The following is a 72,089-nucleotide window of genomic DNA, read 5'->3' as shown; positions in this document are numbered from 1 at the left end:
TTATGCTTCTATTTTACATCAGTCAATAGTAATCATGCAACTTCATTTACACTTCGAGCTCATAAAAAAAGGTTGGTCTCCAAAATTCCATAATAATGGGTTCATTATCCTTAGCTTAAGATTATCATTAAATAAATTAAGCTAGCCTTATTATAATAGGATAATATGTAATGATTGCTGATTTTCAAATTTATTTTGGTTTCTTTAGCTTATTTTTTGAGGATGAAATTTCAAACGCCTTATTAAGATATTTACTAAAGATTTCATATTATGGCTATAGAATATTTATCATGCTTATCTTTTTTATTGTGTTGGATAGTTCTTTACCTTCTAAAAGTTTATTTTAAAATCTAAAAATTTGAAAAAACCCACACTAAAACTAATAGGAGATTGATTTATCTAGAGTATTAGAATTCTAGAGCTAGTAGATGTACTAAGCTTTAGTTATTCATGGATAACTAGATCATTCCTAATAAATAAAAAAATTCATCATCCCTTGGATTTTCTAATTTATCTTCTTCTTTATTTCCTTTTTGATATATGTGCTTAATTCTAGTTTCCTCAAATTTATCTATTAAATTTTAAAGAATATTCCCTTTTGGAATTGGACGAAGCCACAATAGTGGGTTGAATTTTTTTGGAGGAATAAAATCCTCCAAAGTAGCATTGGCCAAAATTTTGGCTCTTATTGTTTTGATGGAAACTATTATGAAATTTTTTATAGAAACTACATCTATCATGTACTTTCAATCAAAACTACATGTGCTACATAGTTTCAATAAAAACTTTAAAGCCCAAGTGCACACACACACACACACACACACACACACACACACACACACACACACACACACACACACACACACATATATATATATATACATGCATGCTATTTAGATTCGATATTATCTTCTAAGATCTAGATAGATACATATTTTTCTTATTTGTTTGATGATTATCAATCCAAAATTGAATAACTAAGTACATAATGCTTTCCCAATCCTACCAAATCGAGGATCTCTATACATTAGCACCCAATTGCCTTCTAAAGTATCATCCAAATTGTTTGTCATTTTCAAATAATATAATATTCTCTTATAACTATACCCAATATGAGATGACAGTGAAGAGTTATATCTTTTTTGGGATATTTTCTTATATAAAATAGATGTTAGTATCGCTTTGTGTGCAATGGATTTATCTATAGATCTAGTTGTCTTCCCAATGGAATGTAATCCTTCCTTATCACTTTCAACAATATCTCTCTTTTTTTAATTTAGAAGTCCTCATCTTTTTATAATCAAGTACCTATACCCTGTAGTTTTAATGGATCTTTTAATTCATCTTTAAAAAGTGAAATTGATATTAAATGAGTTTTCTCCACTGTATCAAGATTCTAAAATTGTATAATTATTTCCTTAGAATTTTTATTCAATTTCCTCTTCATAGTATGTGTAGGTTGACTAGAATATTCTCCCAAGTTTTCCACATCCATTTCAATTAAATGATATATGTTTCTATGACTAATTTGTTGTTTCATCTCGAGCTACAAAAAGTCTTAAGATGTAATATTTTTAGGGGATATATATGTATACACATAACTTGAAATATTATACAATTTTATCTAAATTGCAACATCTAAAAATATTATAAATTTTCAACTTTTAATTTGAACTAAAGAGTTTGATGTACAAACTAATTTTACCTTGGGATGATCCTTCTTTGATATCCATTTCTTCAACTACAATTTTGTCATGTTCAACATTTCCATTATAGACTACTGCATACACGATATCAAAAATAAAATCAAAAAAAAATTTAAGGGGAAATGACTCCAAAATTAAAAATTAAAGTCATAAAGTTATCTTAGACCTAGAAATCTAGAGAGATATTGTACTTGCAAGAGATGTGTGTACTTGTTGGATCCTAGGAAGAACCATCTCCAACCTCGGTAATTTGTCCCAGTTGACTATGTCCTAAATATTCATAATTTAAAAGAGCTTAATTCAATAAACCCTAATCTTAAATATTCTAATTTAATAATCCCTAACCTTCAGTTAAAAGTAACCCTAATTTAGTATTTTATATATTCCTAATTGAATAAACCCTAATCCTAAATATATAAAACTCTATCTAATAAGAATGTACACTTTAAATAAAAAAACATAATCTTTAATAATTTTAGGCTTCTAGGCCTTTATTCCTTGCTCTTAATCTCGGATTGTTCTTCTTCTTTCTTTTCTAACTCGGTCTCCTTAGGAGTGTCCACTTGACCTTTCATCTTATTATTGGTTTACAATGTCATTAACTCTTTGTGCCTCTTCTTAGGACCGACTCTCATAGCCTTCATTCTTTTCTTCCTAAGTGCATTAGTAGATTCACGTTTTACCTTAGCCAATCTAGTTGACTTCCTCTTTACCTCAAAAAATTATGTTCCTTCTTCTTCTTTAGATGGCTACACAGGTGAAGTAATAGGTGTTTCTTATGGATGTACTTGGGATACTATTGCATAAGCTGTAGTAGGTGTTATTGCAGATGGTACTGCAACTGTAACTCCTTTTGATGGTTTTGTTACCAATGGTGGCACAAAAATTATTCCTTGTTGACAACCTTACCTCATGCCTAAAATAGTTTATCTTACTACACTAACCCCTTCTAGAGTCATGTGTGACTCTTCCATTATTATATTCATTACTGACTCTACCTTCTTCATTGCAAAATTTCCAAGTTTTATTTGATAGTTCTTCTCCATTACTACATAATAAATTCCAAATTTTTCAAACTCTTCATCATTATGAGACTTAATAATAATCTAACCATATCCTTTAATTTTGACACTAGTCATCTCACAACCAAGTGGCTCAAAAAAAAAACAATTCTTGGTTTCACTTCTTCTACATAAGTGAAATTTTTATCTATGTTTGAGATTTTTAACCATAGATGGTGAAATTTTATACCTTTTTTTATCTCATTCTGAAATTTCCTCACAATAAGATCAATGATACTATCAATCTTATCAATTAGTTAACTTTGATAAAGATCATTTATATTCTCCACAATACACTTATCATTGTTCAAGTGTTCTTCTACAAGAATAAATGGGAATATTTTCATTAGGTAGAAGAACATGTGTGTAATCAAAGATGATAATGTGAATTGAATATTTCTAACTTTCTTTAATCTCCCTAAGTTTCCTACCAATTGTGTTCTCATAATCTCACTCAAATTAACCTTTGCACTTTCAATAGATTACTTGTAAGTTGCATGTATGAATCTTGTTGCCATGCCATCTTCCCTAGAGCTCGAAAAATCTTAGTAGCTCTGATTCTGCTCACAAACCTAACATCGTCTTGTTTGATCTTGCTGATGACAATTCCTCTCCCATTGTATAAAAATTTAGTGTTTTCCAAAATAACTTTCTTTACATTATTTCCATTCATACTTATAGCTCCTTCATTACATAGACCAGTGACCTCATGAAGCAAGTTAGCTAAGATTTCTACCACATTATCTCCTAAAAAGAACTTTCCATAATGAACTATACTGAGTATGATCTTAGTCCACTCCTCATTATCAAACTTGTAAGTGAACATATATTTAACTAGTTCATTGTGTTCAAGGTGTTTGAATTCATCTTTAACACTCATATCCTTTTTTTATATGAAGTCAAACTCATTTGATATTTTTCCTTCTCTTAATATTAACAACCACTTCACTCATAATATTGATGCAAGAGCATCATGGGGTTCCCTTGTACTCCTACACTTTTTGTTCCTTCTGCCAATTGCTACCAAGTTCTAGTTACTGTCAAGTTCTAGTTGTTGGCGAGTTCTAGTTCCTACAGAGTTCTAGTTGATGTCGAGTTCTAGTTGCTACCAAGTGACAATTGTTGCTGAGTTTTAGTTGTTGTCGAGTTCCAATTTCCAATTACTATCAAGTTCTAATTTATACAAAATTATCCAAGGTGTGATGACTTATCTAGTATTGGTTGAGTGTTCCCTCATGTATCAAGTAAGCCTGCTATTTTTTGATGCTCAATTCCTTCTTTAGCTTATTTTTTTGTGTTTTGGTTGTTAGTGGGAACCGACTTGCATATTAAATTTTGATCATGAATTTAATGATAGGATCTTGTTTAGGGATGAATACTGACCACTTTGAGATCAGCCTTTCTTTGATGTAATGTTCTAGAATCTTCTATAAGCCATTTTGCCAAGTATAAATAGAGTTCTTAGTCTTAGGTTAAAGGTAGAACTTAGAGGGTTGGAAAGGTGGAATGCATATGTGTCTGGAAATATGAATTTGAAGATGGATTATGTATCTAGAAGTTGTATTTTGTAATTGATCATAACCCAAAATGACTTATAGCTAGGCATGTATGTTGATTACTCAATGAATCAATAAAGTATTTCATTCTCTCTCTCTCCTTAGTGTTCTTCTCTATTGTTTGCTTCTATTGTTTTTACTTTACCTAGTTTTTGAGATAGTTGGGTGTGCCCTTGGCCCTAGTTATTTCTTTCCTCCTTCCATCAAGTAATATCAAAACTCGAGGTTCATCCTTGTGGAGATTAGATTGTGTAGAACCCTAAGTGAATTTGGTTGTGGGGTAGACGATCTGAGGATTTGACCTACAACTTGGAAAGGGTTACAATCTCATAGGAAACTAATTTGTAAAGATGGTTTGAGGTAGAGGAAATGTTGATAATGTAGTATTCCAAATACATTGAGACAATTTATAGCCAGATCAGATGTTGTAGAGACCACCCAGAGGAGAGGATAACATATTGATGATGTGAGTGATGATGAAGAAGTAGCACTAAAACCTAATCCAGAACTTCAAGAAGATCAATATGAGGCAAGATTGTTGAGGGTGTGTCTAGGGAAAATTCAAAGCCTGTTGTAGAAGTTGTTCCTTATGATGGAATGTTCGATACTAATGTTGTGTTAGATTGGATCTCTGAGATGTAGAAATTCTTTGAGTATTAAAATACTCATAATAATAAGAAGGTGAATATTGTGGTTACTAGGTTGAAAGGACATGCCTCAGTGTGGTGAGAGAATTTAAAAACTGATAAACAGAGGAGAGGAAAGGAGAAGCTTGGAACATGGGTGAAAATGGTGAATAATATAAAGAATAAATTCCTTCCTATTGACTACCAAGTTAGCTTGTTGAGAAAGATAAAAATTTTGAGCCAAAGAGACATGAGTGTGAAGGAGTATACTGAGGAATTCTATAGATTGGACATCAAATCTAGACATGTGGATGATGATGTTGAGAAAATTGTAAGGTACATGCAATGGATTGAGATCTGGAATTCAAGATGAGATAAGTTTTGTGAAATTGGAAAGTGTGGAGGAAGCATACCAATATGCCTTGAAAGCTAAGGAGATCTTGACAAAGAAGCATGAAAAAAGACATGGAGGTAGAGGTGGTTGATTCCAAAGAGGCATAGGTAGATCTTATGGAGAAGGTGGAAGATCTAATAGTTTTGTGCAAGATAAAGGGAGATCTGAATGGAAGGGTGATGAAAAAGGCAAGACCAAATGGAAAGGTGGTGATTCTTACCAAGGAGGCACTAGTTCTTATTGAGGAAGAGGTAATTCTTATTCTAGATGTGGATTTTGTGGTAATTGTTTTAGATGTGATAAAGAAGGGTATAGATCCTTTGAATGTAGATCCTCTAAAAATGGGAAAGGTAACATAAATGTTGTGATTCAAGGATATGGTGAGGGTTCATCTAGTGGACCTGAGGCTAAAGAAAATTTGATGGTGAGAAGAACCTTATGTAATAAGGGAAGTGATGAGGAAACTATCCTAAGGAGAATTCTTTTCAAAAAAAGATGTAAGATGGCTGGAAAATGTTGCAAGATAATCATTGACAATGGAATTTTTACAAATTTGACATTAGAAAAGTTAGTTACAAAGTTTTTGTTGTAGAGGTTGAAGCATCCTAAACCCTATCATGTTTCATGAATCAAGCATGAGCATGAGATATTGGTAAGTGAGTAATGCATTGTAAAGTTCAAGATTGGACATTAATTTGATGAAGTTTTGTGTGATATTAAGCCTATGGATTCTTGTCATATTCTTTTTGGTAGACCTTGGAAATATGATAGATATGCTATACATGATGGAAGATTGAATCAATATACTCTTTGGGTAAATGGGGAAAAGTAAATATTGCTGCCTTTGATTGAAAGTCTAGATGAGGTTAATTGTACTACTATGAAAATTTGCATGGTCAATGGGAAACAATTTGAAAAAGAAATGAAAAAGAACCAAGTTTGTTTTGCTATGATTCCTAGAGGAACAATTTTTAGTAGTAATGATCGAGTGACAGCAAAAGCTTCCAATGATCGAGTGAAAAAAGTTACTAATAGAGGTTGAGTACTAGCCAAAATTGAAAACTTGTTGAATGCATATAAAGAGATTGTTGTGGAGCATATACTTGATGGCTTACCTCTAGTAAGGAGTATAAGTCATTATATGGATTTGATTACTAGAGATAGTTTACCAAATCAAGCACCATATAGATTGACACCTACAAAGAATGAAGAACTTAATAGACAAGTGCATGAGTTGTTTTAGAAAGGTTTGATCAGAGAATGTTTGAGTCTGTGTGTTGTACCTACTATATTGGCACCTAACAAGAATGGAGAATGGAGAATGTGTAATGATTCCAAAGCTATTAACAAGATCACATTGAAATATAGGTTTTGTTTGCTAAGGATGGATGACATAATGGATTGTTTGAGTGGAGAAAAGTAGTTTACCAAGATTGATTTGAAGAGTGGCTATCATCATATCAAAATTAGAGAAGATGATGAAAGGGTGACTTCTTTTAAGACAAAAGATGGTTTATAGGAATGGTTGGTTATTCATTTTGGTTTGACTAATGCACCTAAAAATTTCATGAGGTTGATGAATGAAATTCTGAAAAGATTCTTGGGTAAGTTTGTGATTGTTTATCTGGATGACATTTTGATATTCAGTAAGACTAAAGAAGAACATATTGGGAAAGTTAGACAAGTATTGTAGAGACTGAAAGAAGAGAAGTTGATGATTAATCTGAAGAAGTGTTCTTTTATGCAAGAGGAGATTGTGTATTTTGGATTTGTGATTTCAGTTGATGGTTTGAAGATGGATCCTGAGAAGATAAAAGAAATTTTAGAATGGCCTAAACCTAAGAATATGGGTGAGGTAAGATCATTTCATGGTTTGGCTAGTTTTTTAAAAAGCTTATAAGGAATTTTAGTTTTATTTCTAATGCTATGACTAAGACAATGACAGGAGATAAAAAGGAATTCAAGTGGACACGTGGAGTTGATAGGAGTTTTGAGACTTTGAAACAAAAGGTTGTTGAGCTACCTATATTGGTTTTGCCTGATTTCAATAAGGTTTTTCAAGTTGAATTTATTCAAGTAGAAGTGCAATAGGAGTTGTGTTGAGTCAAGAAAGTAAACCTATTACTTTCTTTAGTGAGAAGTTAAATGATGCTAAAAGGAAGTATTCTATGTAGGATCAAGAGTTTTATGCTATTGTTCAAGCATTGAAGAAGTGCAGACATGATTTGATTCCTAAGGAGTTTGTGTTGTATACCAATTATAAAGATTTAAAGTACTTGGTAACTCAACATGAATTGAATCAGAGACATATGAAGTGGATTGAATACTTATAGAGTTTCATATTTATTTTCAAGCATAAGAGTGGAGTTACTAATAGAGTTGTTGATGCATTGAGTACAAGACATTCTTTACTAACTGAGATGATGGTATTTCTTGGTTTTGATGACATGATAGAGTTTTATGATACTGACCCTAATTTTTCTGAGGCGTGGAGAGAGTGCAGAGCACCAAATCTTACAGATTACATAAGAAAATATGATGAGTATTTTACTCAAGAAGGTATGTTGTTCAAAGGTATTCAGTTGTGTATCCCTAGAAGTTCTATGAGAGTTAATTTCATTAAGGAAAAACATAGTGGTGGATTGGCTGGACATTTTGGAATTTATAAGACATTGAGTTTGTTAAAGGAGAAATATTATTGGCCACAAATGTATAAGGATGTTCAGCAATTTGTAAGGAGTTTTGGAGCTTTTCAAGTTGCAAAAGGAGTAAGTTAAAATATTTTTTTGTATACACCTATTTCCATTCCTAAGAAATCTTGGAGTGACATTAGTAAGGATTTTTTTCTTTGATTCCCTAAAATAGTGAAGGTGTGTGATTCTATATTTGCTATTGTGGTTAGACTTTCTAAGATGGCTCATTTCATACCATGTAAGAAGAAATCGGATGTTGTGCATGTTGCTGGACTTCTTCAAAGAGATTGTGAGATAGCATGGATTACCAAGAAGTGTTATTTCTAACAAAGATAGTAAGTTTGTTGGTTATTTTTGAAAGACTTTGTGGAAGAAGATGGGTACTGAGCTAAAGTTTAGTTCTACATTCCATCCATGGATAGATGGAAATAGAGGTTGTGACTAGAAGCTTAGGTAATTTGATAAGATGTTTAGTTGTAGATGAGCCTAGTAATTGGGAGATGGTATTGGCACAAGATGAGTTTGCATATGATAATTCTATGAGTAGGAGTATAGGGAAAACACCTTTTGAGATTATTACAGGAATGTAGCCTAAAGGTATATCAGATCTAAGGGATATTGTTGGTGAATAAAAGAGAAGTACTACAGGGGAAGAATTTGTTGATTTTATGGAGTCTTTACATAAGGAAGTAAAGTTGAAGATGGAACAAAGTAACCAAAAGTATATAAAGAGAATGTTGATAAGTCGAGAAGGCATCATATTTTTGAATTTGGTGATGAGGTGATGGTACATTTGAAGAGATGAAGATTTCCTATTGGAACATATAGTAAGCTAAAGATGAAGAAGTTTGGGCCTTGTAAGATCTTGAGGAAGTTTGATAGTGGTAATGCTTATGAAATTGAGTTACCTAATGACATGGATATATCTCCTATATTCAATGTTTCTAATTTTTATAAGTATCATGAGTCAAATTATGAAGTTTTTGTATCAGATGATTATCCTAAGAAGCGGATTGAAGAAGTTGAACAAGTATTAGATCAAAGAGTTGGTAAAAGTACAAGAGATAAAGATTGCAATGAGTATTTGGTGAACTAGAAGAATAGAATAGTTGAACATGATACATGGATTTCTCAATCTAAGTTGGATTCAACTCAGGTTCTGACACTTGCATGATTCAAGAGAATAATTTCTTCCAACCCTAGTTGCTTGATGCAGGAGCATTCTAGGCTCCCTTGTAATCCAGTACTTTTTAATCATTCTACCAGTTGCTACCAAGTTCCAGTTACTTCCAAGTTCTAGTTGCTACCAAGTTCCAATTATTGATGAGATCCAATTATTGTTGAGTGATAGTTGTTGTTGAGTTCCATTTGTTGTTGAGTTCTAATTTCCAATTACTATTGAGTTCCAATTGTTGTCAAGTTATCCAGTGTGTTTTGAGTTATCCAGTATTGGTCAAGTATTCCTTTATGTGCCAAGTGAGCTTGTTATTTATTGATGCTCAGTTCCTTCTTTACTCGAGTTGTCTATGTTTTGGTTCTTGGTGGTACTTGACTTGTGTATTTAATTTTGATCATGAATTTAATGATAAGATCTTATCTAGGGATGAATGTTGATCATTTTGAGGTCAGCCTTTCTTTGATGTAATGTTCTAGAATCTTCTATAAGCCATTGTGGCAAGTATAAATAGAGTTCTTAGGCTTAGGTTAAAGCTAGAACTTAGAGGGTTTGACAAGTAGAATGTATATGTGTTTGAAAATACAAATTTGAAGCTGGATCATGGATTTGGAAGTTGTATTTTGTATCTAGCTGTAACCTAGAAGACCTTATAATTCGGCATGTATATTGATTACTTGACGAATCAATAAAGTATTATGTTCTCTCTCTATTCTTGGTGTTGTTCTCTATTGTTTGCTTACATTGTGTTTACTTTTTAAGGTGGTCGTGATAGCTAGGTGTGTCCTTTTCCCTAGTTATTTCTTTCCTCCTTGCATCAAATATTAACATTAACATTTAATAGTTCACACATACAAAAGGAACAACTTATTTTTTTTGTATTTTCTTGTGGTCTAGTCCTGAGTAGAAGTCCAAGATGAGCCTAGTTGGGAAGTATAAGGTGAAGAACCCCAAATCTAGAGGAATTTTATGTTAGAAATAGATAATACTGAGAGGGAGGCAAGGGGGGGTGAATTAGTATTCTATAAACTTTTTCCCACAACTGAATATTCTTAAATACTTTATAACTTGCATATGAAAGTATACCAATAATGATGAGTAGTAAATATAACCATACACAAAGAGAACTCATAACGCCATTATTTGTTAATTAAGGAAACCTTGGCCAATGGAAAACCCTAGTGGGGATGATACCCACAAGATGATCCACAAAACAAAAGAATCATGATAAGGATATTGAACCTATTAGGAGTCTATAAAATACATATAGTGTCTCACGTCCTTTTTAAATGACTGGGCCTTGTTAATAGCCTCAACCCCATTAGGAGTTGCATCAACCCTATTAGGAGTTGGTAGATTAAATACAATGTATTCAAGATGTGTCCACTACCTTACATGAAATAGACAAAAAATTTTCTTCACAAGAGTAGATATATACATGTACAATACTATCTTATTATTGTATCTCACACTAGCTTTGATCATGCATCAAATTTTGCATTACATAAGGCTTGCATATCATTCAAGCTTCCTTCACATATAGTTTGCATCACATTCATCCTTCCCATTATTTACACAAGATATGATATTTACTTATATCTCGCAAATTAATAAATCTCTATTTAGTCAACCTTGATGCTTTCACACATTTTGACCAATTATAATTGTTTTGTAGTAAACATCTAGTATGTTGGCCCAAGGTGATTAAGTAATTATTTTGTTTCCAAAATAATTCCTTAAGCAATATACTCCAATTAGTTGTCATGCTCTATTCTTCTTTACTAATTACCTGAACTGGTAATTTAACTATAACTTGCTCCATAAAGTCTTTACACTTCTTTACACTGACATACATTATCATGATCCTATCAACCATTGATCCTCAACTGTACATGAACTAACTTGAAGTATGCCATCTGTACATACTATATCTCTCTCTACACCGTTGCAATTTGTCTAAAACTTAGACAATTTCCTAATTCTAATTGCATAAATGAAATGCTAAGTATATGTTACCATAAATGACAACATTTAGACATCTATCTAGCCAAATTGCCAATAATATCCTCCTTTGGCATTATTGGAAACATTTGGGAAAACCAGTTAATACCCAAAATGATGTGATACAAAACAAAATAATTAGACAAAATTTCCTTCATAACAGAAAATTGTATTCATGTTTTGATGGATCATTACATTCATTATCACTCTTTTACATAGGTAAGCTCTACCTTACATATACATACTTTTATTTTACAAACATATACATATGCAATTTTCCTTACATATACTTCTCCCCTTTTGACATCAATGGAAAAGGTGCCAAAAAATTTGTATACAAAATTGTGTTGCCTTTCTCCGATTAACTTGATATTTTGGCTATACAATCTATAATACCAAGTTTTAGTCTCTCCATATCGTTCTTCCGATTCTCCTTGACTGTGTTAGATATACTGATGAGTGTGCAAATTTCATATGATGCAAATTCAACTATGCTCAACTCAGTATAGGAAAATTTATCGTAGGAGGCCTTGGCTGCAAGACACACCTCTAATTGCCTCTATAAAATAGTGATTTTGGGTGACAAAACTTCTCTAAGGGTAGAGAATCTTCTTATTACCTCTCCTTATGAATTTCAATGTCTTTGATAGTATTGTGAATCTTCTCCATTTCAATTCCAAAATTCTCAATGTTTGTCTTTGTTAGCATCAATCTAGTAGTGAGTGTTTGAAGCTCACTCATTTGGCCTTTGATCTAATTATCAAAATCTGACAAATAATTGTACAAAAGTGTGCACTATCTATACATCTTCTTACCTTCATCTATTCACTTCCTTAACTCATTAATGGACATATCTAATATTTTAGATCATTTCTAACATTTTTACATACTATATTAAATAGTGATGCATCATGCTTTTCTTGTGCTTGTACTAAAGCAATTTCAGACAAGATTGTGAATTCATCATCAAAATAATTCACCAATTCTTTTGCCTTAGTCTGTAAGTCTGAATTTGTGATAGTTGTGTGGATTTTCATTTGCATTTTTTCCAAGACTTCTATCAGCATTCTTTCGATAGACTTTAATGATTTGTCCTTTTCAAGTAATTTTCTCAAGGAGTTCATTAGGGCTCCATTCTGTTCATCATCGTCATCAAATATTGCAGCTACTGTTGCTATTACTGGAGTTAGTACATCTTCTTTTAGTTCTATAATCTTCTTTTCTTCCTCTTTTCTTCTTTTCTCCTTCTCTTCTTCTCTCTTACTTTCTTCCTCAACTTTCTTTCTTTCTTTTTCAACTCTTGTTTATTCTTTCTCTTTTTTTCTTTCTTCTTGTTTCTTTTTCTTTTCTTTTATTATTTTTTCTTCTTTCTTTCTTTCTTCTTCATCTCTCTTTCTATTCTTTGCATTTTCCTTTGCTTCTTCATCATCCTCTTCATCTGATCTTGAGTAGGAAGTGATATTGCTAACAATGTTAGTTCCATAAGCTATAAATGGACTCTCTTTGACATTAACTATTATATGTGTTCAATCCACTTGCATAGATTTAGTATCAATAGCTATGTGAGGAGGTGAATAGGTTTATTGTGCCTCTTCAACTTATTCACCTTTAGTAGGACTATTGGCCTCCACATAAACTGGACTCATTATTTCTAGTTGCACACTATTCCTTGTGATATTAGGCATGGAAGTCATATATTTTACTATGGCTTTTTTTGTTTCCTTCCCGACTTCTTTATAGTTGCCTCCCATAAGAAGAATTTTTCTTATTTTATTTGTCACCAAAGGTTCTATACCTTTCAAGATCTTTTGCATATCTTCCTTTGTACTTACTTCACATAATTTATTAATCATATTCTATCTTAATTTAGTGTCTTCCTCTACAACTCTTTTCTTCCTCTTTATCAATTTGTTGTACAAATCTTCTAGCATTTTAGTTTGAATGCTATCAAATCTCTTATTTCTCATAATCATATTCTTTACAATGACATTTTCTAATTATTTTATATGCATGTTATTGTAAAAACTATAATACTTATTTAATTGAACAAAATTGTCATTATCTACAATCTGCACATTCAAATTTTCTACCTTAGGTTTCCAGGATTTCTTATCGGCTAGTGTCCTTCCTTCTCCAATAGCCTGTTCAACTAGCTTCTCTCCAATTGGTTCCTTAGATTCCTCAAAATCACTGATTTCTAATGTATTTCTTCTCTTTTTGGGTCTACTCATGGTCTACTTGACCCTTTTCTTGGGAGATGGTGTAGGTTCATGCTTAACCTTTACCAATCTCTCTGATTTCCTCTACACAACTACTATATCATCTTATGGTTTAGATTCTTTAGCTGACTATGTTTTATCCTAACTGGTTGAACCTATGTAACTATTGCATACATGAATCTTGTTGGCATAGAGTTCACTCTAGAACTGTGATTCAACTTATATCCTATAATTTTGCTCAACACTTTGACTCCTTTGTTTTGAATCATGTCAACTTTCATATTCCTTCCATCAAACTTAGTATACAAGTTTGTCTCAACTATATTTCTTACATTCTTATCATTTATAGGATTACAACCTTCATTTCTTATACCTATGAATTTATGGATTAGGTCATTGTTAATTACAATAGGCATATCACCTACCCAAAACATCTCTTCATGAACTTGACTTAGGATAATTCTAGTTCACTCATGATTATCAAATTCCATGTAGAACATATACAGGTAATTAGATTCAACTCATTCAAGTATGTGTATTCTAATTTTAGATTTAGGAATCTATTAAACATAACTCCTAAGTCCTTATGTATATCTTCATCTCCTACACTCTCAAATTTATAATGAATGTAACTTCTAATGTCTTCTACATGAAATACATTTGGTGAGATTTAAGAAAATGCTCATAACAGATCATCTAAGAGAGAAAAAAATGGTTGTTTGTTGAATTTATATCTAGGTCTCTCACTCACATCACACATTGACTAGATTTCCATACTTTTAACTATGATACTAAAAATTATAACTTAAAGCTTCGTAAAATACTTTTAATATTGCAATTTAGGGCTTTTGCAACTTCATGCTTGAACACTTCACTTCACACTTTAATTCATTCTCAAATCACTCAAAATTTTTCTCTAAACTCTTTACCCAATCAAATGGTATTGAATATCTTACTCACAATCCTTAAATCATTTCAAATTTAACTCCCCATTAAATGTGCATCTACTTCATCCTCAAAAGTTGTTATTGATTACTAGTAAGCTTTTTTTCTTCTATATTACTTCTTGTGATCATCAAAACTCTTGTGTTCTCAAACATAGCTTCCTCTCTATGTTGTCTACCATCAACTAAATGTGCAACTTCTAATTTTTAATCTATCATTAGTTCTTATTAACTTATGCTCTACCTCTTTTGGAAATGCTTCATTCAAATAGGATCAATCACAAACAACTTATGACTTCAATTTCCCACCAGGTGCATCAAAATACTACTCCTCCAACACTATATGAGAACTTTCTAGATTAATAGCTTTCACAAATGCTTCCTTGAATTTATCAACATTCTCTTTGATTGCTTCCTTCTCACTATTGTTGTTTCCATTATCATTTCTTCTATCATTTGTGTTATTCTTCCTTCTGTAATTAGGATTCTTGTTCAAGTTTCTTTTGCCCATTCTACAAAATATTGTTGTGTATCCAAATTTATTACATAACTAACATATAGGTATATTCCTTTCTTATTGGTTTCATTCTGACTTCCAGGTGCTCTACAATTCCTTGCAATATGTCTAGGATTGTTACACTTGTGACATGTAAACTATTTCCTTTCACCATTGGATTTCTTTCCATCATTAGATATGCTTTGTTATCTTCCTCTTTCATTCCATGTAGGGTTAGTATTCCTAAAAATTCTACTATTCCCATTATTAATATCAAACTTAGGTTTCTTACAATCTACTGATTTATGTCCATAACCATGACAATTATAACAATAGAAATTAGTAATACGTTTAAAAGACTTACCTATGCAATCACTCTTCATATGATGAACTTCATTGCATATGAAATAGCTACCTCTAACTTCATGCCTAACTTTCTTAGATAATTCAGCTTGCTTAGGTTCATCAACTTGCTCTATTTTCTATGGTTCAACATGTTTTGTAGACAAATCAACTAGTTCAATCTCTTCAAATGCTTCAATAGTTGTGCTTGATTTAATCTTACTCAAATCAGATTATTTAGGGGACTCAACAACTAGATCTAGTTCTTTTCTAATTTCAACTTTCTTGGCTGATTTTTCTCTAATAAAATATGCTAGGCCTATCTTATCTTAAGAGAGTCTCTGGTAAAATATGTGCTCATCAATTTTCTCACTATTGGAATAAATTTTATCTAACTATTGTTTAGCTTGTTTGAATTCTCCATTCACAATAGTGTTATACTCTTCTAACTACTTAAGCATGTTCTATCTTAATAGAATCTGATTCAAATGTCACTTGACTTAACTGGGATCTAAAGTCTCTATTCCTAGAATTTAGACTAGGTTTGGTTTTTTGATCATCCTTTTTAAGACTTAACTTAAGTTCAACAATTTTCAACTTATGCATCAAGATCTCATTTTCTTTCTTGAGAATTCCTACTTCATCATTGTCACTAATCTTCTCATTTCATTCCTTTTTCAATTTTAGATCATCAATCTTTTCTTTCAGGTTTCCAACGTAAACTTTTGCATCCTCATACCTATATTTAAAGTTACCTCTTTCTTTATAATGAAGATCAATTTCTCAATAGCTTCTTCAATATTTCTCTTTAATCATTCCATAGGGATCTCACTCAAGTTATTAAGCCTCTTTAGAGTAAATGGTGTCTGATGCCACTTGTTAGAAATAGATGGTGGGCGGGGTGGGTGGGGTGAGGGGGTTGAATTAGTATTCTACAAACTTTTTCCCACAACTAAATGTTGTTAATTACTTTATAACTTGCATATGAAAGTAAACCAACAATGTTGAACAATAAATATAACTATACATGTAAAGAGAACTCAACACCATTATTTGTTAACTAGGGAAACTATGGTTATTGAGATAATGGCGTTGCACACATTTCATAATATTGTCATATTGTATTATTTTATTTTATTTTGTAATGTTGCACCTAGATGCACACACAATATGTAAAGATTCCCATGGGATATACTTAATGAGTTGTATTGTAATATTGTGATAATATTTCATGTAATTATTTAATATTCAGGAAAAGAATTAAATTTCTAATATTAAATGTGGGGTCAATGGGTTAGGTAGCACATGCCTTATGTAATACCACTTGGTAGTTATGTGGGACTTGTTACTATATTAGAAGCCACCAGGATAGTTTTTTTAAGTGAGAAGAGAAGAAGAAGACAACAAAAAGAGAAAGAGTTGAATGAGACAAAGCTTGACAAGTTAGCCAAGGGATCATTTGTGAAGGTTGGAAGCATGGCATGGGATGTGTGGATTCATGCTTTTTCACATAGATTTCTCAGTTGTGGCTATGGCTTTGAAGGCTTCCATGGTTGTATTGCAATGGTATTTTTACTAAATAATACATGGTGATGGATACTTTTGGAGGCTAGGTTTTTCCCATGGTGAGGTTTCCCAAGGTATATCTTGTGTCACATTTTTGTGGGTATGTTGTCTATTCTCTTGCATGTGGATTTTAGTTGCATGTTTATTGTAGATCTATTATGGGTTATGTGGAAACGGTTATATTCTTTATTTCAAGTTTCCTTACAAGTGGTATTAGAGCTATACTTTTAATATTGCAACCCTAGATTGAATCCATGGGTATGCATGAGAGGATTAAAAAAAGGGAAAGATATATGGGATATTTATTGTAGATCTAAGGGTTTTAGTTTTGTTGTTATGATGGGATGTTGGTAGATTTTGGGCATGTGAAATTTTAAGACAAAAGAGTTTTTTAGATGTTTTATTTAAATGAGGTTTTAGGGGTAGCTTGTAGAAATGACCTCCTGGGTAAAAATAGACTTCACCATTGGAAACCCACAAGATGGTCCACTAAGCAAAAGAGCCTTGGTAAGGATATTTACACTATTGGGAGTCTATGAAATACATATAGTGTCTTGAGTCCTTGTTAGAGGACTAGGCCCTATTAAAAGCCTCAATCCTATTAGGATTTGGTAGCTCAAATACAATGTATGTAAGAAGAACCTGCTACCCTAACATGAAATATACAATAAAGTTTCTTCACAAGAGTAGATATACATATAGTATTGTCTTACTATTGTATCTCACACTTGCTTTGATCATACATTAGATTTACATCACATAAGGCTTGCATATCATTCAAGCTTCCTAAACATATAGTTTGCATCACATACATCCTTCCCATTATTTGTTCAAGATATGATCTTTACTTATATCACGCAAATTAATAAATATCTTCTTAGTCAGCCTTGATGCTTTCACACGTTTGACAAATTATAAAATAACTTTGGGTAAACATATAGAATGTCGGCCCAACAAGATTAAGTAATTATTTTGTTTCCAAAATAATTCCTTAACCCGTATACCCCAATTAGCTTTTGAGTTGTGTTCTACTCTATTGATTACCTGAACATTGTAATTTAACTATATCTTGCTTTGTAGAGTCTGTACACATTTGTGCACTAACATACGTCATTGTGACCCTATCACCATTGATCCTCAATTGCACATGAACTAACTCAAAATTTGTTGTCTATACATATTGTACAAAAGTAATACTTTTTTAGATCAGTTTACTATTATGGTACAAATGTGTTATCATCATGCACAATTAGATTTGGATGGTATTCAAAACACAGATAAAGTACAAGTCATCAAAAAAAAATATCACTTCTACATAAGTGGTGATAAAGAGCATGATATTCCTTATGTAAAACATCATTTCAAGATTTATTTTTTGCATATATGAAAGAAAGAGGCATAAGTATCAATAAAAAATATGTTTGGTTAGATGGGTGTGCCGCACAATTCAAATCATCTCAACAAATTTATGCACTTTTTTGATACCACTATAATGAAAACATACCACATGTATGGAGTTTCTTTGAAAGTGGACATTGTAAAGGTGAACATGATGGTGCTACCAAAGCTAGTAGAAAATGTGCTCTACAAAAGTATCAAATGAATTATAAGGGAGTTTGTACAATAAATAATCTACATGAAATTGTTGAATGGTGAAAGGCATCTTTTGCATAAAATGAGGTTGGCATAACATGAAGAATGAGTCAAATAGTACCATGTTCTAATCTTTTGGGAGATATCAGATAAATGTACATGCACCTATATATTTTTTCTCTTATCTAATTTAAGTTATACACACATGTGAATATTATTTTTTTTCTCTAATTTTTTTTGTATATATTAAATATGTTTCTTCAAGTGTGGATAGAAAAATACAATCTTTACATTCTATTATGAGTACTAATTGTCACAATTAGACATTGTACATGAGAGACTATTCATGTTTTTCTTGTTATTACATTGCTGAGAATTACAAAGAATGCATCAATTGGGATCTTGGATATGTAGGTGTATGGACTTTAGTGCCACTTTTTGTTACCGATACAATTAATGAAGATGAAGATCTACAAAGTCATCCAGATTCATATGAATAGAGTGACCCTATGATCAAGAATCATGAGGATTGTGTGTCTATGGAGTATCAGCTAAGCCTTGCAAATTAATATACAAAAATGCATTAGGAATATACCTATATATATACATGGGACTAGTTTCAAATATTGTTACAAATTTAAATGCATTGATACAAATGCACATGTATCTAGTATTAAATTGATTAAGTCTCTATTTAAAAATCACTTAGGAACTAGTGGGTGTCACATCCATCATATTTGGACCCCCACGAGTAGTAGGTGTCACATTGATAACATATCTCTTCTCACTATGATCAGAGCCCACACTAGAAGAAACATCCTCTGCTACCTATGCCTACAAAAATATAATTCATTTGGAAATATGAGTACATAAATATATACTTGTGAATAGAAATTTGTTATTATAAAAATGAAACTAAAAAGAGGTGTACCTGGATCTAAGGAGCAAGAGCATCATCAGTGACACATACTAAGGTGTCATCAACAGATATTCCATCTTCAATAATCTAAATCCTCTATAATAGTGAGGAGCACAAAGGAGTGACAAGCTGGGATGGAAGTGGTGTACAGTTAGTAGACTGAAATAGCATGTCCATGTATGATTCTGTCTCAGTGGGATCATGAATCTGACTCAAATCATGCAACTATTGATCAAGCACATCAGGTCCATTAGTAGAAGTAGAAATACCTTGACCAACTCCTAAGGTCCCCTCAAGTGGAGCTGCAATAGACTATAGTGCATTTGAGTGTTGAGCTGAGTGTTGAGCACTAGACTATTGAGCACTAGAATGTTGTGTAGAGTTCTCAATGCCAAAGTCCTATGTAGAGTGTTGTGTAATCTATTGTGTATGACCTAATGGCATGTCATGGATCACTTGAAATATAGGAATTTGTGAAATCACCTCTGTGACACTATGTAAAGGCATCCCATGTATATCAATGATGTACAAATATTCCTATAAAAGATCATCTAGAAGATACAAGGTCGTCTCGATATGTTTGTGCTCTCAAGTGAGGCCACATATATCTTCAGGCTAGGAATACATGTAACTCTATAGATATCATTAATGGGCAGTGTAGTACTTGATGATGCCTCTAAAGATGATATGCACTGACTAGGTCTACTCGAAAGATATTTTCCAAGAGTGTCAGATGTAATGCTCCTAGCTATAGATGCAATGTGTCCTATCCAATCAACTACTTCCCTCTTAGAAGTAATGACAACTTTGTCTACAGTAGCAACCATCATAGGAGTCACTTTTGGGGTCCTAGATCTCACCAATGCATGATAATGAGGAACAACATGAGTCATCTCATGGTATGTATCACAATCACAAACTCTACCACATCCCTTATCATAATATATTGTAATATTTAAATAGTTGACGTTGTACCCCAAATAGATCTCCGCGTAAAACTATTGGACAAAATATAATGGAATTCTGTAATTATTAGGATAACAACCATGTGTTGCTAGGAATCAAGGGTATACCATACAAGAATTATGTGGCACAAAAAATCTAGTAACCTGATATGCCCCTACCTTGGTCTTCCCTTCATAGATTGGAAAGATCTCACATTTGATAATCTCCTTAGAAATTGGGCTCTGAATCTACTCCAAGGATATACCAATTGAGATCTCTACACTAAGCTCAGCAAAAATCTTATCTACAGATATAGTGAAAACGAAGTCAATGATCTAAGCTTTTTAGTAAGCTCCTTGAGACTAGTCAAAATCTTATGACATATACTTCTATATAGATGAGCCTGAGATCTCCTAATAGTCGATCTTAGTCTAGCAGTCTCTATGGTCACAAACTAGAATATAGTCATCATATTAGGAATGTGAGGTTAGATAGGTGGTACATCAGCATGTGGTCCCTATCCATTTCCCTAAGCCTAAGCCTATCCACATCCTTGTCCTTGTCCATGTCCCTATCCCTAATCATGTCCCTATCCCTTACCGTCACAAACTAGAATATAGTCATCATATTAGGAATGTGAGGCTAGATAGGTGGTACATCAGCATGTGGTCCCTATCCATTTCCCTAAGCCTAAGCCTATCCACATCCTTGTCCTTGTCCATGTCCCTATCCCTAATCATGTCCCTGTCCCTTACCCTCTCCTTGTCCTCGATCCTAAGGCTAAGGCTATCCATGACTATGGGATGCCATCTATGGGTAAAACATGTGCAAACTAAATGTTAAGTTAATATTACAAGAACATAAGCGGTCAATAAGGGGATGCCATATAGTTACAAGAATGTGTATTCAATAAGGTGTTGTAATAGGTTCTATCATTAATCTAAGGTCATAAGGTGTCCTATTAAGTCTTAAAAGAATTTCTAAGGTCTTAAGAGGTCATGTATAAGGTCCTATTATGTATTATTAGTAATCTAAGGTGTTCATAAGTCATATAAGGTGTTAGTCATAATAAACTAAATGTAGGAGAGAGAAATTGAAGACAGAAAAAGTGAGAGAGGGAGCGAGAGAGAGGAGAAAGAAAGTTAAGAGAGAGTGAGGAGAGAGAAAGTAAGAAGAGGGAAAGTGGGGAGAAAGAGAGAGAATTCAAGGAGAGAGAAGTGTGAGGAGAGAGTGCAAGGAGAGAGAAAGTGTAAGGTGAGAGAAAGTGAGGAGAGAGAAAGTAAGAAGAAGGAGAGAGTTCAAGGAGAGAAATTGTGAGGAGATAGAGAGTTCAAGGAGAGAGAGAGTTAAAGGAGAGAGAAGGTGTGAGGAGAGAGAAAGAGAGGGAGCGAAGAGAGAGAAAGAGACGAGAGAGTGAGGAGAGATCAAATGAGAAGAGAGAGAAAGTAAGGAGAGAAAGAAAGGAGAGAGAAAGTGAGGAGAGAGAAAGTGAGTAGAGAAATAGTTCAAGGAGAGAGGAAGTAAGAAGAGGGAGAGAAAGTAAGGGGAGAGAGAGAGTTCAAGGAGAGATAAAGTTTAAGAGAGAGAAAGTAAGAAGAGGGGGAGAGGGGGAGAGGGGGAGTAAGGAGAGAGAGAGAGAGAGAGAGAGAGAGAGAGAGAGAGAAACGAGAAAGTGAGGATAGAGAAAGTAAGGAGAGAGAAAGAGAGGAGAGAGTTAGGAGAGAGAGAGAAAGAGAGAAATTGAAAGAGAAAGTGAGAGGAGAGAGAAATTAAGGAGCGATAAAGTGAGAAGAGATAGAGTTCAAGGAGAGAAAGAAAGAGAGAAGAGGAAGATGAATTGTGAGGAGAGAGAAAGTGTGAGAAGAGAGAGAAAGAGAGAAGAGGGGGAGAGAGAGAAGATAGAAAGTGCAATGAGAGAGTAGAGAGAGAAACTGATAAGAGAGAGAAAGTAAGGAGAGAGAAAAAGAGGAGTGACAAGAGAGAAATTAAGGAGAGAGAAAGTGAGAAGAAAGAGAGTTCAAGGAGAGAGAAAGTGTGAGGAGAGAGAGAAAGAGAGAAGAGGGAGAGAAAATTTGAGGAGAGAGAGAAAGAGAGAAGAGGGAGAGAAAGCGAGGAGAGAGAGTTCAAGGAGACAGAAAGTGTGGGGAGAGAGAAAGAGATGACAAAGTGAGGAGAGAGATAGTGAGAAGAGAGAAAGTGAGAAGAGAGGAAGTGAGATGAGAGGAAGTGAGAAGAGAGGAAGTGAGGAGAGAGAGTGGAGAGAGATAGAGAGTGAGGAGAGAGAAAGTGAGAAGAGATAAATTGAGAAGAGAGAGAAAGTAAGGAAAGAAAGTGATAAGAGAGAGGTTGAGAAGAAAGAAAGTGAAGAGAGAGAATATAGGGAAAGTAAGGAGAGAGAAAGTAAGAAGAGAGAGGGAGAGTGAGAATAGAGAGAGTGAGGAGAGAGAACACTCTAGAGAGAGTTTTTCTAGATAACCTAAGTTTTTTAGTTTTTTATTCATCTAGAATTTTAAATCTTTTTTGTTTTCTACATATAATCCTATTTTTGGATTTTATTGCCTATCTATCTAGCATTTTATATTTCTAAACATATCATTTCTTCCATTGACTACAATTTTAACTAAGTTTTTTCAATATTTTCTAACATGTAAACTAAAATATAGCATATAAACATAAAAGTCATTAATGTAAACTAAAAATAACAATATACCCATTAAAAATAACTAAAAATTCATTTAGAACAACTAAATATTCATCAAAAATTACTAAACATTCATTAAAAATAACTAAATATTCATTAAAAACTACTAAACATTCATAAATACTACTAAATAATCATTAAAAATACAAAAATGAACATAAATTTTATGTTGAATGCTTGAAGGAGGTTGAAAATGGTAGACAGGAATGATGATGCAACTAAAGACATCACAAAGTTCACTTTAAGCCCTTCTACAAATCCATCGTTGTAACAATGAAGTCAAAAATGATAAAATAACATTTATAAAGCCATTTTTGGTGGCATATTGGGGTTTTAAGGGGCTTTGCACAAAGCACTAGGCTTCATGTGAAGCCCTAATGGGCCAGTGGGCCCATAGGGCTTAGAATGAAGCCCAACCCATATGGCTTCATGGGAAGCATTTGCTTCGCTTGAAGCCCCTAAAATAAGAAAGTTCTTCTTTTAATATGCTTTTTTTGTGTTGAAAAGTGGGAACTAATATCATGGCTTGACCCATTAATAAATTCTTCTTAAGCCCTTTTTTTAACATTACATTTCAATAGAGATTCCTTAGACATTGAAACTAGAATGGAAAGCTCTATGTTTGGATAATTATAAACTATTATTTATTTTTATTTTTTTAATACTGATAGATATAATTGCAAATCCTTTCACTTAGTAGTCTCTATTTTGATAGAAGTGTCATTATTTTATTTTTAGAATAGTAAATTTGTCGATTTCATAGAGAAAGTTTGACATTTGATTGATTATCTATATATCTATGCCTACTCTTGTTGTTGAGCTATTTTATTTCATTACAAGAGACATAAATTTCCTCAAATATAACCGATAACAAACTTGAATTTGATTTGTATAAGTGTAACTTGAACACCTTGTAACTACCATTTAAGTATAGTACCGAGGATGGTCAAAATGATAAAAAAATAATAATATCTACTTCTGTATAACTAAAGAATTTTGAGTGTATATTAAATGGAAGGGTGTTGAATGTGGGAAATTCAGGGAATGGCAATTTATTTGAAAGGAAGAATATTTCTTTTCCATATCATTTTTATGTTCCTTTCGAACTTGTTAAAAATTTGGCCAAGTTGTTATTATTAATGCATATATTTGAAATGCATGGTTATATTTTTTTTCTCCCCACCATATCCATGCTTAATTTCTACTCAGGCATATGTGCATGGTAGATTAGTTATATAGTTGCATGAGATTCATCTGATCCAACTCCCTGATTTGTTAGGTTCCTTGGGTATGGTCAGGGAGTTCTTCATGTCATGAAGAACCCTAAGGGAGCTAACAATTTTGTGGTTGGGTGGTAGAAGTGTCTAAGCCACACTCCTGTCTAGAGGTAGAAAATGGACACAAATCCGAGGCAAAGGGGATGGATCTTGTAGATGGACTTCAGTCTGATGCCATTTCTATTTTCATTCATGTTATAAGATTGTATCTATTTATGTATTCTAGATGTACAATGTGAAGAATGACATCTCATGTATAATCTTAGACGGCCTAGCTTAACCATCACACACTAAGCTTTGACTGCTTAGGTGGCTGGTGTGAGCCCATCCAACATTCTGTCTCTATTCCGTTTCCCGTTACAGATCTTTTTAACTCTCACGAGTGATAGGGACAGCTACAGTTAGATGGTGATAGGGACAGCTGCAATTAGATTTGAATTTCATTTTTGAATTTGCACTCCTGCCTGTGAGAAGGGGTTATTACTTTGCCCGCTCATTCACCAAAAGAAGCAGGCCTCAACAGAATGGGGCATAGCAGAGCTGGTGAACCACCCACAGATCCAGAAGAAGCTACGAGAGAAGCTAGACAGCGTGCTGGGCGTAGGAGTCCAGATCACGGACTCAGACATAGCGAATCTGCCATATCTGCAGGCGCTGGTGAAGGTGACACTACAGCTACGCATGGCGATCCCGCTGCTGGTGCCAGACATGAACCTGCAAGAAGTGAAGCTCGACGGCTATAACATCCCTACCGAGAGAAAAATCCTGGTTAACGCGTGGTTTCTGGTGAACAACTCGGCGGAGTGGAAGAAGCTGGAGGAGTTTCGGCCTGAGAGATTTCTGGAGGAAGAGAAGAAGACGGAGGCCAACGGCAACGATTTCCGCTACCTTCCTTTCAGCGTGGGCCGCCGCAGCTGCCCGAGGATCATCCTGGCGCTACCCATCCTTGGTCTTGTTCTTGGCCGCCTCGTTTGTTGACATAAATTAATTATCTCAAATATGGTCGGCACAGACCAGCAGCCCAGCACAGACCAAGGAGAAATTTCTGCATGTGTCCAATACAGACCAACCAGTCAATCACCATCCATCTCAACTGCTCCTTATAATTATTTCAGCTAACTTTTTACTATAGTGTAAACAACATTTATTATGTATTTGTCTATAAATTAATAGACTGGGCCTGTGTTCAGCAGAGCCCATTTTCTGGGTTTCTCCTTTGGTTTCTTTCCTCTGGTTTCTTCTTCTTCTGTGTTCTATTTTTAATATATTATCATGGTATCAGAGCTTATGGTAAATGATCTGAAAGTCTTGAGAGAGCAATGAGTGAAATATTGTGATTGAAAGATGTGGAGTGAAAGATTGTGATACAATTGCTAGTGTCTTGTGTAGAAGGCTGTTATTGTGAGAAGGCTGCCCATTACAAAGCTGAATTGAAGATTGGTGAATATTAATTTGTTAAGTGAGCTAAAGAGCAAAAAAGTGTTGTAAGGAAGTTGTCTCTGAAAGATTGTTGATAAGTAGTGAAAAATATTGTTGTTGTGAGAAGCTTGGAGTTTGTGTGTTTCTTAGGGTATGCCTCAGATTATTTATTGCAGTCAAAGGAGAGTTGTGCATTGTTGCTGATTTGAATAAAGATCACAAAAGTGTTAAAAAGTCTAGAGAGCAAGAAGAATTTGAAGGAGTGTTGAGTTGAAGTGTTGGTTGCCCCTTGATCATTAGTGGCTTGTGGAGTACCTCTGTGCAAGCGGGAGTGCCAGTGTGCATACACATTTCTTGTGAAAAAATAAAAAAATGTGTGAGAGTATTTGATTGAGTTGTTATAAAGAAAGATGAACAACATTTGAATGGTAATTTGTTGATGGTACAATGTGGTCTTAGCATGATGCATTCTAAGAAGAACAAGTCAAGAGACTGTTATGAGAAAAAGAGAAGTCATGAAAAAAAGGAAGCTAAAGTTGAAAGTGAAAGCTAATTTTGTTATTATTAATAGTACTTTATTATGTGTTTTTATTTGAAATATGTGTAAAGTATTATAAGTCATTTGTAGGAGTTAGCATTCATTATGAAAAGAGATGTCATGCTAGAATTGTTGTCATGGTGCAAAGGTCTGTGTGTGTGCTGATTGGACAAAAGTATTGGGATTGGAAGTGAGAATTTGTTTGTCTAATTGTGAAGGATATGATGTTCTTGATAGTGGTCATGTAATAGAAGTTGATTGCATTGATATCCCCCAACCAAGTGATGAAAATTGAACTAGTAATGATTGTTAATGGGCTATATGAATGTATGGGGTGCATTATCGGTTGTGCCCGACACCCTAATGGTTTTTTGGTTTGACATATTGATGAACCATGTATGTGAAAAGGATTCCTATAGAACTGGCGAGTACAGCGGCTGGGTACTCATGTATCTTGGTAGATGGATTTCTTTTTATATGGACTCAATATTTAGTTTGATGCAGGTACAAAAAAAGAAAGGCCCAGAGTGGTGATAGTTTCCCATTAGTGATGATTCGTGGTCATTAGAACCAATGAGTGCTTGGTTTGTAAACCATTTGAGTACAAAGTTTATGGTGATCTTGAAACCATTTGTGTGATGTTTGAGAAGTTTGTGGTGAACTTAAAACCACTTTGATATTGCATCGGTTATGGGTAATCCGTACAAAACCTAGAGTGATTATGATGGGAGAAACAAGAAGAGTGAAAGCATTTGATAATTGATTGTAAATGGGTACCTAACAAGGCTTAAGGCCAGGACCCATCGTTTCTAGATTATGGGGGGATACTTGAATCTTTTGATAATTAATTTAGGGGGGATGTTGACATAAATTAATTATCTCAAATATGGTCGGCACAGACCAGCCGCCCAGCACTGACCATTTATTTTCCATGTGCATCCAACCATTCAGCCGTCCATTTCAACTATCCACCACCATTAATATTGTAGCTGACTTCTACTATACATTTATTATGTATTTGCTTATAAATATAATGGACTGGGCCTGTGTCTATTAGAGCCCATTTTCTGGGTTTCTCCATGGCTTCTCCTCTCAATGGTTTTTTCTCTTGTTTGCTTAATTCTAATTTTCATCATTGTTCAAAACTTCAAGCTCCTTCTTCCCCCCGAGCAGGCTTGTGTTGACACCACTAAGAAGGGCGGGCAGTTCAATCTCCATATCTTGAAGCATTCATCATTGCCAAGCCCAAAGTGTTCTAGAGGATTGAATTGTTTCCCTATGAAATGTTGTACTAAGTTTTAAGACTGTGAATGGATAAATGAATGTGATGGGGAAGGGACTATATGGGGCTCAAGGGATGAACATTGAAAAGTATTATTGTTTCATCTTGGAGTCTTATCCTAAGTTACATCATAAAGTCATATTGGGTTCTTTCAATAAATTATCTTTTTCTAAGATAGAGTTTCACCATGGTTAATTGTTGATATTTGTCTTCAATCATAATTGATTTTTGAGTTGTAAAGCACTTAATTGAGATTTTTTTGTCTCACTCGATGTAAAGACAAAAAGTTTGTAATTAAGAATGCAATTTTATTATGTATGGTATTTAAAGAATTACCATGTTGGTATTAAACAAAAATTCTTTACATTTGATATTTAAAGAATCTATTGTGAAGTCGTATTCGAAGTTATATGACTATCTTTCAATAAATTGTCTTATCCTCAGTTGTCGTATGACCATTTCTATTAGAGCTAGAGTTTTCCTGTGGTTGGTGGATTCAAATTTTATAATAGCTATTTTAGGAATTAAGAATGTTGAAAGAATTTATAATATTGGTACTAAGCAAAGGTTCTTTATGTTTAGTGTTTTAAATAATATATTTTGAAGTCTTATTCTAAGTTATATGATTGTCTTTCAATAAATTGACTTATTCTAAGTTGTCTTATGACCATTTCTATTAGGGGTAGACTTTTGCCATGGGTGGTGGATTCAATTTTTATAATAGCTATTTTAGGAATTAAGAATGTTGGTAGTGGGAAAGCCTCTTTAATCATAATCATTTTTTTTGAGTCGTGTAAAATATTTAATTGAGATTTGCTATCAAGTTTAAGAGTAGATATGAAGATAAAAAAACTCATAGTTTGAGACTTAATTTTTTTGGCTTGGTGATTTTTCACTTAAAGAATTTTTAATATTTTGATTAAAGGCGAAAGTCTACAACACAATGGTAATTTGTGACCCTTATCTGAGAGGTCTTAGGTTTGAGTCCACTTAAGCTTAACACATAATAATAATTAACCTCAACAAATAATAAATAATCTCGACTTTGGCTCATTACCTATTTAAATAATAATAATTAAGTTCTTCAATTAAAATTGACTATGTGAGCTTAGTAAAATTTAAGGGCTAAGTTAAAATTTTGTCACAACTTCAATTCTCTTTTATCTATTTTAATAATTAAGAATGTTGATATTAGGAAAGACTCTTTAATCATAATTAGTTTTTGGGTCTTATGAAATATAAATCATTTAATTCAGATTTTTCTAAAAGTTTAAACATATGTGTAAAGACAAATAATTCATAGTTGGGAAAGTAATTTTACCATGCTTGGTCAATTTTTACTTAAAAGTTTTTAAATTGTTGGTATTAAGCAAAAGTTCTCAAGTTATATTTGACTTTGTGAGCTTGGGTAAATTTTAAGTGCTTAGTTAAGATCATGTTGTGACTTCAATTTTAATTATCTATTTCAAGAATTAATAATTTTGGTAATAGGAAAAGCTCTTTATTACAATTGATTTTGGAGCTTGGGTAAAAGATAGAGCATTTGATTAAGATTTTGATGAAAGTTGTAAAGAAAGAAAATTCATAATTTGGAATGTGATGTTTAAATTTTTTTTGGAGTCTGTTCTAGTTGTATTTGAGGAGGAGGTATTGGTGTAAAACTAATAAATCCACATATTATCTTTGAGTTAATTAGGAAGTCTTAATTAGAAAATTGATTTTTCATTATTAGTTTCTCAATCTTGTGGTATTTTACTCTAAGATTGCTTTTCCACTTTAATCTAATATTGAAAAATCTTGGTTAATGTGATATAATGGTTTTTTTGTAATTAATAAAATGAATGAATATGTGCATCAATATTCTTTTCATTTTCCATTTTAAACTCATTTTCAGGAATTATTTACCAGTGTATCTTGTACAAGAATTACTATAGATTAACTAGCCTTCTATATAGCTATTTATCAACTCTAATAGATATGTTGTCACAATCTTGACTTATACTTGAACATAATACTTTTCTCTAAACCTTGAACACCTAGGACGCCAAATGGTGATTTTTTTTGGTATTCCTATAATAATCAATTTTGGCCTTGGTGAAATTGAGAAAATTTAAACATTGATCATCATTGCTTCCAACTAGATAAAAAGACTTTTTAAGCATTGCTAAAAAATGATTCCATGCATCCTTAAGTGTATTTAAGCCATTCACATGTGCTCATGTGTAGTATGGGAATTGAGCTAGTTGTTGCCCATTTATGTAATGCCACCACGTTAATCATTACCTTCCCCCCAATTACTGCCCAAAAAAACTCTAGTACCTGCACACAAAAATGCCAAAAAAATCACCATGAACACCACTAGTCATTCACTTTTTTTTTCTTTTTTTTTTCTTGGTTGTTGATTGGTTCATTTGTGCAAAAAGTACTTTAATGTCTATTGGGGGTCTTAGTGGCAGGTATTGGGCAAACATTTTAAAATGGAACTTTTAGACCACCTCGCACTCTACGAGTTCTACAAAGAGCTCCATAAATGTAGGAAAGCCAAAAGGTTAATTTTACAATCTTTACTCACCTACAAAGGTTCATCAAAAAATCAGAAAATTTTGACATATGGATTAGGAACTTTATGTGCACAAAGTTATCCTGCATGACTACTAGGTTGTTTCCCCAAGAGAGAATTTTTGGAAAAGAAAACCTAATAAGAGAAATTATTGATCATGTGGTATGAACATGTTAATCTAGTTATCTAGGACATCCAAATCCATTTCTCCCTTAAATCATGGAGATGTATTGATTTACTTGTACCTTTTATGGTATTGAACACCAAATGGTTGTTATGCATTTGTAAGGTTTTGAACTTTCTTGAATATAATGTAGAGAATTGATCAAATTACTTACTCTTTCACGTCTAAGACATTTTTCTAATTCTTCACATGATCTTTATAGTGCATTATCTATCATTTTTGGAACATCTCTTGTAATTCCTCACTTAGAGATCCTTTGAAACAAGGATACACATAGACTGGAACTTGTTTTTGTTAAACTAAAGTATAAATACATGCATACTACAATCAAAAGATCACAATGAAAGACATAAACCAACTGACGAAAGATCCCCAAGCGTTCAATACTTACCAACATGTACATTTCCATCTATGTGAATTAACCATACAATGTTCTTTCTGTTCATCATACTAACATTTGATACGATATTCATTTAAAATCCTAGATATATGTTCCTAAGTGATTAAGCCATACAAGTTATTTTTCTCAATTAAACCATAAAGGAATATGAAAAAATTAAAAAATGACCCTGAAAAACCCTAAGGGTGATAGGTACCAAATTGGGAAGAAGCAAATCTCAAAAGGGTACTCAAATCTCTAGGTTGCATCCTCCAAAAAAGTCAAGAAATGCCCACTATTTGAGGAATGATATTTGTCTATCAAAATGGTATTGTAGAACTCCAGAAGCCATGCAATAAGCTGGAAAGTAGCCATGCAATACTTGTGTGATGAAACCATGGACCCAGTATGATGGCCTCTTGTATCATACAGTAAAACTCCAAGAGTTGTGTGATACAACTCTCTACTATGTGTGATGAAACATGGGCTTATTATTTCATCGTATAATTTTCTAAGATAAAAATGGTAAGTTGATCGGTACTGTACAAGGAAAAGAGGTAATGTATTTTAATACGTTGAACCCTACTGAAATGACATGTTTGGTTTCTAAAGTCGATGACAGTTGGTTATGGCATAAGAGATTTTGTCATATCAACTTTGATAACATTGTGAAGACCAAGACTACGTTTTCAATGAGAGATTTTCCTAGGATTGTGAAGCCTACCAACATGATGTGCAAAGAATGTGTAATGGAAAAGAAAAAGAAAAGTTCATTTCCAGGCAAGACATTCACTACTTCAGTGAAGTTGGAGATTGTAAACACAAATATGAGTAGTCCTACACGAACACAAGCATTATATGGTGAAAGATATTTCATGATTCTTATTGTTGATTTCACTAGAATGATGTGGGTTTCATTTTGAAGAGATAAATTAGAAGATTTTGAGAAATTCAAGATATTTAAGAGTAGAATTGAGAATAAATTTGGTTTGAAGATTAAAGGCTTGAGATGTAATAGATAAGGATAATTTATTTCGAATGAATTTAACAAATTTTTTTGAGGATAATGGTATAAAGAGATAACTTTTAGCCCCTAATTCACCACAAAAAATTGGATAGCAGAAATGTTGAAGTTGATGAAAGATCAACCTCACAACTCCCAAGAATCACCTGCATGCAAACACCTGTGACAGAAAAGAGGAGCAAAAGCTACTGTGGTTGGAATTCCTAGATCCACAACGGATGAGACATTCTTTATGTGCAAAAAAAATGCAAATTATATTGAATGATTGAGTAATTACAAAGAGAGCAATCCTCATAAAAGGAGATCAAAACCGTAAAAGGTAAAACCTAGGTTGTATGATAATAATTAGTAAAAGAATTAATTATTATATGCCTAAAGTTCAAATTAAGGAAACTAGAGATAATAAGTGACTTAATAATTAAATCAAAATGATTTAATTAATAATACAATATCTTATTACTCTAACACCCCCCTTAAGATAAACTTAGGCAGTGACAAAAAACCTAGAAAGTACTACTAAAAGTAAAATTGGGTCCTGACAACAAGGCTCGATGAGGTACCCAAGCACAACCAAATCTATGTAAAGAGGATAAATATAGAAAACCACATGGGAAAAACTCTACTCCATAAAGAGATGGAAAGAATGCTGAAAGAATGAGTAAAGGATTGAAGAAGCCTTCAAACTAGGGAATGTTCTAGAAGATAGGGGAAAAAAAGATGATCATGTAGAATACCACTAAAGCATGTAGAAGCTGCAAAGCTCTATCAAAAAGTAATAGAAAATTTCAAGAACCTCTACTAAAATAAATCTTGACTAGATAGAGAAGACTATAATCTGCATGAGTGCTCTCAGAAGATACTACTTGAATTAAGAGGCACAAAAAGACAAACAACTGAACTCAAAGATACAAATGGATTGAAATGCCAAATCCTAAGGAGCTGATCAGTCAAACATGGAAGGCTACAACCAAAGTAGGAACAAAAAGAAGAGTGTCTATATGGTAAATGATCCATCTCATTGACATGCATAGCTACCTATTCACTACATCTACTTAGTACATAGGAATAAATAATGAATACATAGCTCGTTTCATCAGATCAAGGAAGCATAAGAACCAACAAAAGAACTCGCTAATGTGACAATGGTGAGGTGATGTGTAACTAGAAAAGTAAGCCAATAGAACTACATTTCAAGGAACCACGATCAAGATCCACAAAAGAATACATATGTGTATTGAGGTAATCAATCTCAAACATGTCATGAGGCTAATGTCATGGATGAAATAATCATTGACAAAGAAAGATGGAAAACACATGCAAAACATCTGTAGAAGTTGATGAAAGCCAACTTCATAGTGTGCCAAGATCACATGCATGCAAATAACCTGCTAAAGAGAAACCAAAAAAGGAAGGAACAAGAGCTTGGAGCAATTCAACAAAGTGAGAAAATATATTGCAACAATGAGAAATGAAATTGTTGTGTGTAAAATACAATGGGAGAGCCTAAATATAAAGGCCTTAAGGAAGCTTCTAGAACAAGCTAGAAAATGCTAGGAGATAAGTGTGACAACTAAGCATACATCCACAAAGTTGGATTACCCTCCAAGTAGGTGAGAAGATAAGTATGATTAGGTAGGAACAAAATCTCATGTTTTCAACTACTCCTAGATGAAAACTAATATCTAAATGCATTTATCTAAGTAAAGCTTAAATAATAAATAAATAATTATTTACTCTAACACTCCCCTCGCCCCCCCTCCCCTCCAAGTGCAACTTAGGGGAATGCACTTAAGCTTACAAAAAGCTAAGATGAAATACAGAATGGGTCCCAAAAATAAGGCCAAGAAAGGTACCCATGTACAAATATATAAGAAATGTAACCTCAAAAAAATGGGGAAAGAGAGAAAACCACATGGGAAAAATCCTCCCCCAAAAGAGGTAAGTACAAACATGCTAGAAAGCATGAAGGAAGGAAGGCCTCAACAAGACCCCCCCAAGAACAACTTCCCTAACCCCAAGCATAGACCACAACTGAAGATAGTGTGGCGATGCAAAAGGTTTGGTGAAGATGTTAGCAACCTATGCATCAGTAGGAATGTACTCCAAAGAGATAACACCATCCTAAATCAGCTAACAAATGAAGTGCATATGCAGCTCAATATGTTTGGTATGTTGATGCTCCACTGGGTTGTGAGAAATGTGAATGGCACCCTGATTATCGCACCACAAAATAGTGGATGATCAGGAGGAAAAGCAAACTCAGTCATCAATTGCTGAAGCCATAAGATCTCCTAACTAGCAAGAACTGTTGCCCTGTACTCAGCCTCTATAAAAGAAAGTGCACGAGCATGCTACTTCTTGCATAACCATGTGATAGGACCAGAGCCAAGACAAAACACAAAACCAAAAGTAGACTTTTGATCATCAAAATCACTAGCCCAATTAGAGTCAGTGTAGCCAATAATGTGAGGAGTCCTTGATGTGTAATGAATTCCATATAGAAGTGTACCCTAAATGTATGTTAAAATGCACTTGGTAGCCTACCAATGACTCTCATGAGGCTCCTGGGAGAACCGAGAGACAAGACCTACTACAAAGGAGATATCAGGAAGAGTGTGTGTCAAGTACAACAAGCTGACAACCAACTACCAGTATAAAATAGCATCCACAGAAGGTGAAGAGTAGGAGGTAGACAAAGTGACACCCGATTGAAAAGGTGTTGGAGAAGGCTTGCAATCAAGCATGTCAAAGTGATGAAGCATAGAAGACTAAACAATCTATATCCCAAGAGAATAGTCTAGGAAGCCAAGACCAGTCATCTCAAATTTGATCCATCAATGCATGCTAAACATCCTGAAGCATAGAGGATGAGCTACCCATGAGGATAAGATCATCAACATAGAGGACAAGAATCAAAATCTCATCTCCAAGATGTTGTATGTACACTATAGGATCAAAATGGCAGTAGGTGAAGCCTGTAGAAAGTAGAAAAGAGTCCATCTTCTCATACCAAGCCCAAGGGGCCTGTTTGAGACCATACAATGAGTGTCAAAGTCTGCAAACCAAGGATGAATACTACACAAATCCTTGAGGTTACTCCATGTAAATTTCCTCAGTGAGATTGCTGTGCAAATTTCCTCAGTGCAAATTTCCTCAAGGCAAATTTATAGAAATTTGCATGGAGTAGCCTCAGGGATTTGTGTAGGATTCCTCCTTGGTTTGCAGACTTTGATACTTATTGTATGGTCTCAAAAATTAAAACTATATTTCATAAATGTTTGAATTGATAAATATATTGTAGAAATTTCATTCTTGGGTTACTAATATCAAATGTATTAAATAATAATTTTTATTTTCTTTATTTAAAATTTTAAAAAATCATTTTTAAAAAAATTATAGTACCATTATAGTAAATATTATAATGACTATTGATTTATAAACTATAATTGAAAGATATTATATTATGAAACAATAAAATTATTATTCTATTTATGTCATATATATTTATATTATAATATATACATATAATAAAATAATTTAAATTTACTATCAAAATTAAAACCATATACCTTAAAAAATAGTAAGCTACTAAGTAGCACTTCTTAAAGTTGAATGACCCACCTGAAGTTGAAACAGAAGTAAAACCAAATTCTACCATACAAAACTAATCATATGATTAAATTATCCCACTTTCAACAAAATATAAATATTGATAACTTATTAAAAAAAAAATTTGGTGTTGTCTTTGAAGAACTTCTAACCACCCTATCGAATGAAAAATCTCCCAAAGTATTCAGCAAGATGCATGGATATTATTTCCTATGCTCAAAGGGAGATTTCATCAGTTTACTTACATCAATTGTGTTGTCTGTTTTCATCCACATTGTCTTTCCCATTCATAGTTGCACATTCTATCATACCACCATTGCCAAAAGCTTCATTGGTCTCTCTCTTATAAACGTAATACCGAGACACAACCAAAAAGAAGATGACATTGAGGAAATTAAGGATAGCCAAGACTGCATAGTAATAATACAAACGAGATGCATTTAGATTATTGAGAACCCAACTGGTATGCCCCTCTCTTCTCGTTATTCTTGTCACACTAGTCAGAAGAAAACTACTGATAAAATTTCCAACTCCTAATGTACTTGGAAACAATGTAGTTCCAATACTTTGCATACTCTTAGGTGCCTGATCATAAAAAAAACTCCAACTTTCCCACTTCAACAAATGCATTTGTTATTCCCATGAGTATAAACTGAGGAAGAAGAATGAAGATTGTGAGAGGTGCTATTGCTTTTGGGTCACCTTCAAGCCCATGTTCTTTCACAACCCTAATCCTTTTCATCTCTGATATTGCGGCAACAACCATTATTATTACATGGATTACAAGCCCAATCCCTAGTCTTTGTAGGATTGTTATGCCCCTTGGATTCCCTGTATATTTCTTGAAGATTTTCACTAAGAATCTATCATAGACAACAATGGAGATCAGCATTGAGATGGTGACAAATGAAGTGAGGCAGGCAGGAGGAATGGAAAAGTGAGGACCCGTATCTCTCCTCAATCTTGTTCCCTACTTCACAAACAATGTATTTAACTGGGCTATCATGGTGCTTGGCATGAACATGGCTACCCATATTAGTAATATTTTTATCATCAACTTGGCCTCCTCTACTTGTGACACAGGGCATAGCTTCCATGCATTACTTTTTGTATTGACTTTTGTGGCTACTTTGTCTAGAAATATGAGAAAAAAAGGAAGTTGAAGTATAATGAAATGATTGAAGTGAGAACTATTGTGCATATCAAACATATATATATATATATATATATATATATATATATGTATGTATGTATGTATGTATGTATGTATGTATGTATGTATGTATGTATGTATGTATGTATGTATGTATGTATGTATGTATGTATGTATGTATGTATGTATGTATTCATTCTTTTAATCATATAAAGATGGAGATGGGGATATCTATGCATCTTGAAAGAATAGAAATAATTAATTTTACAAACATAGATCTATTTACCATGAGTATTGTCTATCTAACATTCTAGACAACTATTTGATCATGTTAATTAAGAAAGAGATTTAGAATTGATTAATAAATACTGGTATTGTGGAGGCTACCATGCTTGTCATGGTTTACTTGGAAGACCTTGGAAATTTGATAGAATAGCTATACATGATTGTAGAAAGAATACTATTATAGTTGAAAAGGATGGAAAGAAATTTTTTCTACTTCCTTTGAAGGACAAAGAATCTATCAAAGAAAAAAATCTAAGTTTTTTTAAGACTTTTAGTTGAAGGATAATAGAACCTATGGTGAGGTTGTTGCTGATAAAAGACAAAGTGACTGGAAGTTAGCTAATCCTTTGATGAAGAACATAGGTAAAAGAAAGAAAATTCCTAATCAAATGAAGGCATGCAATGGGTATGATTCATTTGATCCTAGTAGTTGCAGTAGAAGTAATAGATTTGGTATTACTAATGCCATAGTCTGTTGCAGTAGTAAGTTTGGACAAACTTCTATGATGATTAATGAAGAGGATTCATGGATTAAGAATAAGCATGGGATTTATGTTTTGAATTACTTCAAATGTTCATAAGTCCTTATGGAACATCTTTTGTCACCTTGGGTGTCTAATATAGGAGCATCCTTGGATTGTTGGAAATCTTGCATCGCCCAAAAATATATTTGTTGTTTTATGTTTTACGATGACTTGCCTAATAGTTTGCATTGAAAAAATATGGTTTTTTGTTTCCAAATTCTATGTTCTTGGCTTCATGTTTGGGACATATGATGGATCATTACCCTAAGCATGGATAATCCTATGTGATTGTTAGCGAAAGTTATGCTTCATCTTCTTGTGTGTTGTTTTCCATTGGTTTCTCTTGTAGCAATGTTTGGTATTTAACTTTGCGTGGTTTTGTATTTAAGAGTTAGCTTGCGCTCTCTTAGATCTTGGTGCCTTGGTAACATGTGGACCTATATCTAAAACCACATAATGTAATGCAATGTATTATGTATTTAGTCATTAATTCATTGGGTCAAGGACTACATTTAATGTAATTCACATTTCCTATTATTGGATATTTGAAACTCTAAGCTGACTTGTGTGTCCTGGTGGCTATATACGTAGTGTCCTTGAGTCTTAGAAGGTAGTGATAAGTAAGGTTACTTGGAAAGAATTTAGAGCTTGGATAGAGAAATTTGGTCTATATTGTACATTTGATGTAACTAGGAAGGCCTTATAGTCTATTATTCATGCTAGTTGTGCTATCATTAGTGGAATTTATGGTGAACACTGGATGCACAATTGAATCTGTGTTGTTGATCAAGTGGTCTATTGCAATTATATCTTGTTTTCTTATTATGTGGTGTATTTTTTGGGGTCTTGGTCATCTCCTTTTTGGGTTCACCATCCTTGCACTACATCAGGACCCCTCCCTCTTTCATAAACACCCTTAAGCTAACATAACCTTGCCCCTATGGGCCCTACCCATTCTTCTATTTAAATTGTAATATCATTAAAGTTAAAATTAAATTTATTAATTATTTTAATTAATGACCTACATTTATGATATTATTATTGATTGAAATAAATAATATGAATGATATAGTAAACTAAAAGAGGGGTTAAAATTTATTCAATTAGAAGAAAGATACAAAGAGAGCACAATGCTTAACAAAGATAACACTATAGGACCTTGTCCTTTTCTACATGGTGATGTAACAAATAAACCAAATCTTGAGATAATTGTCCATTATCAATAATATTCCAAAATATGCTTTGATGCTCATTTAGCCAAATCATTTGCAACACCATTCCATTCCCTAGGAATGTATGTGAAAGTAACATATTCTAGGGAGATACATAAATGGAGAAGTTGACAAGTAACCATAACTTAGTGTTAGCTAACACATAAAAGTTGTTCCCAAGTTAACAAAGATACCAACAATTGAGAATCAAACTTACAAATAATGTTATGTCATCTAAGAGCACATAATTGTTCAACAAAATACATAATGGCAAGATCTTCCATTAAATTAATAGTATGAAAGACCATATTAAAAAAAGAAAAAAATATTGTAATTGTCTCAACCAACTTCTCCAATGCCAACATGCTTAGGATTTTCTTGAGAAGAGCCATTTGTGTTGATTTTGAAAACTCCCTAAGGAGAAGAAGTTCAATGACCATTATGATTGATCCTTTGCATATGATATCTCAAGGTCTTCTCCTTTTGACTTGACCAACACACCCCAAAGTACCCCTTTAAAGAGGGAAGTGAAGGCAGTTGCAAATAATAACATCCCTTGATCCATTTCTCTAGTCATTCCACACTTAGCTGAAATAGTCTCATGAAGAGAGAGAGAGAGAGAGAGAGAGAGAGAGAGAGAGAGAGAGAGAGAGAGAGAGAGAGAGAGAGAGAGAGAGAGAGAGAGAGAGAGAGAGAGAGCATATTTTCCACCACGAGTTAGTAGAAACCATCCTAGAGTCTTGAAAATCTTGTCAACTCCATTCTAGCCATGTATGCCAAATGATAAAAGAAGGGCTAACAGTCTATGAAACCTAAAGAAAAGAGGTTATAGTAGGGGATTGGCCTCAATGTGCCCAAAACTTAATAAAAGAGGAGACATGCCAATAGGTCTTGCCCCACACGCCCCACCACAAGTGCCAAATCTCCTTGGCAAAGAAGCACTATAAAAAGTATGAGAAATAGATAAATGCTCAATTCTAGAACACAAGACACACATTGAAGGACCATGAAATCCTACCTTTCTTAAATTTTCCTAGGTAAGATGGTAGTTTTGAACAATTAACCACACGAGAAAATTGCATTAGGGACAAGGAAATTTATTCCAAACCTTCTTTGACCATGACCTTTCAACACCTTCACACAACTATCTATTAATCTTAGAATACATAGTCAAAATAGAGTATTTACTAGATGAAGCACATCCCCAAGCCAAGATATCAAGTAATAACAAGGAACTGAACTCCTAAAAAGATAGAATTTGGGTAACTCATTTTGGTTCCTCTCACTGCCACCAAGTGACCAATAAAAAGAAGCCTTCCACCTATAACCAATAATAATGAGGTAAAATCTTGTAACATGTAGAGGAAGTACTTAAAAGTAGAAAAATTACATAGGTTGTTTAACATAGTGATGAAGCATAAATTCCATCACTAATAAGACTATGCAATCCATCTAAGACCTTAAAAGTATATTCTCAAATCAAGGGAAAGGAATGCTTAAGAGTGATCCAAAGAGGAACTTTACACTATTCGAACAATCACTTGAATCCATAATCAAATAGCTCCTTGCTAATGATCTCATTATATTAACCAAGAAAGTAAGTACAATCCTCAAGTCAACATCTATATAGTTGGAATAAAGACCACTATTATTAATATTATAAACACAAAGGTCATAAGAAAAATAGTTGTGCAATAGAATTGGACATGTTATACAAGATCTTATTGATGATGTAACTTAGACCATGGGATATTTAAGAATCATGTCCATAAGCATGAAAATGACAAAATGAGAGTTCACAAATCCAACAATATCATAATCTCTACCTATTTAAATTATAAATATTAATTCATCCACATTAGTGAAGGAGACAATCATGTGAACATCTTCACCCTTAAAGGAATAGTACTTGAACGCAATGTTGCTACTTTAAAAAGAATAATCATAATTTGAGAGCCTCATTCCAAGATTTTGACACCTACTACACGATATAACATCTTAGAAAATTTTGGGAAGACACCCTCACAAATATCTATACTTGAGCTCTTATAATTATATCCTCAACATAAGGGTACTCTAGAAAAAGTTCTTATCAAACCTGCAATGCCCACATACATGCATTTGGATCAAATTTCAATCCATGGTGGGACATAATGTATCTCCACATGCGCTCAAATTCATTTGGGATGATGAATCTTCCCTATAATAACCTCATAACTCACCTCCTAGACTAGAGTCTACATTCATAAACCCAAAATCAAGTGAATCCTTATATGTAGAGGAGAAAATCTAAATATTTTTACCTTGAAAATGGTCATATATTTTGGGTTCTTTGAGCATGAAATTCATCCTAAGAAAAAATCGCAATCAATCCTGATGATAGCGAGTGTTACTCTAAATGGTTAGTCACATTACTAATTATGCTTGGGTATGTGTTTATAAATGTGGTTTTCCAAGTCCTTGATCTTAATTTTTCTTACAATACTCTACTGGGAGTACTATGGATACATGATAAATATCATGGATGCATGAAGAATATCAGTTAATCGAAATCCTTACAAGGAAGTTGAAGTCTCTCTGCCACTTTATGGCATAACTAGAAAATAAGTGTCAAGCTTTATAACAAATGTCACACATAAGTGGAAACATATCAAATTTGCCAATTTGATTTCCCCCAATAGACCAATTGACCTTATTATTAACTATTTAGATAAATAATAGTTAAATAAAATATTGAAGGAGAAAATATACATCTCTTAGAGTACTCATTGTCATATACATAGTTTACCTATTATATAGGTCAAAACTAGTACTAATACATATTATTATATACATTCAAATCTCTTAAAAAAAAGAAAAAATGCTATTACTATTTTATACAAATCAAAGGTATATGCTTTTAAATCACCAATATAAAACTCATACCTTGACAAGAACTCACAACCCATCCTTCATATTCAAAATAGCCCAAAATAAATATATAAATCGCAATGCAAAGACTTCTAATTTAAATGTATGTTGAAACAAAACATACTGTACAAAGACATAAATACAACATACATGTATTACTTGTTTCCATAAAGGAAATTATACAAATTATCCGTATTATGTACATTGACAAAATGATACTAGAAGTAAATACACACAAACGAAAGATATCTTTTCTGACCAAACTTAAACTTAAACTATTACAATAGATTGCCTCTGACTTTTCAATAATGCGGCTTGTTTCTGCACAAGAACAGTCAGCCCATTCTTCATAGTCGAAGTCAAGTTGGGAATGGAATCTGCCCTGTGCAGAGGATCAACCTGCAATCGAAACCCACGAATCACAGAAGCAGCAATATATTTCATCTGAATAAAAGCCATTTCTTTCCCAAGACAAATACGAGCACCAGCCTGAAAAACAACGTACTTAAATGGGCTCTGCAGAATAAAATTCCCATCTTTAATCCATCTCTCCGGCTTAAACTCCATACAATCTTCTCCCCAAATGCTCTCCATCCTCCCCATTGCGTAGGGATGATAAGTTACCCAGCTGCCCTTTTTAACAAAAGTCCCATCTAGAAGACAATCATCTTCCAAAGCATGTTTTGAATCATATCGAACTGGAGGATACAATCTCATCGATTCACAAATCGCAGCATGAAGATATTCCAACTGTTTGACATCCTCATATGATAAAAAATCCCTCTTTTATTTCACCCAATTCCCTCAGAATTGCTTCCTCCACCTCTGGATGCGAAGAAATGAGCCAGAAAAACAAAGCAGCCGCAGTAGTATCTCTGCCCGCCAGAACAAAACTCACAACAATGTCTCTCAAATGTTTATGATCCCTAAAAGTCCCTCTTTTGCAGGCCTATTCGAGCACGGGAAACAGTGGGCTGCAAGGAAAGTGAAATTAAGAAATGCGAGTATTTCAGAATTATAGCTCTGGTGACGAACCCAGAACTCCCAATTTTTTTATAATTGTCCATTCATTACCAAATGGTCTGACTGGAGTGGAAATGAGGAGCACAGTAATAACCCCTTCTCACAGGCAGGAGTGCAAATTCAAAAATGAAATTCAAATCTAACTGCGACTGTCCCTATCACCGTCTAACCGCAACTGTTCCTATTACGTGCGAGAGTTAAAAAGATCGTAACGGGAAACGGAATAGGGACGGAATGTTGGATGGGCCCATACCAGCCACCTAAGCGGTCAAAGCTTAGTGTGTGATGATTAAGCCAGGCCATCTTAGACAATTATGTATCGTGATGTATGAATATTATTGTTTTGGTTGATTTTTTCTTGTATCAAGCACATGTTAATTATGGTGTACATTTCTATATTTCTACATTGATTGACATTACTTTAGGCTAAGCTATTTCCACAAGTGGTTGAATTACATGCTTGTTGTATCACTAATTTAATAGAAAAACAGTATTTTAGACACTTTGTGCATATAAACTCTGACTTTTCAAATGACTCTTTCCTCATTTTGTGGTGTTTGCTTATGTAGCATTACTATAGAAAATCCAATCTTAAATGGGAGGAATCTTTTATTAATTTGAATTTAATCTGTACATCATGTCACTTCATCTTATAGAATACAATATGATAGTGGAAGTCATGTGAATTGAAAAGTCATAACAAATTAGAGAGAAAAACAATAAAATATGATAATAAAAATGTGCAAGCTGTAAGGCTTCACATATACCCAACATAGGCGTACTCTTGATTTATATGTAAAATATATAAAGGGGCATGAGATCAATCCAAACTTGCTTAGTTATTCCAAGATACAAACTCATAAAGCATTTCGAAAATGGCAGAGCAAGGAGCAGCAGCCGTTGAGATCATTAATAATGAGGCTGCCAGACGCTCAAGTGGAAGAGATGCTCTCAGGCACATTTTCTCTGCCTTAAACGATTGAGCTTCTCAATTGAAAAGTGAAATTATTCGACATAAAAATTCATACGAAGCAGATCCCGATAATGAAGCAAATGACTTTGTATGTCACCTTAGATCCTGCCAAAGGGTTCAATATTCATTAGAGGAGGAGTTTGTCGCTTTTAAATCCAAAGTCCACAACTGCTGTATATGTGACAGTCCTGTCCCTGGATGCTCTCGATACTGTAAATCACTTACAAATGCCGAGGTCGGTCTTTTTATGGATCTGCAAGAGTTGATTTGGGATAGCTGGATAAACACACTGAAAGAAAGAGGGGAGAGGCACTCCATGATGACAAAGGCAGTCCAAGTGGTAGAAGCTCTACCTACCATAGATATATTTACTGAGAATCATCCCTACCAAAATGTTAAATGCAATATTTGTTTAACTTATGTTGATGACTTTCCATTAGAGCCGTGCCATCTGCCTTGCAATAGAGCCCACATGTTTCACAGCAGTTGCCTGAAACAATGGTTCAAAATTTAATAAAACGCTCAAACTTCATTAGCATTAGCTGACATAAAACGCAAAGCAAAGGTTAATCACAAAAGTAATGATGAGGCCGTGAATGTCATAGATCATTGAACATGGTATACCGAATATGATTCGGATGAAAATGAGAAGTTCAATCGTTTATGATAACAATTTCACTTCCATCCTAGAGTCTAAAATAAAAGCACCGAATGCTAGTGTTTATATCAGGAACATGTCTACGGTATGCGATCACTGTAAAACGGGGATAAATGTTTCTTATTTATAAGACATTGATTATTTTGGAATAATCTGCAAGTCTGATAAACAACTAAAGCTCCCTTTGGTTGCTGGAATATGAGTGGAATAGGAAAAAGAAATTAGAATATGTTTTATATTCGCTGTTTGGTAAGCTCAATCGAAATTGGGAATAGGAAGACATATTCTAATTTTGCCCCTAAAATGAGCATGTGTCTATGCCAAAAAATATCTGTTATTGGAATAGGCCATTTCCATTCCCATTCTGATTTTTCATTAATTTTTTATTTTTTTTAATTTAATATTTTTTTAAAAAAAATTTAAATTTTTTTTTTTTTTTTTGTTAAATTTTACTTTTTTTTAAAAAAAATTTGTTAATTTTTTTTTTTAATTTTTTTTATAACATTTTTTAAAATTATATCTATTTGTTTAAAAAATGAAAATGAATTAACCAAAAAAATAATAAATTAAAAAAAAATTGGGGAAATGTTTTTAAAAATACAAAACTTAACCTTATTCCTATTCCATTTTTGTACAACCAAACAATGGATTAACATATTCCCAGTCGAATTCCAAGTGCACCAAACACAATTGGAATTGCCCTTTTCTATTCTCATTCCTCATTTACATTCCCATTCCATTTTTTTATTCTAATTTTCTATTCCTATGCCAGCAACCAAACAGAGCCTAAATGAAATGCTTGAAAAGCGATCCATTTTCTTTGTTCATTGTCGAGATGGGATTTTAAAGAGATTAATTTCAGCTATTTTGTTCTCGTTGCCTTTACTAATACATTTACAATCTTATGCTAAGTTTAGCCTGAGGTTTTGCCATCAAACTGTTCATCCCAACAGCATTTGTTATGACATTTTGGGTGTATAGCATGTCCAAGCATAGAAGTGTCTATTGTATAGTCAGCTTGCAAGTTTTGCAGTTATTTTTATTTATTTATTTTTTAACTAAAAGAAGAGTAAAAAATTTATTAAATGCCAAAGAGAGCAGAACAACAGAAGAAGCAAAGAGAACTACAAAGCTTTATCTTGGTCCACAAGTTGAACCACCATCTGAGATAAATCAAGGGGAAGCATCGTATGATCAATAATGTTCCAATCTAGTCCATGCTCAAAGGCACATTTAGCCAAACAATCAGCCACACCATTCCACTCCTGAAGAATATGCATAAAAGACACAGAATCCAGAGAATTGCATAACTAAATGATCTGCTAAATAACCAGCGCCAAATGCCAATCCACATGCACAAGGTTTCGACTATTCAATAAATTCACAACCACTTGCGAATCAGTCTCACAAATAAGTATTTTCCATCCATGTTGACAGCACTGTTCCATTGCAACCAAGATAACCAAAGCTTCCATGAGGTTATTAATATGGTGGCCCTTGTATATAGAAAACAGAAACTGAATATCACCAGAACTATCACGTCCAACTCCCCCAATACCAGTCGGACCAAGATTTTCCCAAGAAGAGCCATCAGTGTTGATTTTAAGAATGCCTGCCTCAAGAGAAGACCAATGCCCCTCACGATTAACATGCTGAGAGTGTTGCCTAACTCTATTCCCAAAGCAGTTGTGGGGGACCAAGGGAGTGCTACCCTAAAGAGGAAAGGATAGGCGTGAGTAAATACCAGCATCTTTAGGATCCAAACCTCCACCAAGGTCAAAATTTAGCTAGGAGTGTTTCATGAAGAGAATTAACAATTTTCTCCTGCAGGTGACTGATCTCAAGCTGCACATCATGAAAGATCCTCTGATTCCTCTCAAGCCAAACATGCCATAATATAAAGGAAGGGCCAATAGTCTACGCAACCTGAAGAAAAGAAGTCTTGGAAGGGGGATGGCCCAAACGGTCCCAAAATTCAGACAAAGAGGGAACATGCCAGCATGTGCATCCCCAGACACTCCACCAGAAGTGCCAAATCTGTTTGGAAAAGGGGCACTGAAAAAAAGGTGAGAAACAGTCTCTTAACTTTTGCAGCATAAAACACAGATGGAAAGCCCTTGGAAGTCTCGCTTGCAGAGATTCTCCCAAGTAAGACAATGATTGTAAACCAAAATCTAGAGGAAAAAGTTACACTCAAGCCATGAAAAACTATTCCAAACTTTCTTCCACCAAGAGACCTCCACCTCGCCAAAAATTTGCTTTGTCAATGCAAGGTACCTTGAAGAAATAGAATACTTACCAGAAAAAGCACCTCCCCAAGCCAAAACATCAGGGTCCTGTAGAGAGCTACACTTCCTAGAGGCCAATATCTGAGATAGTTCCAACCGATCTCCCAAAGAGCCACCTAGCAGCCAATCAGAAGAACTCTTCCATCTATAACCCACAACAAGGCCCAGATTATAAGCCTCCTTATAATGAGCCACCTTATTCCATCCAATAGAAAGGAAAAAATCACAAAGAGACTGCAAGTGTGGATGAGAGGATAAGCGAGGAGGATGCCCATTCCAAGAATCACTCCAAAATAGAGCCTTAGTGCCTCTATTACAAATCCAAAATAAACTTCTCTTCACCAGGTGAGCACCAATCTTGAGGGTATTCCACACCATAGACCCTCTTCCCTCAAGAGAAAACCTAGAAATATCTGAAGGTTTAACACTAGGTAAATACTTGTGTGACAAGATATGGGCCCAAAGTTGAGACAGACTAGAACACCATCGCCAATAAAGCTTGATAGCAAGAGCTTGACTGCACAAGATAGCAGAACGAAAGCCAAGGCCTCCTTCCTTTTTTGGCCTACAAACGATATCCCAATTGATGAGGCTCCATTTGGTATTTTGCAAATTGCCACTCCAAAGAAATTGATGAGAGAGAGCATCAAATTTCTTAAGAAAATACACCGAAGCAACCTAAACCATGCTTCTATATATGGGAAGGGCCTGAATGATAGATTGAAGGAGTGTCACCCTACCAGCAGTAGAGAGCCACCTATGAGTCCAATGATTGACTTTTTGTCAAAGTTTGTCAAGCAAGCATTGCCAAAAAAGCCTAGGCTATCTACCCACCACAATAGGGACTTCCAAGTAAGTCAGAGGGAGAGACTAAATCTAAAATCTTAGGATATTAGCAATCCTCTGCTAGATAGGCTTAGGAGTGTTGAAGAAAAAAATAGAGGACTAGTGGTCATTAATTTTCTGCCTAGAGGCAGCCAAATAAGTATCCAAGGTGAGCTGAAAGGCTTTAGCTTCCTGAATCTGAGCTCTCCCTGTAAGGGCCGTATCATCAACAAACTAGAGGTGGGAAAGAGAGGGCAAACCATTTCCCCATTGCCATCCTTGAATCAGATTTTGGGAAACATCAAACTTGATAAGTCTACCAAGTCCCTCAGCCATAATAATAAACAAATAAGAAGAGAGGGGGTCTCCTTGGCAAAGACCTCTAGATGCCCCAAAAAGCTTTGTCAGTTCACCATTGAGAAGGATTGAGAAGGAAGGAGTAGTAACATAGCTAAGAACCCATCTAACCCATTCCTGACTAAAGCCAAAAGCCAGAAGAACTTTCTGCAAGAAATCCCAATTGACTCAGTCATAAGCCTTAGCCATATCAAGCTTAATGAACATTACCCGTTCCCTAGAAGTAGACAGAGTGAATAGCTTTAGAAGCAATAACCACCCCATCCAAAATTTGTTTTCCTACCACAAAACCCCCTTGTTCCTGAGAGATAACCATGGGAAGCCAAACTTTAAGCCTCTCAGCTAGGAGCTTACTAATGATTTTATAGACCACATTACAAAGATAAACGGGCCTAAATAAATCCAACTAATTAGCCTCTACCTTCTTTAGAATAAGGACTAAGAAAGTACCATTCAAGGCTCGGAGCATTTCTTTGTTGGAATAGGACTCCTAAACCACATCTAAAAGGTCATGTTTGGTAATATCCCAAAATTCCTGAAAGAATTCAACAGGGAAGCTATCAGGCCCCAGAGCTTTGCCCTTCTGCAAGCTAAAGACCACCCCCTCCAAGTCATACATACGAATAGGCCTCATGAGAGAGTCATTCATCTCCCTAGTCATAACAGAGGGAAAACAAGAAAGGATTGCAATCTCCTCAATCTCTACTGGAGGTAAATCATCTGAAAAGAGAGCAAAGTAAAACTAAATAGCTTCCCTGGAAACAGCTTGAGAGGAGGTCAGACGCGACCCATCAGAAGTAACAAGAGAAGAAATGTAACTCCTATTATGTGGAGCCTGCATAGATTTATGGAAAAAAGTAGTGTTCTTGTCCCCTTCCTAAAGCCAATCAACTCAAGCCTTCTGCTTCCAATAAATTTCTTCTCTAAGATCCCACTCAACTAAATCAGTAGAAGCTCAGGATTCTACTATGCCAAGAGCTTCAAAAAAACTCAAATCCTGAATCTTCCTAGTAATAACATCAAGATGATCTTGAGCCCTCTTCTTCATAATGTGGAGATTACCAAAACAATATCTATTCCAATGCTTCAACTTCCTTTTAACATATTGAAGTTTTTTAGATAAGGAGAACATAGCAGTGCCATAGGTAGGGCCTCCCTGTCTCCACCAGTGAGCCATTAAGTCATGAAGAGAAGAGTCTCGAAGTCACATTAGCTAGAACTTAAAGGGAGGTTGCTTGGGGATAGCAACATAACTAGCTGTGAGCTTAATAGGCCAGTGGTCAAAACCTCTCTAATCAAGAATTTTAGAAGAGAGCGAAAGAGAGCCAGAATTTCAAAAACAAGAAACAAGGAACTTGTCCAAGCATTCTGAGATAACATCATTACCATCCCTTTGATTGTTCCAAGTGAAGATCCCATTGAGAGGTTTAACATCAGAGAGATGTAAAAGATCAATATTTTGTCGAAGAAGCTCAAAAGAAAGACCCAAGTGGGCCAACCCACCCCTCTTCTCCTCCAGATTGAGAATAGAGTTGAAGTCTCCAGCCACAATCCAAGGCAAGAAAGGATGACAGCTTCTGACATGCCTAATATGATCCCAGAGCTTAATCTTGTCGAGGAGATCAATAGGAGCATACACATTAGTAACAAAAATCATCTCTCCAGTTTCTAGAGAGGAAGCAACCATTGAGAGAGCTGAGAGGCAAGTGACCCAGTAAAGTGGCATAACTTTCCTTGGATCCCAGCAAATGGAAAAACCACCAGAGCTCCCCAAAGCACCAATGCACTGACATTGGCCTAAAACCCAAATGTTAGGAGCACATCTAAACATGAAGTCCACTGAAAGCTTGGTCTCCTAGATACAAAGGATATCCGGAGAATGCTCAACCACTAGCTCATGAATAGATTTTTGTTTGGGGATGCTATTCAACCCCCTTACATTCCATGAGAGAATAATCATTGAGTAGAGTGGGGAAAATGCTCATCTAAGGTCCTAACAGCCCCAGACTCTACCAGCAAATCTCCTATAAGTTTAATTTTTTCCTGATCCTGCTTTTAGCCAACTCTTGAGGGAGTAGCAAAAGAGACTTTCTTAAATGGTCTTTGCATCAGGCCCAAAGTAAGAGAAGATCCCTTTCCTTTACCAAAAGCAAACACATCTTTAACCAAATCTGCTAGAAGAACATCCTTTTCTTGTGGAGCAGGAGAAACCACAAGAGTGCTAGACTCAAGACCAATAGAAGTCTCTAGCAACTGTTGAACTACAACATCCTAGTTGCCACTAAGAATAGAACTCCTCTCCTTTGAGCCAATAGTTGCACACTGAGCCTCTGCAGGAGTACCTTCTTCTATGACCATGTTGTCAAGAACCTCAAAATGATTAAACCCTGAGTCCACTTGCCAATCTAGATGAGATTGCTTCTGACCCCACCCCTTAGCACGATTTTGAACCAGGATAAAACCATCCTTATCAAGACCAATAGTACTAGATGGCCCATGCCCCTAACTTGAATTTTTCATTTGAGCTTTCCCTTTTCCTATACTATTAGTCTGAACATTGCTTTTTCCAGTACTAACATTATGATCATTTCCCTTACCATCATTGGCAATTCTTGGACCAGAGAACCCAGCAGGGGTACCATTGCCTTTGGAGGCTTAATGGCATTGATGTTATAAATTCCCATATGCATGACAAATACGACAACGGAAGGGAATAGATTCATAGTCTAGTTGTTGGATACAAGAAGCGGAGCCTAAGTAAATTTCTAAAGAATTTGAAAAATGATTATTTAAATCAATTTCAACACAAATACGGGCATAAGAAATAACCTTTTTGTCCAGTGATTGATGTGTTATAGCAATTGGCTTTCTAAGCACAGCAATCTATTGTAGGATATCCTCACGCCAGAACTCCAAAGGAAGCCGCAGCAGGCAGACCCAAACAGGAACCCTCGAAGGAAGATCCTCAGTAAAATTGAACCCCGTATGCTAGGGCTTGACAAAAAGACCAATACTGTCATAAAAATATTGTCCTCCCTCAAAGACCTGGTTCTAATCTGAAATGCAAGAGAAATTCACCACAAAGTAGCTATTACCAGCCAGCATAATATCCATATCGCCTTCCACCTACCATGAACAACAAATCTAGGCTTCCAGAGCCGATAGAGAAATCTGGATACCAAGAAACTTGCATATCAATGCATGTGTGGCCAAATAGTCCACATCTTCTATTACTAATTCTGGAGGAATAACCAACATAGGCTGATCTTGACTACGCAGAAAGCATCCATTAACCTTATTGAACTTCTAACACTCACTAACATAAAATAGCTCATTCTCCTATGAACTCACCCTAGGAGAAGATCCATCACAACTAGCTCCAGCAAGAATGAGACTCCTGGAGACCTCGCTCGTGGCCATAAGAACCCAAAAAACAAACTAAGAAAGAAAGATGTTTGAAAAAAAACTCAGAAAAACTGATTCCCACAATGCAATCAAACCCTGCTCAACAAAATTTTGTCCAAGATATCAAGGATGCAAAAGATCACAGCAGATTGTAGAGAAATGGGAAGATTTCCCCATGTTTGCATAGCTCAGAGGAAGCTATACCAGCTCCCAAAACCCTCACGCATGGCTGCTTCTAGTTTCCATCCTCTTATCATTGCAGACATGCATCATTGGAACCATTCACTTGCTATCACTTTGAATCCTTTTGCGGTTATCTTTATTTCACTGTTTGTTACTCATTATGAAATCTACTTCTACAGCAATCAATTCACGCATTTCTCCTCTACCTTAAATTGGCTTCAACACATATCACACACTTTTTTATTTTGTCCTTCTTCTTGCGTAATTAATCTCCATCATTAAAACACTACAAAGAGGAAGACATGCCAGCGCTATTTCTTCTGTCTCCCAAATGATACAAATTGTCACCATCATCACAGCTATATACGCAACTATTACATAGATCATGCAGAAAATAGGCAGAAAAGAATAGAGAGGTGGGAATATTAAAAATGCCAACAAAGCCCAATTGAGATCATGGATTAGAAGCAAGAAAACTAGATGCTTTAATAAGATTTATGATCAAGGAAGTAAAATAGATTTGCAATAAAATTTTGCTATATTTTTTCAAGATCTTATATATTTTGAAGATGTGATTAAGGAAGGACATTGGATTAATGCAATGAATGATGAAATAGAATCTATCTAGAGAAATGATACATGGGAATTAGTTGATTTTCCTAAGAACAAAGATTGCATTGGCGTAAAAGGGGTTTATAAGACTAAATTTAAAGCTAATGGAGATGTAGGCAAATATAAGGCAAGGTTACTTGCTAAGAGATTTTCACAAGAATATGGGGTTGACTATAATGAGACATTTGCACCTATAGCAAGACTTGATACTATTAGAATAGTATTAGCTATTGCAGCTCAAAACGAATGGATGGTTCACCAAATGGACATCAAATCAGCATTTTTGAATGGATATTTGGAATAAGAAGTCTATGTACAACAACCACCGAGATATGAAATAAGAGGATATGAAGACAAATTTTACAAGTTGAAGAAGGCACTCTATGGATTGAACCAAGCTCTAAGACCCTGGTACAACAAATTAGATTCATACGTGTTAGAGATTGGCTTCAAGAGAAGCACCAGTAAACCTACACTATATACCAAGATCTATGAATAAGGTCAAATTTTGATTGCTTGTTTATACATGTTGATGATTTTATCTTTACAAGTAATCTATCTATTGACATGTTTAAATCGAAAATAAAAAGGAATTTGAAATGATAGATCTAGAATTGATGAAATACTTTCTTGGCATTGAAGTTACTTAAAATGATAAGGAAATTTTCATTTGTCAAAGTAAATAGGTAAAAGATGTTTTGAAAATATTTAGATTGATAAATTGCAGTCCAATTTCTATAGCTGTGGTAGTAGGCACCAAACTAAACAAAGAAGATACTAAGAAAGATTGTGACTCAACTATATTTAGAAGATTGTTGGTAGTTTGATGTATCTCGCAACGACTAGACCAAATATTATCTACGAAGTGAGTTTAATCTCTAGATTCATGGACTCACCTAAGAACTCACATTGGAAGGTAGGAAAAAAAATGTTGAGATATATTGCAAGAACTATGAATCATGGCATATTGTATTCTACTTCAAATAATTTTCAATTAGTTGGATAGCAGATAGTGATTTTACAAGAAATATTGAAGATAGAAGGAGCACATCTAGATATGCATTTCATCTTGGGATAGGTGTTGTAGCATGGGAATCAAAGAAGAAACTTGTAGTAACTCTCTCATCAACTAAAGCAGAGTATGTAGCAGGAACAAGAGCATCATGTCAAGTAGCATGGATGCGAAGGATTTTGAAAGACTTAATGCAAGCTCAAGATGGGCCTACTACAATCTATTGTGATAATAAGTCTGCTATTGCACTTTGAAAGAACTTTGTGTTTCACAAGAGGACAAAGCACATTGACACAAGGTATCACTTCATTAGAGAGCTAGTTAGTAATAGAGAAATCAAACTACAGCATTGTAGATCAAAGGAGCAACTTCAGATATCTTCACCAAGGCTTTATCACATGACCAATTTGAGATTTTGAGGGAAGCATTGGGAATTGAAAATATTAATGATGTAGATAGTAAAAATTAGAGGGGAGTGTTAGAAATAATAGTTTCTAATTAGAATTAGTTGTTTGTCATTATATGTTTTTAGATTATTAGGTTTAAGTATTTTGGTTGTGTCAGCTGTAGTATTTTCCAGAAGTATGTAGATATTTTTTCTTGGACCAGCTAATGCTAGATTTCTCTAGAATATTGAATACTTGGCTATAAAAGGGAAATATGTATTCATTTGAAATTGTGGTGAAGAGAATACAATCAATTTATATTGTGTCGCACCACATTATGTTTAGTATTGTGTTTCCATTTTCTTGTGCCTCTACCCATCCATCAAAGTTTTGTTAATTTGAGTGTGAAGTGATGATTACTAAGCAATGTGTTAAATTCTTATATAAAATTTAATATTTTCAAAAGTCATTGCAAATGCATACCCAAGAATATGTTTCACCCTTCTCTTTAATGAAAAGGAGTGGTAGAGAAAATTAAGTAAATAGAAGATTTAAGTAATTTCTCTTGTTTTAATATTTTTTATTAAAATATCAAATTCAAAAGTTATATAGTATAATATTATTTTTTATTTTGTTAGACTGTTTTCAAGTAAAAATATAATTTTTAATTTATTTAGGTTGATTGTCTTTTATAAAAATAAAATTGATTATCTATAGCTAATTTTGATAATAAAAAAATTAAAACTAATACTTTTACAATTTACCAACTTTAATGATGTAATATCTACTTTTAATTAAAATTTTGATATACATAAAAAATAGATAAAGTTTTTATTAAAAAAAAATTTTAAAAATTAATAATCATCAACTTCTTGAAATCTAAATAAATTAATATTATTATTTTTAATAAAATATAAGGGGAATTGTAAAACACAAGTATAGGCACTGCATATGGTTACATTTCATGACAAGGAAATGAATTTGGCAATGTTTCTGTTCAGTTGACCATGTGTGTGAACATAATATAGCTCAAAAACTATATATATTGTCAATTCAAGTAGAATTGTGTTGATATATCTTAGACATGCAACTACATTCTCCTCACACTATATCAAGGACATATAAGTGCCTTATATATATAGAAGGCACATTAGTACTTGATTATTACACTTTCCAAACATGTATTAGCCTCAACTTTGGGTCTCTCATTACTTTTGAACTATAACTATTTGTCTCCTACAACTTAAGAGGTATTTTCTTGTGTATATGTTCATAAACTTGAATTCATCCAATTTGTATCATGTAAGGTTATATTTAAATGAAATTTACAAATGGTTGTCTTCAAATTTTCAAGGATCACACATGAATGAATTTGATAATTTATGCAAAGGTTGAGATCATTACATAATAGTTGAACATAACATTATGCTTTTTTAAAATAAAATACTTATGGTTTCTATGTAAGGCTGAATTATGCATTTTATTGTCCATCTAAATTATATGTTAAATAACTCTTTTACCGAACCTACCTATTCCTTGGTCACAAATACCCATCAAAGAAGAAGACAAGAAATCCCAATTAAGCACCATGTCAGATGAAGCAAAAAATGAGAGTCAAGAAGAAATAAACATTCAACATAATAGATTGCACATAAGAATGATGCAATTATTACCAGATGGAAATTTATTTTTTAGAGCCCTAGTAGATCAACTTTAAGGTGACTAAGAGAAATGCTTAAAGTATCATATTATGGTAGTCAATTATCTTATGGAGAATTTTTCATACTTTGATCCTTTCTTTACTCTGAAAGATAATATGAATTTTGAATAATACTATTTAAAAATGACAAAAGTTGGAACTTGGTTAGACCGTTGTGAGATTTATGCAGCCTTCATGGTGACTTGAACTAGCATTCATGAGTACCATTTGAAGGGTCGAGTATCCAAAATCAACAATTTTGATAGCTTAGATAATCCCACACTCTATGTCTCATATCATAATGGAAACTACTATAGTAGTTTTTATTTCATTAATAACAATGTCAATTATCCTATAGCACTCGTGCTTTTAGAGGAGGATAATCAAAGTACAAGTCATAATGACCAAGAGCCTATAAAATTCATTATAGATGAAAATGGTGCAAAGATATTGATAAAAGATTTAAAGAAGATAAATTATTGAAAAGACTAGATGAAACTCAACAAAAGAAAAGTTTAACAAGGTGTATTCCATGGTATCCAGGAAGATAAATTTATAAAGATTTAAAAATTATCTTACCAATGATTCATTATGCACATAAAATGTTGTCAACATCATTTGATTCATATAAAGCTATCAACATAACCTGTGCACCCTTCAAAGGTGCAAGTGCATACAAATTCATGAAAATTGAAAAATCATAACAAATTGGAGAGAGATAATAAAAATATTCAAAAGGTTTGACTTCCCACCTTCTCTTATCATCTACGTCTACTCATTTGCAACTCTTGATATAGTTGTAGAATATATAGAAATTTCTTAGTTGTTCCAAGCTACATACTCAAAAAGAATTTATGAAAATAGCAAAGCATATCATTAATAATGAGGCTCTTGGATGCTCAAGTGGAAGAGTTTCTATTAGATGTTGTTTTTCTTCCTTAAATGATAGAGCTTCTATTGATGTGTGTTTTATGACCCACAAAATAGTAGAACAAAATACCAAAATATTTTATCCTCTCTTGAAAAAAGTTTTGTATGTCCTATGATTCCTAGAAGAGATCACACGATGACTCCAAGGTTCCTTCTATGTCAAGTCTTGACTGTGGATAAGTTTGGTGGTTGATGTAATTTTTTGATGATCATAAGGGGCCTTACATGCATTTACTCGTTCATTTCAATCCATACTAGAAGTGGGAGATATCTAAAGGTTTTACAATAAAATATTTTTTTGGGTTTTCACAAAATATGTAGAAATGAATGGGATAGGATTCAAGAATTCTATTATAATTCTAAGGGTAGTGATGACAATAAATGGTACTCTTGTGGATGAATTCTTCAATTTACCAATCTCTACTTCGCCAAGTTATACTACAACTACACAAGAATAGGTGCAATCTCCAAAGGTTATGCCAAAGATTTTCATATGACCACATACAGTATCATAAAGAACAATGTATATGAATGATCAAAGTTAAAGATATGCATGAAATAGGTTCAAGCTAACTTTGTGCAATGATTTAGAATCACTAAAGTGTCAAAAGTATCAACCAAAGGAATCCATCAATATACCATCATATTCTCTATCGCAGTCACAACACTTTGACTAAACTAGACTTGATCTAAGTGAGAAAATTTTAAGAGAACAAGAAAGCACCAAGATACATCAAGTATTCACCAAGCTTCAATGAAAACTTTATTATCTCAGTAGCTCATAACAACAATCTTAGAAAATCCTCCCATTACAATTGAAGAGTGGGGCCATTATATAGGTCATCAATTACAATAGATGGCCCAGGTGATAACAATAATCGGTGACCTAGATCATGCCACATCAGCCCTAACTAGAGTTAGGGAAAAAAAAGGAATCCACAATAATATAATAAGGAATCCACTACTATAGTGGATAATAAATTCCCACTATGAATGCTCATTTAAGAAGGGAGTGGGGTGTAATAAATGACCACTAAGAACACTGACTATGCATTAAATACATATATCCTTGATTCCCCTACTTGAAGGCATAGAATTGATCCAAAATTATCTCAAAATCTTCTGTGTTGATGCTTGATGTTGATTCTTGCTTGAATTCTATAATCGCAATTACTCTTTTTTGCTTTTCCCAAGCTTTCCCCCAATCAGTTAGTAAGTCCTAAGTGATGTGCATTGTATTTGAGAAGATGGAGAAGTTCTCAAAACCATATCTTTCATAGAAATTCATTCAAAAGGATTCCTCTAACTTAACTTTCAAATTATTAGTTGTATTTTTGTCTTCTACCAATCTTTGTGACAAAAAGGACAAAATTATAATGGATACCCCTAGTTTGATGTTGTCAACCACCTTTTTCCATTGAGTGGACTCCTTGGTGAAGCTCTCAAATTTTCCTGAGCCATGATCAATGCATTGTACCATCAAAGAAAATTATAGATATCCCCCTTGTTGATAACTCGACCATTGATCAATGATTACTTTGGGGCCTCCATCAGATTTTGAATATCAGAAATCATTTCATCTTGGTAAATATGCTCATCCTACCATGATTCCTCCATGAACTCGATCCTAGAGAGTGTAACTAATGCCCTAATATGTACTTGGACTAATTCTTCTACATGTTTTAAGGCTTCCTCCTTAATTCCTTCGACCCAAACCTTTGCACCTTAAGCAATCCGCTTGATCCTATCAATGTCATCTACCACTTTAGCGAAAACACCTGTCAAAGAGACAAATGACGTACCTTCCTTCCTTACTGGACAAGGAAAGTGATCGATGTACTGACATAAGGCTCTAATTTCTATTTTCTATTTATTTTACCTTTCTTCCACCTTTAGTTTGTCTTTGAAAGCTAGAGTAGAGTCATCAAATTCTTCTAATATTTGCTCTTAGGAGGCACGACCAAGATTTATTTCTGTAACATAGTATTCATCTAGAGCAACCTAATTTTTACTCTTGTCAACTATAGGATTTTCACTTTATAAAATTCTAGACCCTGATTCCCCTCTAACAACCTCAGTGAATCTTTTTTCTCTTTTGATCGGTTTGCTCGGTCCAAAAATTCCTATAATTCAATAGTTAGATCAACCTCCTTTTGCTGACACTTTTGAATTCATTGCTTCAACCATTCTAGAATGTGTATCCTTTGGTCCTCTAAGATCACCAATTATTGTTTTCTTGAATGTCAATCTCCTTTTCACCTCTTGGACTATCCATTGTTACTTCAGAAACTATGGCTTCAACATTTGGAATATGCGTTGCTATTGCAGGAGCCTCTTTCTCTTTTGGACCAACTTTTACCTCCATCATTTTCACTCTTAGATTTTAGTGAGACTTTCCTCTATAGCTATATCTTGATCTCTCCCTAGAATGGGTTTTTCATAGGCAATTATACTTAGTCTATCATTCACTAGCCTATGTAAAAAAAATCTCAAATCTCCTTATGCTTCTCTCTACTTCTTGCCTTTCAAATGTTTCTATATCTTCAACACTAGGAGTACAACTCAAAGAAGAGGGATAATTTCCATGTTTCTACTTCTTCTTTTGAGGCTCTTAGATGACTTTTTCACTCCTAGGATGCTTCTCTCGAGATAGCTCTATCCTCTTCTTGGTTCCTACATCCTCTAATGGAGTTCCTCTTTCTTCAACATTCCCTTCAAATATTTGTCTTGATCTTTCATCCTTGAGTGGTCGGTGACCTATCAATTTATATGTGAATCCATTTTCTCGTGCAACTAGTTTTTCAAGCTTATGCTCAATCCACCACTTTTCAAAATCAAAGACTAGCTTTGAAAGAACATCCAGATCTATGACTTCTTTCATTTTCTAGTCATATGGTTGAACTATCATTTCTAGATTCAATCCTTTTTGCAACACATTCATATCTTCATCCATTTGATCAGGAACCCAAAATATGATGCATGCTATGATAATGTTCAATGGTAATCTATAATGTATCCTCTTTCTAATCTCATTCTCATTTGCAACATTTTCCCAAAAATCCTCAAGGTGAACTTTATGTAGGTTCTTTAATCCCACTACTAATGTGATCTTGTTTAAGGGATCAAAATCATGCCTTTTCAGATAAAGTGGAAGACATAAGAAGTGGAGCTCATCTGATGATCTCTCTGCAGACTTCAAACATGGGCATACCTTAATTTTTCCTTCTCCTATGGAAATTGGGAATTATAATCCAAACTTCTTCTTCCCTTTTTGGATCTTTTCATAGGATGTAAGTTGTCGAGTAAGCTCTAGAAAGACCATCTTATCCATTCTAGATACATAGGAAGCTTGTACAACGCCAAGGAAAATCTTTGAACTTGGATGTATGAAAAGGTAGGAATTTAGGAAATTGGATGAACCAGGCACTATAATCTTTGACCAACTTCATTGCACCAACTAAAAATCTCATAGTTAGTCTCTATTGTAGTTTTCCCACTATGCGCATGGCAAAGACATCATTAACCCTTATGTAATCATCTTTGGAATATAAATACAACTATGGCTAACATTCATGAACTCTCAAGTATTGGGTTTCACTTTCAATCAATCATTTGCATTGTAGTCCATCATAAGTATTCCTTTGTGATAGCATGTAGATGATGTAAGAGCTCATGTAAAATTTCCTTATGTTCTCTAGATTCATCAACTATTCGCTCATGTTGTCACTTATGAGCTCAGTCCAATATATCCTATTACCTTCTTCTGTTACTTGCTCAACAAAGTACTACATCCAAGATTCAAAACTATAAGAATGGGACATGCCAAATATATGACTCAACATCTCCCTCTGCAAGTTGATCAATACTATTTCCTTAGTAATTTTGGACTGATGGGATTTATTCTTTTTCAACAATCTTTTGTTGATAATTTTTTCATAGAAATGGACTCCAGAGGTGTAGATTTTAAGTGCCTACTCCTTTATTTTCATGACCATCCTCAAGTGAGAAGGAATTCCAAACACTATAGAAATGGCTACCAAAGAAAAATCTGCAAGATATTTCATTCTGAATCCCTGATTGTTATACCCCTACGACTATAGTGTTTGCTACATTCCATGATCAACTCTAGATATTGAAAGGAATGAAGCAAACTAGCTACAACAACAAGTCTACATCACACATTTTTTGTAGCTAGGTGTGCAGAATGATGCTCATTGTTTCCAAACATTCTCTAATTAAATTCTTCCAAATTGAGGCCATGGAGGCTTGTATCCCCAATTTTCCCATTTTGACATTATCTTAGATTCAGGGTAGACTCCTTTCCTTTATTCTTTATCAATTGTCTACATGTCTCTCTCACTCCTTGGGGTACTATCATTCTTCTTTCCTACAAACAAAAAGTGTCCATACGTAAGAATGTGCAAAAAGCATAAAAATGTAGAGACAATTTCTCCAAAAGACAAAGGTTTTGGAACTTTTTCAAAATTATAAGGTTCTTCTCAAGATTCACGAAAATTTCTCCAACTTGCTAAAATATTTCTTTTTGATGAAATTTGGAATACGCTTCACTATTTCCAAGAAAACCCCTTTTCTCTCTCCTCGATGATCTCAAAAAATTCTTCAAAAAACTCCCTTCTCACAAACTCTCTAAATTTCACTCTTACTCTTGATTCACTCTTCAAATTTTTGTGTGAGAAGGAATGAATGAATGGGTTTTATTATATAATCTCTCTGAAAAAGTTGTCATTAAAGTTGTAGGCTAAAATTAGGTAGTTGTTTTACTTAAATTTTACTAGTTGCTTTACTTAACTGCCAGGGTTCACATTTTTATGGCACTTATCATTTTTTCTCCATATTTTTTTTATCAAAAAAGTTTCCAATTTGATTCTTTTAGCTTCAAAATGAAGCTAAGTCCTCATTTATCCATTTATTTTTATTTTTTGAGAATTAATTAATTAAGGGCCCGTTTGGTTGTTGGAATAGGAATAGAAAAGTTGGAACACATTTTCCATTTTATGTTTGGTTCATCACTTGGAATAGGGAATAGGAATACATATTCCCATTTTCCCTCTAAAATGAGCTTATACCCATTCCAAAAAATACCTGTTATTGGAATAGCCATTCCTATTCCCAATATTACATGCCTATTCTCCATTCCTATGCCTGCGACCAAACGGGCCCTAAATATTAATTAAACTCAATATTTAATCAACTTTCACAATTTAATGAAAAAAATCAAATTTCTTTTTAAGTTCTTCCAATACTTTATTTTTTGGATTATTTTTCAAAATAATGAAATTAAATTTCAATAAATTAATATTTTATTTCCCACGTAAATCCAAAAGAAAATAACTTTTTAAAATCAAACTTTTCCATTCATGAAGAATTTTCTAGCCTATCACTTTTTCCGATTTCAATTGATTACTAATAAAAAATTCAAATTTGGGATTTTTTTCAAACTTTCCAAAAATTTCAACTTTTCATGACTTTCACATCTTTTTGGATTCTCTTATTTTTTACATTTTCTCAAATTTTCTCAAATTTTCGATGCTTTAATTTTTTTCTGAATTCAAGTCCTTTCGAATTTTCACCACTATCTAGAATTTTTAGCAACCTTTTCTTGAATTTTCCAAGATTTTTGAAACTTATCATTTTTTTTTTGGATTTTGAATTTTCAAACACTTTTGGATTTTAATTTTTTCACTGTCTAGGATTTTATATTTTATTTTTTCAAATTTCAATTTATATCTCAACAAGATATAGATTTTTATCTATAGGAGACAAATTTTAGAATGTTTAAAATAACTTCGGGGGTGTGTATCAGTTACTCAATGTCCACAAGTACCATTTGAACAATCAAACATTAAACATTTATTGTTCTGCTTATCATGTTGTAGCTTGATCTCTACTAAATACTAATAAACAAAATTACTAGTAGTTCACTATCCTACTATAACAAACTTTGTTGAATGTAAAACATGTAAGTACAAAACATCATAAAATGTTCAACACAAATTTCACACTAGGATTTTATGTGGAAACCCAATTTGGAGAAAACACCAGCAACATGTCACCACTTTTTCACTATTTCAAAGTGAGTTCTATTAGGAGCTAACCTTGTTAAAGGTTACAATACATGCTATTAAATGTGACCTGGTTAGAGATTTAATCACCCTATTAGGAGTGGCCTTGTTAGAGAACATTATAACATTCCAATAGAATGATACCTTAATAAAGGATTTACACAAATTATTAATTCCTTCAATGAAAATTAGGTCAACCTCTGATTAAAAGTATTTCAATACAAAAGTTTTACAATGATTAGAAAGAAAATAGTAGGGTTTTGATCTATTTGATTACAACACACTTTTGAAAGTTTAGATCACTATTTAGTTCATGTATTGATTAAGTGATAATTCACCCTTATCAACTTTTTCTCTTAACTTGCTTGGAAACCCTTCAAGCAGTCAATCTTCTTTCAAAAAACTTAAACCTTCTGCTCAAATTCACTTATCAAATTTTAGTGGCATCTACACAATCATTTACTTTTTCTTACTTTACTATCATAGACTCACGCATTCTAATTGACTCTATACCTCCTTAAATAGGTCATTCTAGCTTTGGCATTTTTCATTATCACCATAGATCTTAGGGTTTATGATCTAGTTTATGAGGTTCATTATATCTTTTCTAGAAACTTTTTATCCAGTGAATTTGATCTTAGATATGATACCTAACCCTCACCTTGAATTAAATGAGCCAACTCATGTCAATGTTATCTTCAACACAGTTTCCATATCCCAAGAAATCAATTGAGTCAGTAAGAAATCACAATTCTTCTTATGTATTCAAAATACTATTACTCATCCATAACTAAGTTCCAGCACTTGCTCATCACTGAATTACTCATTTTTTGTAAATCTTGGCACCAACTATCGCTCGGTCGATATTGATGCTCAACAAACACTAAATTTACTCAACATTTATTGTGGCTTGATTGTGTTGAAAATATTCAAGACATAACAAGTTACTAAAAGGGGAGGGGTGAATCAGTAACTTTTAAATTTTCCTTTTAAATTTACCATAAATCCATTTATGCTACTACATGAATTAATACTAAAAGATAAAACATTCATCACACAAAAGAACACAATGTTTTGGTAACCTGAAAACCTTCCAAATAGAAAGTAAAATTGAGGTGGGATGGTACCCACAAAACTTCAATACTGCATCATAAAGTTGGCATGTTAAAGCTTACATTGACCACTTCTAGTGATCTGCCCTATTAGGAGCACAAAGGACTGCTAGGTCCACCTTGTTAGAGGATTTACAAACATACAATGAAGTATGCACTCGGTTAAGAGATTTATACAAAGACTGTTAAGTCTACCTTGTTAACAGATTTAGAAACTAATTCACCTGTTAAGATGAAGTAGTGGATCTACTTACAACTGATTGCTGATAAGATCCTTTATGCATTGATCACCTTATGTGATGGATATGACTTTTCTGCTTCGTTATTGACCTTGGTGCATTCTTTAAATTGTTGCTGATAATCCTTCACATGTACTTCTCAAAAATACTTTACATTACTTCTCTATTACTTCATACATATGATATCTTACAATACACCTTACATATATATCTTTCAAATTTACAAAACTGCAAGGTTGGAAAAAACACAAGTGAACAACACATTACAAAGTTGGCCCAATAGTAAATAACTCGGATTCACTGAACAGACTCGGTGACCTTCTGATACTCGACATCCACTGCATTACTCAGCATTGTCATGCACTTGGTAGAAGTGAAGGCTCGGTCCATACTAATCACTCGATGTAATTCTGAACTCAGTAGATGTAGTGTCCCTCGGTAGATACTGCACACTGAATTTACCTTGCTTCACTCAATAAACACTACTTCTTCCAATGCTTGGTTTACATTGAATTTCCATGACACAAAATTACTACTCGGTAGACACTGTGAAGCTCAGTAGACACTGTTGATCTTCACATTGCCTATATTCACTTGATAGCCACTATTTGCTCGATGTAAACTACTGAACACTACAAAGCTTGGTTAACACTAGAATGCTCGGTGAGTGTAGGAAACTAAGTGCTAAGCTCAGTAGCTATACTGATATGGATAAGTGTTGTCACTAATGGAAATACTAACTTAATGCCATCTCCCCCTTTGGCATCAGTGACAAAACACTTATAAGCCAAAACATATGTACATAAACAGACTTACTGAATTTTGGTTTTTCAAAATTGATCTTTGTAAAGTTGGTGCATATACATTTCTACATATATCTCCTTGATGACACATAATGTATATACAAAGATACTTATGTACATAGCTATACACATATACATTTTGATTCTATTGAGTGTTGTCTCCCCCTTTCACTTATACTGATATCTCTCCTTATATACAGAGTTTCCCCTTTTGCTTATACTGATATCTCTCCCCCTTTTTTATAGTAATTCCAAAGGGCTACATATATTATCTATATAGTTACACCAAAATGAGAGAGAAATTCTTGATATACCTTGAGAATGAGGGCAAATGAGTTATCCCAATTCTCTTGCAAAATTTGACAAGTGGAGAGAGCAATCTGAACTTCTGCTGATAATTTGATCATGTGATCAGCCACTGAGAAATTCTAATCCTGGACCAATGTTTTGCAATGAACAATATGTTTCTGCATTGTATCTATCATTGGCAAGATCATGTTCTGAATATCAATCAAGGTTTCTCTTATTCTTGCTTCTTCTCTTAGAAGTTATGCCTGCACTTCTGCTAGATATTTCACCTTGGTGTGATGAGAGGAGCTGGAAGAGGGGTCGGCCTGCAACTTTGATGCACTAGATTTCATGTCAGCATCAATCTTATTTAGCTTCTCATTTATTTCATTGGTAAAACCAGACACATCACAAAGTTTGGCAAAAAGTGATGCTACATTATTAAAAGAATTTTCAAAATTACCCAAAATTTTTGAAAATTCAACTTGTTTTATTGCAATCTGTTGAGCAATATTCTCTAATGTTGAACCTTGTTATCAAACTTCCTTTCAACCTTATCAATTAGCTTCTCTTGACTAGAGGAGTCCTCATTATATTTCTATATAGGCTCTTCTAACTGGATCAAAATATGTTGAGTGGAATCCACTTCAACACCTAAAGCTTCTGCAATTATATTCTTTGTATTTTCAATTACTCTGTACTCCTTATCCCTTTCAGACCTTAACTACTTCTGCGTAGCTTTCTTCTCTATGAGTTGACTAACTAACCTCATTTATTCAATAGTAGCAGTCTCATAGTCAATCTTAGGTATTATTATCTCTGTGTCTAAGTCAATGTCTTCTTGAATTTCCTTTCCAGTGATCAGAACTTTCAATGGTTGCCTTTGTTTTACTTCAGTGATGACTAGTTTGACCTTTGGAATAGACACAATAGTAGAGATAGAAGGGCTAGTAGTCAAAAATGGGATAAAACTAGGAGTACTAACTAAGTCAAAAACTAAAACACTTCCCAAAAATGATGCCACACTCGGTAGAATACCCATAGAAATGTTTGAACTAACTAGAATCAATGTAGATGCAAACAATGCTGATGAAAATAAAATTGTAGAGCTTACAGGAATTGATGAAGACCAAATTGTAGAGCTTACTGTTGTACATATTGATGATGATGTAGGAGCAGAGGGAGCTAACTTGGTAGTTGAAGAGGTAATATTCAGCTCAGTAGATGAAATGCTTGACACTTCTATTGTAGACACTTGGAGCTGGGAGGTGGCTGGTGAAGATTGAGTAATTGATGTTACTGTTGTGCTCACAATCTCACTAGTAGAAGCTATCTCCACAGATGTGATAGTATGAGGTGGAGTGTGAGGAAGGGATCCTATTTCTTTTTCTGCTATTCTGATCGAATCATCTTCATCCTTTTGTTCCTCTTTTGCTTCTTCCTCCTTCCTTCTTCATCCATCTCTTCTACTTCCTTCTCCTCTTCTTCCTTTTCCTCCATTAGAGCATGCAACTCTCTTGCAGTAACTAAGATTGAAGGAGAGTTGTTTTCATCATCATCATCATCTTCACTATCATCATCTTTAATTACGACAGTTTCATCTGATGGCTTGTTGAGATGATATACATCTCTCTAGACATCTGAAGCATGCTTAACCAGTGATTCTATGTTGTTCATTAATATAAAACATGAGTTAAGCTTTAGAATCATTCTACCTTCATGCTCTTTTATTGCCTTCTTTACTTCTACATTAGTCAGATTCGGTACTAACTATACCAACTATTGTTCAAAGATGTCTTTTATAGTTTGCATTGTGTTCTCCCATCTAAATTTGATTTTGGCAAAAAGATCTGCATGGATTTGAGGCTGAATTTGTGCAGGGGAGTATTTTCAAATACCCACCTTCTCCATGACTAAGTCCTCAATCTCTTTTTTCCCAACTGGAGTCTGAGTCTCATATTTGAGAACTTTGAAGTTACAAATTCTTGCTCCAACTCTTAGCTATTTCATCCTTTCCTCAAATGTAGGTGGAGAATGAATGAATACTACTTCACTTTTACCTTTCCTTTCTCTCCTGGAGAACACTGTATTAGGTTTTTTCTGTGGTTTGGTGATAATAACTCTACCTTTCTTCCTTGAAAGTTCCTCTTTCTTTGATCCTTCTTCTTCTTCTTCATGTTCTTCCTCTTAATCCTCACCCTTGCCCTCTATAAGCATTAGAGGACCTTCAGCTATCTTTAATTTGGAAATTGTCTTCTTGCCTCTGCTAAGAGCTTGAGGAATCTTAATGCTGAGCTCTATCTTCTTCTTGGCTTGCTCATAAGTGCCAAATGCAGGAAGATTTGGATTGGTTGGCTCATTTACTAAAGCCTTAATGATGTCTCTAGCTTCATCAATATTAATTTCATAAGACAATGGTTTTACCCATGCCACTCTCGGTATGACTACTTGAATGTACACTCAGTCACAGTCCACCATGAAGCATATATCATCCTTGTAGTATTCTACAAGCTTGGGTGGTATATGGAATCTGTTATTCATTTTCTCCTTGAATACCTCAAAGTAGTTATCCAATACCCTTTCAAAAAAATTCACCCATTTCTTCAATAAATTCATTTATCTAATAAAGAACAAGGGTGTCTTTCCTCCACACAACTGTGCCCTTAGATGGAAAGAATTTTTGAACATAAAAGAATAAATAGGTAAGCAATGAACCAAACTTGAAGGAATTATTCTTGGAAGTCTTCACACTTTCAATGTTTTTGTTCAATTGCTTTAGCAACACATCTGACAAATCAAATTCAAGGTTCTTTTTTATAACCTTGTATACTAGGTCAACTACCTCACAAGGAACACTGTTCGACCAACTCAAGTTTTAGATCTTATGTGCAATGATATAGATGCCAAACCTAAGCTCTATGTCAGTGACATTGTTTATTTTCAAACTTCTATGGCTAGGGTTTTCTTCTATAGTTCCTCCTGACCTAAGGTTTTGGTTGTCTTAGCTTTTATTAGTATCAGCAGACCCGTAACCTTGTGTATCATATTCTTTGTAATCAGAATGGGTTGCTCTAACCATAATTGACCATTGTGAAACTGACTCAATATGTATCTTATCCATTTCACTTGGAAATTTTGAGGCATGTGAGGGATATGAGTTAATCCTTTAGCTTCCAAATGTTTATGCTTAGGTTTCAAAACTCCATCAACACACATTTCAGCTAGGGTAGTATCCTTTTCTAATGTCCCTAATTCTTGAATAGAACATTTAAAATGAGTTCTTATGTTGTTAATTACGAGTACCTTTGGTGAGATTTGCGATTGAGCTCTGTAAGGATCAAGTGATTCAGCAACGGCTAGAACAATCTTGAAATTTGGTGCTTTCCATTCAACACCCTTAACCAGCATTTCAAAACCCTTCTTTGGTTTAGTGTTTCTTCCATTGGTAGAAGCCATCGTTTCTCGGTAGATGATAAAATTCATGAAGATCTCGCTGCTAAAACACTCGAAAACACTACAATGCTCTTTCAAATCGCTCTGCTCTTCAAATGTTGTGAATGCGGTGAAAAAATAAAATTGAAATTGCCCCTTTTTGTTGAGAAATTTTCATAAATGCTCAGTGCCAAAATGACATAGTGCATGATAGATTGTCATCCACTAACCTAACTCGGCAAGAGTATCAACTTGGCAGATGAACCAAATTTCTCTTACTCTCGACCTCGCTCGGTAGGGTCTTCAACCAACTTTCCTCAGTGGAGTCTAATGCAACTCAGTGAAAGATAACCTTTATGTGATCCTAGTGTATCTGGAATACTGATTGGATCATTTGCATTCCTCATATTTCTTGGAATTGCTTATGATTTTCTTGCTGAGTACAGCTCCAATACATTCTTAGGAACTTAGTATGAGGGGATGGAGTCACCCACTTCTTGAGTGACTTCACTTCCATGATTTGAGCTTGTATCCTCAATAGATTTAGGAATCCATTGCTGCCTCATTTTTTTCCTTATGTTGTCAGCCCTTGCTTTCTTTTCATCTTCAACTTTTCCTATATTCATGCAATTTTTAGCTATATGACCGAGTTTAGTGCATGTGTAACACCTTATAGTAGTATCTTTCTTTCTTAGGTGATGCCTTGCACAATTTATGCTAGTGTGTCCATATTCTCCATAATAATGACATCTGCATCAGGTATTGTAGTCCCATCCAAATATTGCTTTTACAAGTTGTTCAGCTGGATTAAATGATTTGGATCTACATTGAGATACCTTGTGACCATGCTTTTTGCATTTGTGACATTTACCTTCAAATTTTGGATTCTCCTTGCATTCGTTAGCTTTGTGACCATGTTGATTGTGATTGTAGCACTTTCCATTGAATTTTGCTTCTCCATTGCTCCAGCATTTGTTTGATGTATGACAAATTTTCCCACAATGATTGCAAAAGGGTTTTTTATTCCTTTTTGCACCTTGCTTGGAAGATTCACCTTGTTCTTCGTTGTATCCAAGTCCTGCTTTACCTTTTTGCCTTTGAAGATTCTGCTCATTTTGTTGATTCTATTGATTCATGTCTTCTTGTGATTTCAACATTCTCTCATTGATTTTTTTTTTAGCATTTAGGTCATTCTTCAATTTTTCAAAGATTTTCTTTTCACATCTCAATTCTCTCATTATTATTTCATTAATTTCCCTTTCATAATTTAGATCACTTCTTATTCTTTCATTCTGTGCTTTGAGAATCCTAATTTCTTCATTTGCTCCAGTAATTTGATCAATGAGGTCTTCATGTTGATTGGATTGATTTTGTTCTTTATTGTTTCTTGCCTCCAAGTCTTCATTTGCCTTATTCCTTTGTTCCAAAATCTCGCATAGCCTGATTGATTGGATTTCTTGTTCTCTTTTGAGTTTCCTTACTTCTTCTTGTAGAGAGCCTTTCTTTGCTAGGAGTTCTTTGATTGCCTCATTAGCTTCATCTGAGCTGCTTGATGGGAAAAAGTCTTCAATTTTTCTTCAACATACTAATGGTCATCCATTTTTTTTGCAAGTCCCTTCCTTCTTTTTAGGGATTGGGAAAGAAGCTCCTTTGCTTCCTTGAGTTGAGTTATAGCCATCTTCAGATCTAGCTTTTCATTTTTGATTGCCTTGTCAAGTCTGAATATCTCCATTTGTCCTTGGATCTTTGCTCAAGCTGTCAAACTTTTATCCTGAGAACCACAAAGCTCTAATACCAATTTTTGGAAATATTCAAGATATAACAAGTTACTAAGAGGGGAAGTTTGAATTAGTAAATTTAAAATTTTCCTTTTGAATTTACCATAAATCCATTTATGCTACTGCATACATTAATACTAATAAAACATTCATCACACAAAAGAACACAATGTTTTGGTAACCCAGAAACCTTCCAAATAGAAAGTAAAATTGGGGTGGGGATGGTTCCTACAAAACTTCAATACTGTAGCATAAAGTTGGTCTGTTAAGGCTTACATTGACCACTTCTAGTGATCTGCCCTATTAGGAGCACAAAGGACTACTAGGTCAACCTTGTTAGAGGATTTACAAACATACAATGAAGTATGCACTCGATTAAGAGATTTATACAAAGACTGTTAAGTCTACCTTGTTAAAGGATTTAGAAATTGATTAACCTATTAAGATGAAGTAGTGGATCTACTTACAACTAATTGTTGATAAGATCCTCTATGCACTGATCACCTTATGTGATAGATATAACTTTTCTGCTTCTTTATCAACCTTGCATTCTTTAAACTGTTGTTGATAATCCTTCACATGTACTTCTCAAAAATACTTTAAATTACTTCTCTATTACTTCATACATATGATATCTTACAATACACCTTACATATATACCTTTCAAATTTACAAAACTACAAGGTTGGCCAAAACACAAGTGAACAACACATTACAAAGTCAGCCCAATAGTAAATAACTCAAGTTCACTTAACTGACTTGGTGACCTTTTGATACTCGACATCCACTACATTACTCAAAATGGTCATGCACTTGGTAGAAGTGAAGGCTTGGTCCATACTAATCACTCGATGTAGTTCTGAACTCGGTGACCACTAGTGACTCAGTAGAGGTAGTGTCACTCGGTAGATACTGCACACTGAGTTTACCTTGCTTCACTCAATAAACACTACTTCCAATGCTTGGTTTACACTAAATTTCCATGACACAAACTTATTGCTCGGTAGACATTGTGAAGCTCAGTAGACACTGCTAATCTTCACATTGCCTATATTCACTTGGTAGCTATTATCTACTCGGTGTAAACTACTGAACACTAACAAGCTTGGCTAACACTAGAATGCTTAGTGAGTGTAGGAAACTGAGTGCTGAGCTTGGTAGCTATACTGATATGGATAAGTGTTTTCACTAATGGAAATACTAACTTAATGCCAACAGGTTGACACTAGCATCACTCGACAATTCTTAGTCTTTCACTTTATTGCTTGGTCAAGCTTTACATCAATGATATAACTTGACCTATATTTTTAAATACTTTGGCATCAACATGATATAAACAATCACTTTGGTTTGTCAAAGTCTAACTAATGAAATGTGCATTGTAACATCCCTTTCATAACTCAACCTTTCCTCTAGATGCTTTTGTTATGAGTGATTTCTCAAATCCTCTTCATCAATCAAAATAGATATGACATTTAGATCAAATGGCAACATGTCTTATTAGTAGATTTGACATAAATGACAAAACAACAATTGTTCCAATTATAATTTCAACAATCTCTCGCTTTTGCATTGATGGAAACACCTAAATACATCTTACAATAGTAGGAAGACAATCTCCCTGTTTGTTACCATGCAATCCAAAAGATTTCACTATCACGAGTGACCAATATCCTTAATCCCTCTATAGTATATCTCTCTTTCATGATTCTCTCCCCCTGAGGTTTATCTCTCCCTCTTAGTAATTCTCTCCCTCTTTGGTGTAAGTCTTTGGCAATTCTCTCCCTCTTTGACAATAATGCCAAAGACACTCAATTACTTCATGCATCTTGATCATGTAGATATTTGCATGTTTGGCTAAATTCTATCATCTATTTATGACTGATATGTTATGCTAATCTCTTTCTTACCAAACTTTACTAGGGCATCTCTTAAAGAAGAACTATCTGCATCAATGTGTATGATATTTTGATTAACACATTTGATGCAATGTACCAAATCTCTTTAAGTTTCTTTGATTAGGGAAATGACCCCTAATTTACCTCTAAGATATTCATGATCATATTTAGGCAAGGCTTTAGTAAATATGTCAATAATATGTTCTTTGGTGTGCACATATTCTAACTTCACTTCTTTTTCTTGAACTAGTTCTCTCAAGTAGTGATACTTGATAGCAATGTGTTTGGTCTTAGTGTGCATTGATGGATTCTTTGATATGTTGATAGAACTTGTGTTATCAAAATAGATAACTATTGGATCTATAATTTCTTCTTACATTCCTTTCAACAATTACTTGATCCACATAATGTTTCAACAGTTCACTGTAGTAGCCACATATTCAACTTCATATGTTGATTGGGAAATATAGTTTTGTTTCTTTCTTGTCCATTGAACCAATCTCTTTCCTAGAAAGAATGCACCTCCAATAGTGCTTTTTCTATCGTCAATATTTCCTACCCAATTAGAGTCATTGAATACCTTCAGTTCAAACCTATCACTTCTCTTGTAATATAGTCCATAGACTTTTGAACATTTTAGATATCTCAATATCCTTTTCATTGCCATCATAAGATTCTCCTTAGGATTTATTGAGAATCTAGCTACTATCCCAAGTGTTAATGTAATATCAGGTCTACTATAAACACCATATTGTAGTTTCCCAATCATTGATCTGTGGGTAGAAGCAAGAAGTTGGGTTTCAATTCCACAGAA

At 34.0% G+C, this 72,089-nt stretch overlaps 1 protein-coding gene and 2 pseudogenes across 1 annotated transcript; 1 reads left to right on the top strand and 2 right to left on the bottom strand.

Annotated features, from left to right (window-relative positions):
• Positions 1 to 24,669: 24,669 nt before the first annotated feature.
• Positions 24,670 to 27,472, top strand: LOC149579990 (trans-cinnamate 4-monooxygenase C4H2 pseudogene; annotated as a pseudogene).
• Positions 27,473 to 35,454: 7,982 nt separating this feature from the next.
• LOC149579989 (protein NRT1/ PTR FAMILY 5.2 pseudogene) lies at positions 35,455 to 36,409 on the bottom strand (annotated as a pseudogene).
• Positions 36,410 to 41,561: 5,152 nt separating this feature from the next.
• Positions 41,562 to 42,008, bottom strand: LOC149579988 (cytochrome P450-like). Its single transcript, XM_089802900.1, has one exon. It carries the CDS (start codon positions 42,006 to 42,008, stop codon positions 41,562 to 41,564), a length of 447 nt encoding a protein of 148 aa, XP_089659026.1.
• Positions 42,009 to 72,089: the final 30,081 nt, after the last annotated feature.

Source organism: Cupressus sempervirens, chromosome 1 (assembly GCF_028749045.1).
Source record: "Cupressus sempervirens isolate cs-2001-9-10 chromosome 1, ASM2874904v1, whole genome shotgun sequence".
Lineage (NCBI taxonomy): Eukaryota > Viridiplantae > Streptophyta > Pinopsida > Cupressales > Cupressaceae > Cupressus > Cupressus sempervirens.
Note: the sequence above shows the minus strand (reverse complement) of the source record. Positions and strands in the feature narration are given on the sequence as shown.

What these genes read in the sequence shown, in the direction of transcription:
- LOC149579988 (XM_089802900.1), bottom strand. Translation starts at nt 42,008, where the DNA reads ATGAGATTGTATCCTCCAGTTCGATATGATTCAAAACATGCTTTGGAA.